At 41.3% G+C, this 70,775-nt stretch overlaps 11 protein-coding genes across 11 annotated transcripts in view; 10 read left to right on the top strand and 1 right to left on the bottom strand.

The window, feature by feature from the left end:
* The first annotated feature begins 9,641 nt into the window (after positions 1-9,641).
* LOC121871143 (cuticle protein AMP5-like) lies at positions 9,642-11,170 on the top strand. Its single transcript, XM_042373289.1, has 3 exons — positions 9,642-9,706; positions 9,938-10,227; positions 10,736-11,170. Exons 1-3 carry the CDS (start codon positions 9,698-9,700, stop codon positions 11,061-11,063), a joined length of 627 nt encoding a protein of 208 aa, XP_042229223.1. The 5' UTR covers positions 9,642-9,697; the 3' UTR covers positions 11,064-11,170.
* A 3,951-nt stretch (positions 11,171-15,121) lies between these two features.
* Positions 15,122-17,975, top strand: LOC121871132 (zinc finger protein 853-like). Its single transcript, XM_042373278.1, has 3 exons — positions 15,122-15,153; positions 15,970-16,220; positions 17,160-17,975. The coding sequence occupies exons 1-3, from the start codon at positions 15,142-15,144 to the stop codon at positions 17,626-17,628; spliced, it is 732 nt and encodes a 243-aa protein (XP_042229212.1). The 5' UTR covers positions 15,122-15,141; the 3' UTR covers positions 17,629-17,975.
* Positions 17,976-30,709: 12,734 nt separating this feature from the next.
* Positions 30,710-32,018, top strand: LOC121867187 (cuticle protein AMP1A). Its single transcript, XM_042366989.1, has 3 exons — positions 30,710-30,817; positions 31,366-31,556; positions 31,686-32,018. Exons 1-3 carry the CDS (start codon positions 30,809-30,811, stop codon positions 31,858-31,860), a joined length of 375 nt encoding a protein of 124 aa, XP_042222923.1. The 5' UTR covers positions 30,710-30,808; the 3' UTR covers positions 31,861-32,018.
* Positions 32,019-33,952: 1,934 nt separating this feature from the next.
* Positions 33,953-35,259, top strand: LOC121867169 (cuticle protein AMP1A). Its single transcript, XM_042366948.1, has 3 exons — positions 33,953-34,061; positions 34,607-34,797; positions 34,927-35,259. The coding sequence occupies exons 1-3, from the start codon at positions 34,053-34,055 to the stop codon at positions 35,099-35,101; spliced, it is 375 nt and encodes a 124-aa protein (XP_042222882.1). The 5' UTR covers positions 33,953-34,052; the 3' UTR covers positions 35,102-35,259.
* Positions 35,260-37,207: 1,948 nt separating this feature from the next.
* Positions 37,208-38,505, top strand: LOC121867174 (cuticle protein AMP1B). The gene is made up of 3 exons (XM_042366962.1): positions 37,208-37,301; positions 37,852-38,042; positions 38,173-38,505. The coding sequence occupies exons 1-3, from the start codon at positions 37,293-37,295 to the stop codon at positions 38,345-38,347; spliced, it is 375 nt and encodes a 124-aa protein (XP_042222896.1). The 5' UTR covers positions 37,208-37,292; the 3' UTR covers positions 38,348-38,505.
* Positions 38,506-40,443: 1,938 nt separating this feature from the next.
* LOC121867180 (cuticle protein AMP1B) lies at positions 40,444-41,746 on the top strand. Its single transcript, XM_042366975.1, has 3 exons — positions 40,444-40,552; positions 41,095-41,285; positions 41,414-41,746. Exons 1-3 carry the CDS (start codon positions 40,544-40,546, stop codon positions 41,586-41,588), a joined length of 375 nt encoding a protein of 124 aa, XP_042222909.1. The 5' UTR covers positions 40,444-40,543; the 3' UTR covers positions 41,589-41,746.
* A 6,714-nt stretch (positions 41,747-48,460) lies between these two features.
* LOC121867158 (cuticle protein AMP3) lies at positions 48,461-49,944 on the top strand. The gene is made up of 3 exons (XM_042366924.1): positions 48,461-48,560; positions 49,295-49,485; positions 49,616-49,944. Exons 1-3 carry the CDS (start codon positions 48,552-48,554, stop codon positions 49,788-49,790), a joined length of 375 nt encoding a protein of 124 aa, XP_042222858.1. The 5' UTR covers positions 48,461-48,551; the 3' UTR covers positions 49,791-49,944.
* A 3,113-nt stretch (positions 49,945-53,057) lies between these two features.
* Positions 53,058-56,840, top strand: LOC121867166 (cuticle protein AMP1B-like). Its single transcript, XM_042366935.1, has 3 exons — positions 53,058-53,109; positions 54,008-54,198; positions 56,512-56,840. Exons 1-3 carry the CDS (start codon positions 53,101-53,103, stop codon positions 56,684-56,686), a joined length of 375 nt encoding a protein of 124 aa, XP_042222869.1. The 5' UTR covers positions 53,058-53,100; the 3' UTR covers positions 56,687-56,840.
* Positions 56,841-58,090: 1,250 nt separating this feature from the next.
* On the bottom strand, positions 58,091-59,483 carry LOC121871121 (cuticle protein AM1159-like). Its single transcript, XM_042373269.1, has 3 exons — positions 59,376-59,483; positions 58,876-59,075; positions 58,091-58,565 (listed from the first exon to the last, which is right to left on the bottom strand). Exons 1-3 carry the CDS (start codon positions 59,382-59,384, stop codon positions 58,394-58,396), a joined length of 381 nt encoding a protein of 126 aa, XP_042229203.1. The 5' UTR covers positions 59,385-59,483; the 3' UTR covers positions 58,091-58,393.
* A 5,283-nt stretch (positions 59,484-64,766) lies between these two features.
* Positions 64,767-66,165, top strand: LOC121871109 (cuticle protein AM1159-like). The gene is made up of 3 exons (XM_042373261.1): positions 64,767-64,874; positions 65,175-65,374; positions 65,692-66,165. Exons 1-3 carry the CDS (start codon positions 64,866-64,868, stop codon positions 65,861-65,863), a joined length of 381 nt encoding a protein of 126 aa, XP_042229195.1. The 5' UTR covers positions 64,767-64,865; the 3' UTR covers positions 65,864-66,165.
* A 4,450-nt stretch (positions 66,166-70,615) lies between these two features.
* The window catches only part of LOC121867153 (cuticle protein AM1159-like), a 1,460-nt gene continuing 1,300 nt past the window's right edge, over positions 70,616-70,775 (top strand). Inside the window, exon 1 of the mRNA XM_042366910.1 lies at positions 70,616-70,698. Within this exon, the coding sequence (XP_042222844.1) occupies positions 70,690-70,698 (9 nt within the window). The 5' untranslated portion in view covers positions 70,616-70,689. The remainder of the gene's footprint in view (positions 70,699-70,775) is intronic.

Raw genomic sequence — 70,775 nt, 5'->3', positions numbered from 1 at the left:
CTGTAACCTTCCCCTCTTTCCCTTCATACATCTCCCTCCTTTTCTACCTCCTTCTCCCTCTTTTTCTTCCTCTTTCCTCCCTTATTTTCCTCCTTCTTCTCCCTCATCACCCCTTTTTTCCTCCTCCGTTCCCCACCACCATTCACCCTCTCCCCCCCTTCATTATCTCTCACCCTCTCCCTCATTCTCCCACCACCCTCTCCCTCTTCTCCCTCACTCTCTCCACCATTATCACCACCGTCACTGGCACGTGCTGCTCTTGACCCAAATAAAACAATTGTCTGTCTGTTTGTCTGTCAGGTTGCATCTTCCTCTCATCTCATCTCAACGTTACAAGTCATTCTCTGTTGCATAATTCATATTTTAAACTTTATCTTTTATTTAAGGTTAGCGTATGTATGTATGTATGTATGTATGTATGTATGTATGTATGTATGTATGTATGTATGTATGTATGTATGTGTGTATGTGTGTGTGTTCGCCTCACCTTAATTGGCTTGCTTCCCCACCTTCTCCAGGTAACAAAAGGAAAAGTAATGGATATGATAATTAAAGGAATTATAAGTAAATACAAAACACAATAATACACAGACAGACAGACAGACAGACAGGTAGACGGACAGACTGACAGACAGACGCACAGACAGACAGACCACTCGTCCGTCCAGACTTTCATTATTTATATTAATTTTTTCTTCAACTGCATCTAGGTATTAGTTGAAAGTTCCTCAAGGTGAACTACTACCCTTTCCTCTGCTTGCCCCTCCTCCTCCTCCTCCTCATCTTCCCCTCCTCCTCCTCATCTTCCCCCCCTCTTCCTCCCCTTCCCCTCCTCTTCCTCCCCTCCTCCTCCCCAGACATCCAAAATATCTTTCTGTATTATTATCCGAGACCTTGAGGATCCCGTAGCACACACACACGGACACACACACGGACACACACACACACACACACACCAAACAGAGACTCGGTTCACTTGTATCTGACCTCAACGTTGACTTGTATCATCATTATTATTACACACCGCCTCCGTTTGAATGTTTGGTCTTTGTTTATATTTTATTTCAACCTAAAATTGGATCCAGTTGATTTTATTTAGTTACCCATTATTCCTTGGCGATAAATAATCGTTTTCTATGATTGTCAGGGGGATACTACGCTAATTTTAAGGATGTGGTGAATTTATGGCTCATTTATGGGATTGTAAAGGAGCAGCGGGGGATACATGAAGGGGATTGTTAATGGCTTTATAGATGGTTGAATAGGGGGATTTATTGACTAGGGGATGGGTGAATAGGGAGAAGATTAATCGGGTAGGTAGGTTGGTAAACAGGGATAGACTACAGAAGAGACCGGGCTGGTTTAGTACGGAGGATGACACTGGCAGTCCTTGAAGACGCGTTTAAGGGAGTGGACTTAACGGTGATGACCAGACGGTGAGGTGAGTCCTCTACTGAGTGAATGATGATACTGGGTAAAATTAGTAACGGCGTAACATATGTAACCCCCCCACCCCCCACCCCCCTCTCTTCACCTCTGGACCTCTCCCACCAAACCGTGAAATAAGTACTACGTGAGATAAGTAACCCCCCATAATATAAATACTCCTTAATATAACTACCTCGTGAAATAAGGACATAGTGAAATAAGTACCTCGTTGAAATATGTCTTGAAAAATTAATACCTCGTTAAATAAGTGCCTCATGAAATAAGTGCCATTTAAAATATGCATCCTGTAAAATCAGTGCCTCGTGAAATAAGTACCCTATAAAATAAGTACCACGTGAAATATGTCTCCACACAAGACCTGTTTCTCCCAGGACACGGGTACAAATAACTGATTACAATAAAACAACAGGAAAATTAGCAATGGTAAACAAGCCTGACAACGGTATGTGGTCCTAGCAACGGTAAAAGATCCTAGCAATGGACTGGGAGCCTAGCAACGGTTATCGAACTGAGTGAGAGAGAGAGAGAGAGAGCTAGCGATCTTCACACACACACACACACACACACACACACACACACACACACACATCCAAATAAATAAAATCACACAACACTTTTTAAATGAAAATCTAAAACCACCATTATTACCAAAGTGAAAGACAGACAGACAGACACACACACACACAAATATGGATGACGAAGGGGGATAAAGAACTGAGGATGACCCCGGTTAACCTCACCTGACCAACTTTTACTCAATCATGTGTCACCTGTTTGACCTTTTCGTGGGTCACAAGACAATGTTGACACTATGCCTAAGTTTACAGTGACGTGGGTTGATCATGTGTGTGTGTGTGTGTGTGTGTGTGTGTGTGTGTGTGTGTGTGTGTGTGTGTGTGTGTGTGTGTGTTTGTGTGTGTGTACAGTTAGTTGTTTTCTAAAGATGACCTAAAATGACTTTGGTGTGACCTAAAACACCTTTAATGACCTAAAACAGGCTCAGATAAAACCACCACCAATACAAAAGCAACAATAGAACATCTTGCCATCAGTGTTGCGAACTTGCCTATAAATTGCAACAAAATCTTTTAATAATCGCTATTTAATCCTATTTAAACGCGTAAGATTAATCAAGAAAATATCCTATCACACTACAACCATTATTTCTGACACACTTTACTGGTTTCTGACGCTGTTCTGTTGTTGGTTTTTTCCTAACATAATTGGTTTCTTACACGTTTATCAACTTGAATTATTTACCCACCTTAAGTTTGTGTCTTGGGTATTATTATTATTATTATTATTATTATTATTATTATTATTATTATTATTATTATTATTATTATTATTATTACTGTAGTATCATATCAAAGACGGTAAGGAGATTCTTAAAGGTTGGAGTGGAGTCTAATATGTGAGAAATAAATAGAGTGGTATATGTAGTTTAGTTTAATTACCTACTTAGTCTATTACTGCTAAGACGGTTCTGGACTCCCAGCACCTTGGTTGGTCTGAAGGACGCCTCCACCACCCAGTAAGAGCATCCTTGATCTGTCTCAGACGTACCTAGAGGCGACGTCCGTCCTTTGACCGTCCCGACCACCCGACGGATCCACGTGACGGTAACAAGCCCTATCGTGTGCCCTGGTAATGCCCCCCCACTCTCTCTCTCCTCTCTCTCTCTCTCTCTCTCCTCTCTCCCACCACCACCATACTAACACCATTTTATACACTAACCTCTCCACCGACCATGTCTCAGTGTTGTCCCACCTCCCCCGTCACACTGGGCCCCAACATCCTCCAGGTTGTGGATTACACCGAACTTCTCGACGTCAGAACAGATGACAAACTCAAGTAGAAAGTACACGTCTCCACATCCTCCGTTATACTCAAACATTGGGATTTTCTACATCTGAGCTCGAGATTATTTACACAACCTTCACACTTCGTAAACCTCACACTTTAGTGGCTCCTCCCCTTGTCTGGTCTTCTTGCTTACCTGGCACACAATGGGGACTACAATGGTTATTATTATTCTCTATCTCTCTTTCAGTCTACTTTTCTCTGTCTCTCATTCTCATTTGTTTTCTCTCTCTCTCTCTAGGCCTGTATTTTCCTATAATCATTTTACCCAGTTCTTGTTCTCGTCATTCCTTTCTCTCTCTCTCTCAAGTATATAATCTTCTATAATTACTTTACCAGTTCTTCGAGATCTCTCTCTCTCTCTCTCTCTCTCTCTCTCTCTCTCTCTCTCTCTCTCTCTCTCACCACCTTCCCTACTCACCTCACCAATTTATTTCACTCTCTCTTTCTCTCCCTTTTACTCTCCATCTTCCCTCACTCTCACTCTCTCCCCATCTCTCTCACACACACACACACATATAACCTTCCCTCTTCACCTCACCAGTTCCACGAGGAGGTGACCCAGACCTTCAGGGCAGCTCACATTCCAGAGCAAGATGACCTTTAAACAGGTAAACTGGATCACGTTCTCATTAGACCTCCAAACAGGTGTGTGCGCGTGTGTGTGTGTGTTTGTTTGGGCGTCTGTATATGCGTTTATGTGAATAATTCTGTGCGTGTGTGTGTGTGTGTGTGTGTGTGTGTGTGTTTGTGTGTACCCCATTGTCTTCCTCGTGGGGCGTCTGGAAGGTGTGGGCGAGGCGAGACGCATTCAGCCACCACACCTGTAATTAGTCTCACCTACCCCCCCCACCACCACCGTCACTTTGAAAGTCGACGCCCAGGTGACTTTCCCAGGTGGTTCGCCCAAGTAACTCTCTCAGGTGACTCGTCTAGGTGACTTGCCCAGGTGATTCTCCCAGGTGACTCTCACAGGTGACTCGCCCAGGTAACCCGCCCAGGTAACCCGCCCAGATGACACGCCCAAGTTAACCAGCAAGGAATCTTTTAACAAGGATATTTAATGTAATTACAGAACAAAATAGAGATGAACTAAAGAGTGAATACATAAGTTATCTATGAATCGTTGCTGATACAATGGTTGAGGTGAGGTTGTTCTTGTAGCGATCAGCAAGAGGCCGTAGATATGACCTGGAAGTGTGAGTCAGTTTACGAAGTGTGAAGGTTGTGTAAATAATCTCGAGCTCAGACGTAGAAAAAATCCCAATGTTTGAGTATAACGGAGGATGTGGAGACGTGTACTTTCTACTTGAGTTTGTCATCTGTTCTGACGTCGAGAAGTTCGGTGTAATCCACAACCTGGAGGATGTTGGGGCTCAGTGTGACGGGGGAGGTGGGACAACACTGAGACATGGTCGGTGGAGAGGTTAGTGTGTATAACAATGGTGTTAGTATGGTTGGTGGTGGTGGTGGAGAGAGAGAGAGAGTGCAGGAGCACACGATAGGGCTTGTTACCGTCACGTGGATCCGTCGGGTGGTCGGGACGGTCAAAGGACGGACGTCGCCTCTAGGTACGTCTGAGACAGATCAAGGATGCTCTTACTGGGTGGTGGAGGCGTCCTTCAGACCAACCAAGGTGCTGGGAGTCCAGAACCGTCTTAGCAGTAATAGACTAAGTAGGTAATTAAACTAAACTACATATACCACTCTATTTATTTCTCACATATTAGACTCCACACCAACCTTTAAGAATCTCAATGAAACTTACTGAGAAAAGCGAATATTTGCGACACTCTCCAGGGAAAACACGAGGAAGTTATGGATCATCTTACTTCGTTCGGCTCATGTTCAAGGTAGTGGGAATTATTCAGATTTTGTTTTCAGTGTTTAGTGTACCGGTTTCATCTTATTTCATCAGTAGAGGAAGGAAGGTGACCGATAGACAGATACATTGAGTGAAACATTTGAGAAAACTGGAGGTAATGACGAAACTTATTGGAGGATCTTTGATATAAAAAAAAATAATAATACTAATAATAATAATAAATAATAAACAATAATAATAATTATAAATAACAATAATAATAATCATAATGAATAATGATAATTATAATGAATAATAATAATAATAATAATAATAATAATAATAATAACAATAATAATAAATCAATGAAATCTCACCTTTGTTTCATAATAAAACCAACAGTGACCTGTAACCCCAGCACACACACACACACACACACACACACACACACAGACACACACACACACACACAGACACACACACACACACACACACAGACACACACACACACACACACACACACACACACACACACATATCTTCCTTTATTTCTCTTGATTATTACCTTGTTTCCCTTGAGCTCTTCCACGGGGCATCTCACGAGTGGATCGACCAGGGGGCCCTCAGCATTTCTTGAGCATGTCGGCTGATGATACTATTAAACTCTGACCAAGAATAACCCGTGTGTGCTGAGGTCTTGCCAACACCCGCAACATAAAGCATTACTTTTATTTCCATCCAGAGCAAAATTTCTTGGATATGTTTTCTTCTTATGTCTCTCTCTCTCTCTCTCTCTCTCTCTCTCTCTCTCTCTCTCTCTCTCTGCCTATACCTTTCTTTCTCTCTCGATCTCTCTGTTTCTATCTCTTTGTTAGTTTGTTTCTGTCTTCTGTGTGTCTTGTCTGCCTCTGACTTTTTCTCTATATCCCCTAAGAAATTCTCTCTCTCTGTCTCTCTCTCTCTCTCTCTCTCTCTCTCTCTCTCTCTCTCTCTCTCTCTCTCTCTCTCTTTCTCTCTCTCTCTCTTTTGTGTTTTCTGTCATGTTGTAAAATATATAACAGTAATTGTCCCTCTCAGTCAGTCAGTCAGTCAGTCAAATAATATTCCATTCAATGAGTCAATCAATTTTTCATTCATTCTGTCTATTTTTCACTCAGTCAGTTTTCAGTCAGTCAATTCCTCGGTCTAACAGTCAACTTTTCATTTTCTTTGTGGTCAGTTTATTTGTCTATTCATTGAGAACAAGATTGTATGATTTTATCGTATAATTTACCAATAAATTTTCACCTATACTTAGTCGAAGTTTTGTAAATAAATTCTCATAAATTGCACCTCAAAGATTTATCATTCTTAATATTTTTCTATAATATTTTGAAAGTTTATGATAAATTACATGTGGTTTACTTTCGTTAAAATGCAAACCGATAAAAAAATTATTCTTTACTTTCGAATAAACTTTCTTTTTTTTATCTTCAATAAAACTTGATAGGAGTAAAATATATTCTATCTGTTTGGGATTTTTTCTTTGTTTTCATCTTTTTTTGACAGTAATAACGTCATTAAAATAAACAGACGATAAGGATTTAGTCTATCTGTATCGTGTGTAAGATTGCGTCACCTTGGACCACCTTGAGGGTATGGAGGAAAAAGTACTCGATTTGTCTTGGGTAATATTACATCACTGGGTCGAAAATTACACAGGAAAAATAATGTATTGTACTTCGACCTGTTTTTGTGTGAGACTAAACTAAAGGAATGTGATCCCCTGAAGATTAGGCACCCCGTCTCTCTCTCTCTCTCTCTCTCTCTCTCTCTCTCTCTCTCTCTCTTGCAGGTGATACACGCTGGCGTAACAGCCGCCCCCAGCGCCATCACGAGCGATCAACAATGCCAACACGAGCGATCAACAACACCAGCACTAAAACATCAACGCCATCACGAACGATCAACAATGCCAACACAGGCGATGAACAGCGTCGGCACGAACGATTAATTGCAGACGATCGCAAAAGAAGGTGTTGCAAAATGTATCGCATTCTCTCTCTCTCTCTCTTTCTCTCTGGGTTATATCTTATGGCAGTTTCTGAGAGAGAGAGAGAGAGAGAGAGAGAGAGAGAGAGAGAGAGAGGTTGTTGTATTGGTGTTGACGAAGTTTCTTATATATTATAATTTGAGAATAAAATATTTAGAGAAAGAAAGAGATTGAGAGACAGATAAATTAATCTCATAGCTTAGTTATAAGGTCTTACATAATGGAAGTTTAGACTGTGTTACAATATGCCACACTGTGTTAAAATATGCCACACTGTGTTACAATATGCCACACTGTGTTAAAATATGCCACACTGTGTTACAATATGCCACACTGTGTTAAAATATGCCACACTGTGTTACAATATGCCACACTGTGTTAAAATATGCCACACTATGTTACATTATGACACACTGTGTTTCATTATGCCACACTATGTTACATTATGCCACACTGTGTTACATTATGCCACACTGTATTACAATATGCCACACTGTTACATTATGCCACACTGTGTTACATTATGCCACACTGTGTTACATTATGCAACACTGTGTTACAATATGCCACACTGTTACATTATGCCACACTATGTTACATTATGCCACACTGTGTTACAATATGCCACACTGTGTTACAATGCATTACACATCATCTTACCTACGGAATATTACATAAAAGCATATATATAAAACAGTACACTGCATTACAAAACCTAACCTTTGTCACACATTACTGAACAGCGTTACATTACATTAAACCACAATAGGATACATGGTGTTACAAAAGGTTACCTCACGTTACATAATAATACAAAAGGTTACATAAGAAGGTTAGAGGGAGATGGAAGGTTAAGTTACATAAAACCTTAGGACCTGATGAACAAACCTAATACATTGTAGTCTAGATCAGGAAATACAATGATTACTTGTTTTTTTTTTAATCTAAGTGAATTTTAGGTAGAGAGTATCGGTGTAATTTTGTCTAATAATTGGTGATAAGTTAATTATTCTATTTATGGTAGAGTCACAGTGTAATTATGTCTCTCTCTCTCTCTCTCTCTCTCTCTCTCTCTCTCTCTCTCTCTCTCTCTCTCTCTCTCTTCTCTCTCTCTCTCTCTCTCTCTCTCTCTCTTTCTCTCTTTCTCTCATTTTATCTTATTCTCTTTCTCTTTCTCGATCTCTCTCTATCTCATTATATCTTATTATCTCCTTCTCTTCCATTAATTTATTGTAATCAAGAAATTTAGTCACCGTACTCAAGAAATTTCGTCATCGTACTCAAGAAATTTAGTCATCGTACTCAAGAAATTTAATACCTAAGGATTTAAAGAAGGATTACCTTACCTACTGGAGTTTTACGACCGTCAGCCCGTACACCAGATTATACAACAGGTCGCCTCCCTCCTGATGAAGACCACGACCTTGTTGGAGTGGTTAACCCTGCTGTGACTCCTCCATTATCACCTTCTACAGCAGGTTGTTCTTCCAGTAGTAGTAGTTAGTGATAATAGCTGTATGTATGTACGTATGTATGTATGTATGTATGTATGTATGTATGTATGTATGTATGTATGTATGTATGTATGTATGTATGTATGTATGTATAGCATAATTATCTGTCTGTCTATGTTTGTGTCTGTCTGTCTGGTCTCTGTCTGTCTGTCTGTGATCTCTCTCTCTCTCTCTCTCTCTCTCTCGCTCTCTCTGTCGGGTAATTTTCGATGCCCTTTATGTTCCTCCTTCGCTGGTCTCCTTCACACCTTAAGTCTTCCTTCGTCTTCCTTCAGGTGAGTCTTGTTAGCCTCTTGGTCAGTAGTCCTGCCAGCTGGAGTACTTCTGCTCGATGAACAAGCCTCTCGTTCTGTATGGTTCTTTATCTCGTTATCTTTTTTTCTCTTTTTCTATCTCGCAATCCATTTCGTTATCTTCTATTTTATGTCTATCTCGCTATCTCAATCTTTTACTTCCCTCTCGTTATCTTCTCTTCTGCTTCCTTCTCGTTATCACTTCTGCCTCCTCCTTATCCTTTCTGTCGCCCTCTCGCTAAGACTCCTACCTCCATCTCGCTATCTTACCTTTTACTTCCCTCTTGCTATTCCTCTCTTACCTCCCTCTCGTTATTAGCCCTACCTCCCTCTCGCTATTACCCCTACCTCCCTCTCGCTATTACCCCTACCTCCCTCTCGCTATTACCCCTACCTCCCTCTCGTTATCTCCTAAACAATACCCAAATCGCACGGACTCGCTTCTGACAACAAGGGGAACACGTGCTATTTGAGTCGCCTGCTAAGTGTGTAAGGAGAGCTAGATTTATTTTCTATGGCGTGAGGGGGATGTAAGGGGGGTGGGGGTGTTAGGGGGTGTTAGGGAATGTAGTGGGGTGTAAGGTGGGTGGAAGGGGGTGGAGGTTGAGGGGTGTTACCTTGCTCCATAGGACAGGTATTAGAGGCGCCAGTAGACCTGTAAGGCTCCTGGGGATGTACTATATAAGAGGATCTATCAGGTGTGTGTCCTCACTCAGAAATCGACGACAGTGTTGGACAGACCATGAAGATTGTGAGTTTGTTAAGGGGGAAGACTTGAAGATAAACAAACAAATAATAACAAGAGTGGTTGATCGTATTGGGTAATGTGTGTGTGTGTGTGTGTGTGTGTGTGTGTGTGTGTGTGTGTGTGTGTGTGTGTGTGTGTGTGTGTGTGTGTGTGTGTGTGTGTGTGTGTGTGTTCAGGATCATAGCGTGGTGACAGGAGCCTAATACAACCTTCTTATGTCTTTTCCCTCGTCAGGTAGCTCTTCTCTTCGTTGCCGCAGCAGCAGGCGTGGTGGTCCTGGCAGCCCCCGCCCCCCAGGACGTGGAACAGCAACAACAAGAGGAAGTAGTGCAGGAGGAGGTACAGGAGGTGGTGGTACTGGTGGAGGAGGAGAAACTGCGTCAACCAGAGATTCTCTTAGATGAACGTGTCCAACCCCACAATGGCATCTACTCCTTCCAAGTGGAGACGGAGAACGGTATCATTCACACTGAAGAAGGTGTCGTAGGTTCCAAGGGCCAGACCAACGTGCAGGGCGCCTACAGGTACAATGGTGGTGATGGTGGTGGTAGGCATTTGTGACTCAAGTTAAATATATGTGAATGCAGGCGTCTAGGAAAGGTGAAACAAAGCTTAGAGTATCCTCTTTCCCTACTTTAGAAAATAAAACTAAAAGTTACTGGAATCTATCTCGTTGTGGGTGACTAATACTGTGATGCACTAGGGTAGCTTATTAAGCCCTCACTGACCTCTTGTGATTGTCTGACTTTAAATTATTTTTTGAATCATTTGGAAAGATTATTAAACTTTTCAGTGATCCAGTTTGAGGCTCAAGCAATGACTTAACAGTATTCAAAATTTCCTGAGGGTCGTGTTATCATTGACCCCGTTTGGAGACAATTGTTCAACAGGATAATATTAAAGCACCTTTACGGTGATGGTTTAACCCTTTGAGGAAGATGGCTAAAGGGGACAAGTCTTTAAGAATGGGTAACGCTGTTTATCCATTTTCTTTCATTTTCTATCTTACAGGGAGTTGTTCCTTATTTTCAGCTTCATCCTGGACGGCGGGGAGGTGGTGGAGGTGCGCTACACGGCGGACGAATTTGGCTTCCAGCCTAAGTCTTCCCTGTTACCCGTGGCCCCAGAGTTCCCTCACCCCATTCCACAGTTCGTCCTCGACCAGATCGCCTTCGGTGAGGAACAGCGACGTCTGAAGGCCCTCAGATTGCAGGAGCTAGAGCAGCAGGAACGACTGGAGCAACAACAGACCGTTCAGTTGCAAGTACAAGAAGAGGTACAAGACGTGGTGCAGCAGCAGGAGGAGACACAGCTGAAGGCGGAACAACAGGTGGAACAGCAGGAGGTGGCGCCAGAATGAAGGATCCTGTAGTGTAGACGGCGATGGCGGTAGGAGGGAAGGGGTGGTTAACATAAGTGAGATACTCGCAGACTACGACACAGGTGACAATAAAACTAATAAATCAATGCATTGTTTTATCTTATGAATTGCCTTATTTATTGCCTTATTTATTATTCTGCCTTATTTATTATTCTCTAAAGATCTTAACGCTGTAACTCTATAACTAATGCTTATAAATGGCTCATGTAAGTTACGACAGAAAAGTGGAACCCTGATTGATAGATGGGGAAGCTGCTCATAAGTTAGATGTATAGGAATGAAAATAAACTACAAGGGAAATATAGATCGGCTGTTGAAGTGTAGCTTATTGAATGCTGTGATAAAGTAATGTAAACCCTCTGAAGACGATGGTTTAACTTTAACCCTTCGAGGACAATGGCTTAAACCTTTGAGGATGATGGTTTGAAACTTGAGGACAATGTTTTAAGTTAAGGAGATGAGGGGGAGGAAGGATATCGGGGGAGGGGGGGGGGCAGGAGGAGGAGGGAAAGGAGTGGGAGGGAGAGTTGGAACTGTGTGTGTGTGTGTGTGTGTGTGTGTGTGACAACGACTGTATATTTGTATATGACGAAGGCTGTATGACAATGACTATATGACAGTGACTATGAAAATGACTGTATATGACAATTGTATATGACAGAGATTTACAAGAACGAGTCAACCTAAAACTAGGATCTACAGGAACGAGTCAATTAAAAACTAGGATTTACAAGAACGAGTCAAACTAAAACTAGGATTTACAGGAACGAGTCAATTAAAAACTAGGATTTACAAGAACGAGTCAAACTAAAACTAGGATCTACAGGAACGAGTCAATTAAAAACTAGGATCTACAGGAACGAGTCAATTAAAAACTAGGATTTACAAGAACGAGTCAAACTAAAACTATGATTAAATTAATAGATCAATAGCTTCTAAAGATTCCAATGTCTATCTTTTCGTCAGGTATTAGGTTAGGGTAGATTAGATTAGGTTAAAGTAGGTTAGGGTAGAGTAGATTAGGTTAAAGTAGGTTAGAATGGCTAAGGTAGGTTAGGTTATGTTAGATTTGCTTAGGGTAGTTTAGATTAGGTTAGGTTAGATTAAGTTAGGTTAGTTTAGATTAGATTAGGTTAGGTTAGGGTAGGTTAGGGTAGTTTAGATTAAGTTAGGTTAGATTAAGTTAGGTTAGTTTAGATTAGATTAGGTTAAAGTAGGTTAGAATGGCTAAGGTAGGTTAGGTTATGTTAGATTTGCTTAGGGTAGTTTAGATTAGGTTAGGTTAGATTAAGTTAGGTTAGTTTAGATTAGATTAGGTTAGGTTAGGGTAGGTTAGGGTAGTTTAGATTAGGTTAGGTTAGATTAAGTTAGGTTAGTTTAGATTAGATTAGGTTAGGGTAGGTTAGATTAAGTTAGGTTAGTTTAGATTAGATTAGGTTAGGGTAGGTTAGGGTAGTTTAGATTAGGTTAGGTTAGATTAAGTTAGGTTAGTTTAGATTAGATTAGGTTAGGGTAGGTTAGGGTAGTTTAGATTAGGTTAGGTTAGATTAAGTTGGGTTAGATTAGATTAGGTTAGGTTAGGGTAGGTTAGGGTAGTTTAGATTAGGTTAGGTTAAGATGGATTATCTCTATATATGCCTGATTCTGATTGACTGACTAACTGACTGAACTGATCTACTGAGAGAAAATTTGTCTCCTTCTTGATCCATAATTTACCTCCAGACTTGAGAGATGTACAGAGAGGATCTCACTTATCTCACTTACTTCACTTATCATCACTTATCATCACTTATCTCACTTATCATCACTTATCATCACTTATCTCACTTACTTCACTTATCATCACTTATCATCACTTATCTCACTTATCATCACTTATCATCACTTATCTCACTTACTTCACTTATCATCACTTACTTCACTTATCATCACTTATCATCACTTATCTCACCTTACTTCACTTATCATCACTTACTTCACTTATCATCACTTATCATCACTTATCTCACCTTACTTCACTTATCATCACTTACTTCACTTATCATCACTTATCATCACTTACCTCACTTATCATCACTTATCATCACTTACTTCACTTATCTTCACTTATCTTCACTTATATATGTGTTTAAAGGCCTTACTTGTTAATGTACAGTAATCCATTATATAAATCATATATAACATCCACATATAACATCCACATATAACATCCACATATAACATCCACATATAACAACCACATATAACATCCACATATAACATCCACATATAACATCCACATATAACATCCACATATAACATCCACATATAACATCCACATATAACATCCACATATAACATCCACATATAACATCCACATATAACATCCACATATATCATCCGCATATAACATCCACATATAACATCTACATATAACACCACATATGACATCCACATATAACATCCACATATAACATCCACATATAACATCCACATATAACATCCACATATAACATCCACATATAACATCCATATATAACATCCACATATATCATCCACATATAACATCCACATATAACATCCACATATAACATCCACATATAACATCCAACTATAACATCTACATATAGCATCCACATATAACATCACATATAACATCCACATATAACACCACATATAACATCCACATATAACATCCACATATAACATCTACATATAACACCACATATGACATCCACATATAACATCCACATATAACATCCACATACATCGTCCACATATAACATCCATATATAACATCCACATACATCATCCACATATAACAGCTACATATAGCATCCACATAAAACACCACATATGACATCCACATATAACATCCACATATAATATCCACATATTTATTTTATTATTATTATATTTTTTTACGGGAATTAGCCCACCCGGGCACAGGTCGAACGACCCACAGCGGGGCTTGGGGGGACGAAAAAATAAGAACAAAGAAATTAAAAATAGTGGAGAAAAAGGTTATACTGTATTAATCTACACCACGAAGATTCCGGAAAACCAGCTTTTTAAAGTGAGACATTGTATAACTGTGGAAGCACAGAAGAAGGCAGAGCATTCCACAGTTTGGCTGTGTGAGGAAAGAAGGATGTACTATAACGGGTTATTCTAGTGTGACCGACATCCACAGAGAAACGGTGGGCACCGCGGGCAAGACGAGTGTTACGAGCCCACGGCCTTGCCGGCGGTACACAGGATGCCAAATCCCCTGAACATTGCCCGTTAAAGTACCTGTAAAAGAGAGAGAGTGAAGCAACATTGCGGCGAAGAGAAAGGGAAGAGAGATTGTCAACTAAAGAAGGAGAGTTAATGAGACGAAATGCCTTTGATTCCACTCTATCTAATAGTTGGACAGAAGAAGAGCCACCCCAGATATGAGAGCAGTACTCCAAGTTAGGACAAATGAATCCCTTATATACTTGGAGCAACTGCTCAGGAGTGAAGTAGCTACGGCATCTGTACAGCATTCCCAGCTTTCGGGAGGCAGCTTAACTATGTTAACACCACATATAACAACCACATATAACACCACATATAACATCCACATATAACATCCACATATAACACCACATATAACACCACATATAACACCACATATAACATCCACATATAACACCACATATAACACCACATATAACATCCACATATAACACCACATATAACACCCACATATAACACCACATTTAACATCCACATATAACATCCACATATAACACCGCATATAACAACCACATATAACACCACATATAACATCCACAAATAACATCCACATATAACACCACATATAACATTAATCAACCGTGAACCTGCCGAGCACTCCTCACTAATTATTATCAAGGCTATTATATAAGTGAACAATAACCTTCAAGATCACCTGGCTGGCGGGTGTCGCAGGTAACAGGAACAACCATGTCACCTGAGCCTCTCTACTGGTTCCCGCTGGCTGCCTCCCCCTATATAAACAACGAGGGACGACCCACTCCCTTATTAGATGGTGGATCACACTCAGGAAGCCATGTGGAGCACCGTGAGTGAGAACAACCATGGAGGAGGAGGAGGAAGAGGAAGGGGAGGAGGAGGAGGAGGAGGAGGAGGAGGAGGAGGAGGAGGAGAAGAATGGCGAGGAGGGGGAGGATGACAAGTTATGTGGGTCTGGTTTCAATAAGGTCAATATGTTTGTTGATGTCATCTCGTTAACGGTGATAATGGAGTGTTCTCTAGATACGTGTGACTGTGTGTGACTCTTGTCTTCAGGCCCGGGTAAGAAATTTTAAACACCTGTGAATATTTTGCTCCGTCTCAGAAAATACTGCTACAAGTCACATCATTATTCAGTACTCGGTTTTATTTTTGTTGGGGAACGTTTGTGACTATTTTACAGATCTGCATTTTTTTATATATTTTTTTTCTATACAACAGCCGAGACCCTTAGTGTACGAGGAAGTGTTACTCATAAGAACATAAGAAAATAAGGAGTCTGCAATAGGCCGGTTGGCCTGTGCATGGTAGCTCCTGTCGAGAGTTACTACCACTCTCTATCATCCATGAATCTATCTAGCCTCCTTTTGAAACTTTCCAGAGTACCCGCACTTACTACAAAGTTGCTAAGCTTGTTCCACTCGTCCACCACCCTATTTGTGAACTCATACTGAGAATAACTTCACCAGCGATACATAAGACAAGAAGTGAATATTATTTTGCTAGGTTGACCCATCATCAGTGCCCGGCCTCTGTTATACGCTGGAGAGAGACTTAACGTGATTGATGAGCGTTTAACAGTTGGAGTCTTTCTATCATAACCTGAACCTCAGCTGATGTATTAATCCTAGACCTCCTCCGTCAGGTGACTGTCGTGCTTGTGGCGGTGGTGGTGCTGGCAGCTGCTGCCCCTCAGGATCTAGAGCAGCTACAACAGCAGGTGGATCAGCAGGAGGAGCAGAAGGAGCGACGTTCTCCGGAGATCCTTTACGACCAGCGCGTCCAGCCAGAGAATGGCGCTTACTTCTTCCACGTGGAGACTGCGGACGGCCTCGTGTACAAGGAGGAGGGCCTGGCGGGCGCCAATGGCCAGAGCAACGTCCAGGGCGCCTACAGGTACGTCAGGGGATCTTCCTTAGGTTGTCTTGGCACATAGTACAGTGTTGTAAAGGCCCAGACCTAACCACTATTAGGGTTAAGTGAGATCCGTCGTAAGAGACTAATCAATCTTTATGGGTCCCAGATGGTAATGGGCGCCAATCCTAATGGATGGATTAAGCTGAGGCTTATTAGAACTGGGCTCTATTAGGACTGAATTATAATCAGGCTCCACCAGATAGTCAATTATTGATTCATTTACTGCACCATTCTTGTCAGTAAGACCTTGACTCTCACACGTTCACATAACTCACCAAAAAGTCTAAAACAAATGCCATTAGTATCTGGCCGGCCAGAAACATCAGTAACAAGGACACAGTTGATAACCTCAGAGGCAGATCCATCTGACTTCGTAAACCCAGAATTTCATTGGAATTGAACAGAGAAAAGGTAGGAGGGTCAGGATGAAGGGCCATGGATAAAGGGGGGGTCAGGAAGGAGGGTCAAGGATAAAGAGGGGCCAGGGATAAAGGGATAAAGGGGGGGTCAGGAAGGAGGGTCAAGGATAAAGAGGGGTCAGGGATAAAGGGGGGTCAGGAAGGAGGGTCAAGGATAAAGAGGGGTCAGGGATAAAGGGGGGGGTCAGGAAGGAGGCTCATGTTTAGGTGTTATTTCTGGAGCTGCTAACAGACTGCCTACTACCTTGTGTCCCTCCAAATTATTATATAAATCTGTGTTTGCTCTCTCGTTATCTTCATGTCTGTGAGAACATTATTCCCACCGCTTAAACTGTTCACCCGAGGATTCAGTACACAGGTAAGACTATCATACAACCTGTTGATACTTCGCTGTACAATATAATTTTTCGACTTAATAATCAACCAGCGTCTGAGATGTTAATATTTACACAAGTGTGTGGCCTCGACTCTCACTATATTTCACTCTTGTTGTCCTCAGTTACGTGCTGAACGACGACGGGGAGGTGGCGGAGGTGCGCTACACGGCTGACGAATTCGGTTTTCGGCCAGAATCATCGCTGTTCCCAGTGGCTCCAGAGTTCCCTCACCCTGTCCCACAGTTCGTCCTCGACCAGATCGCCTTCGGTGAGGAACAGCGACGTCTGAAGGCCCTCAGATTGCAGGAGGTAGAGAAGCAGGAACAGCTGGAGCAGCAGCAGGAACAGTTGGAGCAGAAACAAGTGGTACAACTGCAAGTTCAACAAGAGGTAAAATTGCAACGGGAGGTGCAACTGCCAGTACTTACGCAGCAGGAGCAACTACAAGAGCAGGAGGTCCAACTGCAAGCTCAACAGCAGCAGGCGGTACAGGAGGAGACTAAACTGCAGGTGCAGGAGCAGCAAGAGATTCAGCAACAGGTGCAGGGGAAGGAGGAGCCTCAACAGGTATTACAAGAAGAGAAGTTGTGAGTTTGTGACTGTGGCAGTGACGAACACTGACCTGACGACGACCAGACGGGGACCGTGTTGGGTCACTGGACCTCTACTGGTTGTAAGGTTTTAATGTGTGGAAGTAAACCGGCTGACTCCTTTGTATTTTGTATCATTACTAAATAAAATAACAAGAAAAACAACAAGAAAATTATCATTAATAAATAAATAACTTCAATGTCAGATAATGTACGTGACTCATGTTTCACATCTTTGTTACTAAATCACCAATAGGATCACACAATGTAATGTTATAATTTGTGTTTACTGAGTGTTATCATTAAACTATATAATGGAGAGAAATATCATTCTTTCCTTATCACTCATATAGTTTTTATTCTTCTATAATCCACAATTCAGTTCAACTCAAGGTAAGTTAATAATAGGAGTCTTTACCTGGGTGAGAGCCGAGTGCTGTGTCTGTAGCGTTAGAGTGTGTAGATATTAACTAAGACCCCCCCCTTCCCCTACCTACCATCGACTCTCCTCATCAGGGAAGACTTGTAGAAGAACTCCACCGCCGTGTCTGGCTGGGCCTTCAGTGCAGCGCTTCCGTCCCATTACCGAGCACAGGCCTGAGACGAGAGGGCCAAGGGAGGTGCATCGACACACTGATATGAACTACTACTACTACTACCTACTACCCACGACTACTACTTTTTCTACTACTACTACTATTACTATTCTTTCTCTTTCCTCCATTTCCTCCCTATTACGTTCTCCCTATCACTCTCTCCCCTCCTCTCTCTTCCCTATGACCCACTCTCCACCATCCCTCCTTCCCCCCCCCACCGTTCTCCTCTCCACTATCCCTCCCTCCCCCACCACCACCCTCCAACTCCCCACTTCCTCCCTCCACTCCCTTCACCCCCTCCCTCTCCCCACTCTACCTACCACGGTTTCTAATTACCAACATTCCTCTTCTCTCACGATCAGCTTACGTCACGCCAACACTGTGAGGGATTTTCAGGGTCACGATAACTCACGGTCGACAACAGTAATCTGTGTTATTGTGTGTGTGTGTGTTTGCGAGAGAGAGAGAGAGAGAGAGAGAGAGAGAGAGAGAGAGAGAGAGAGAGAGAGAGAGAGAGAGAGACCTGATTTACCCCCCTTTCCCGTGTTCGTTTGTTTCTCTATCAGACTAAAAAAGGAACATTCCCCAATAAGGCTTCACAGTTTCGAAGCCTCATGGTCGAAATGATTCCTGTGACACCTTCAATAATTAACACTATATATAATACCTGTTATACCTACATTATTATATACATTAATAAATACGTAATGCTTGGAAATGGGTTCTCTGAGCTCCTTGGTATTAAGGGGATAAGTCATAATGCTCAAGGGTAAGTTATAATGCTCAAAGGGTTAAGTGATAATGCTCAAAGAGTTAAGTGATAATGCTCAAGGGGTTAAGTGATAATGCTCAAAGAGTTAAGTGATAATGCTCAGGGGGATAATTCATAATGCTCAAGAGGATAAGTGACATTGTTCAAGGGATTAAGTAATAATGCTCAAGGGGATAAGTTATAATGCTCAAGGGGGTTAAGTCATAATGCTCAAGGGGATAAGTTATAATGCTCAAGGGGATAAGTTATAATGCTCAAGGGGGTAAGTCAATGCTCAAGGGGATAAGTCATAATGCTCAAGGGGATAAGTTATAATGCTCAAGGGGGTTAAGTCATAATGCTCAAGGGGATAAGTTATAATGCTCAAGGGGATAAGTTATAATGCTCAAGGGGGTAAGTCAATGCTCAAGGGGATAAGTCATAATGCTCAAGGGGATAAGTTATAATGCTCAAGGGGATAAGTCAATGCTCAAGGGGATAAGTTATAATGCTCAAGGGGATAAGTCATAATGCTCATAATGTGTTTGTAACCCTTCAGTAGCGCTGGTCTGACTGGATGTGTGGATTAGTTGCTTCCCTCAGTGAACCTGGAAATATGCAAAGCTTCCCTATACTACCTGTTCGTTGTAGACTAATCAGGAGGAGAAATACAGGTAACATGATTCAGTATTCAGGAAGCCATATACAGTGATAAAGGTACCTAAGTCTTTGAATCTGAGAGTGAGGATTGATTTGTTTTATCATAAATCATGCAGGAATCAACAAAGGAGGTACCAAGAGAACACCTTATGGGACAACAGGTGGAAGTTAGTCTATTAACTCTCACCAGGTGGCCTTCAGGACCCAGGTGCTTAAATGCTTGTATAATAAATTTTCTCCTTACCAAGAGACGAAAGAACGTATCTAACAAGTACCACTAAAACCTATTACGAAAATGACTTCAAATTAAAATGAAATTAAAATTACCCTGAGACTCAAACTTATCTCTGGTTACGAGAAATATTTATATACCTGTCATTAAGGAACTAGACGTGGTTCATTCACCCTGAGGAAGAGCCCAACACTCCTGACCTCTCAAGACCTTATCTGGGTGACCTCGCTGACAACTCTCACTCTGTGTTAGGTCATTATCAGTTAAGGTTCTTCTCTGGGTGAGTGAACAGCGGGACAATGGATAACACTGTAGAGCCCTGATGAGGAGTTCGTTGTCCTGGCTGGTTCCTTGAAGACAAATTATAGGTCACCTGAAGATAAGACACCCAAGCTTATTTCACCTGATGATTACAACACCTTAACTCTACCTATGACGGTGTTAGGTTAGTTTAAGTTAGGTCATATATCGTTAAATTGTGTTTGGATAGGTTAAGTTAGGTTAGATTACGTTAAATTATGTTAAGTTAGGTTAAATTAGGTTAGATTACGTTAAATTATGTTAGGTTAGGTTAAATTATGTTATGTTAGGTTAAATTATGTTTGGTTAGGTTGAGTTAGGTTACATTACGTTAAATTGTGTTAGGCTAGATTAAGTTAGGTTATATTACGTTAAATTATGTTTGGTTAGGTTAAATTAGGTTAGATTACATTAGCATTAGTGCATTTAATCACCAGGGAAGATAAACTGGGATGTCTAATCTTCAGGTGATCCAGTCTCTCTTTTGTTTCTCTTGTATATAAACAAAGAACATCACTTTTTTTTAACTTATTGTCACTATATGGAAGTTATACTTATATCTCTACTTATACTTATATTTCTGGATAAAGTATTAAGTCAGGATATATATATAGTATACCAGCCTAAACTAGCTTGGTGAGTCTCTGAATATATATATACATTTCGATATATCTATTTAATATACTCAGTCAGTTAATCAGCGAGTATATCTCAATGAAAAATCTAATTTACTGGTATATTCAGCCAACAATACTCATATATCGTCTATTTTGGGGAATATACCGAGGCAGTAAATAAGTGGGTATACTTTATTGGGGAGGATAGTTGACAGAACAGTAGATTGGTGAGGATATGTCGCATACCTCCCCCAGGAGTCTTAATATTACATCGTCACCTTTGGATATAACAATACATCAGAGTTGCTGAGTCATTGTGGTATGTTGGTTGTTAAATACCTGAATCTCCGGTTTAATTGCGACTGAGAGAGAGAGAGAGAGATTTTTTCAAATTTCTCTTTCTCTTCCTTTATCGTTGTGTTTATTCCTTATCCCTCCTCCCCTCCCCCCTCCTCCATCCCTCGTCCCCATTCTTTCCTTCATTCCACGTCATCCTTTCCATCCTACCTCCACTTTTCCTTCCCTCCTTTTCTCCTCTACACTTCTCTCTCTCTCTCTCTCTCTCGTCTTCTTTCATCAGTTATTCCTTCCTTTGTGTTCACTTTCTGTTCGCCTTTATCTTCTCCTCCTCCACCCTTCACTATTATGTTTCCTGCCTTTCCTATTCTCATGTCCCACTCTTCCTCTCTTTATTCTTCCTCTCACTTTCACTCTCTTTGTCCTCCTTTATCTACGTTCCTCCTCTCACCTTTTACTTCCACTCCCCCCCAACCTTGTCTGTGTGTCTGTCTGTCTGTCTGTGTGTCTGTCTGTGTGTTTGTCTGTGTGTCTGTCTGTGTGTCTGTCTGTGTGTCTGTCTGTCTGTCTGTGTGTCTGTCTGTGTGTCTGTCTGTGTGTCTGTCTGTCTGTCTGTGTGTCTGTCTGGTTTCCTCCTTCTTCTCTGATTTAGTTTCTTGTTTCTATCTACAACCTTTAGTATCTCCTTCCTCTCTCCTCCCTCCCCTCTCAATTCATTTTTCTATCTCTCACACTCCCCTCTCACACTCCCCTCTCACACTCCCCTCTCACCCCCCCACTAATCAGACACACACACACACACACACAGCCGTACTCGCCCACACCTGAACCAACCCCACTCACTAAAACTGAAAGTGGTGTCGAGAGGGCTGTGTACAGTTAAGGGTCAGCCCAGGTGAGAGGGAGGGAGGGGGGAGGGGAGGGGGAAAGGGGAGGAGGGCAAGGTGACAGAAATTGCTGAAGGAGGGGCTTGAAGGATTTAGTTGGAGGAAGGAAGGAGCGAAGGAGGTAAGGAGGGAGTAATTGAGGGGAGAGGGAGTGATTAGGTAATTGGAGGGATTAGTTGAGGGAGTGAAGGAAGGAAGGAAGGGAGGAGGGAGGAGGGAGGAGGGAGAATTGAGCAGATGAGGTATGGGTGATAGGTGGGGCGGGGTTAGGGGAGGTGTGGGTGGGGGAGGGCGTTGTGAGGGAGGGCGGGGTGGGGAGGGTTTGGGGAAGAGGGAAAGGGCAAGAGGGAGGGCGGGGTGAGGAGGGCGTGGGGGAGGGTGGGTGAGGGGAGGGCGGGTGAAGGAGGGCGGGAAGAGAGGGAAGGCGTGGGTGAGGGAGGGCGTGGGTGGGGAGGGAAGCAGGAGGGGAGGCGGGGTGGGGAGGGCGGGGTGGAGGAAGGCGTGGGTGAGGGAGGGGTGGGGAGGGCGTGGTGGGGAGGGGCGTGGGGAGGGCGTGGGTGGGGGGGAGGGGTGGGGTGGGGTGGGCGGGTGGGGAGGGCGGGGTGGGGAGGTGGGCGGGGGTGGGGAGGGCGGGTGAGGGAGGGGCGGGGTGAGGAGGCGTGGGGTAGAGGGAGGGCGTGGGTAGGGAAGGCGGGGTGAGGGAGGGCGGGGTGAAGGAGGGCGGGGTGAGGGAAGGCGGGGTGAGGGAGGGCGTGGGTGGGGAGGGCGTGGGTGGGGAGGGTGGGTGGGGAGGCGGTGTAAACATTGGACATCATCATCAAGGGCAGCAGGTCTCACACACACACGTCATCGACAACACCTCACACTATTTCCTTATCTTGTTTCTCTTGTACCTGCAGGATCTCTCTCGCCCCTATCGTGAGAAACACAGCCGGTACGAGCAATCATCATCGCCCATCTTATCCTCACACCAATTAAACGCTCGTTCGGTCGTTATCTGTGTTGGCGGAGTTTTTAATGACAGTACTAGTACAAGCAATCAACAGCGCCAGACGAACTTTAGCTCAGGTGCTGCTTGTACTGGAGAATGTCTTTTGGCACAGAGCTAAACACAGGCCATCACTAACGCCCGGGTTTTTGTTTCCTTTCGATGGCGGAATGTAACTCTCTTGTAATCTACGCCAGACGAACGTTCGCTCAGTGTCTCACCAACCTCGTCTGTCTTCCATCTCTTATTATATTTATTCAACGTCGACGATTCTTACCCAAAAATAGCGCCACTACAAGCAGAAGGCAAGCGAACGTTCGCCTGGGTAAGCATTCACTTGTACTTCATTACCGGGTTGAGAGGGACACCAGGCAATGTTGAAGATGGCTCGAGCTGGTGTTATTGTTGTTGAGGGATCGAGGAGACTCTTCAGGTTAAAGGTTCTCGAGTAAGTCAACCTGTGGCAACCATCTTCCTCTTCCACCTCTGAATATCAAGTGTGTCTTAATTTTATACCTATCATGATGTAAGGGGAGAGACGGTGAGCCAGAGATCAACTGTGACATCCTAGAATTAAAAAAAGTGAATAACAAGTCGACCTTTATGCCTTAGAGTGCAAAACAGGACTCCAGAAATCAACTTCTTCTCTGTCTGGTTTCTAGTTGACGCAACATCACTATTAGCGGGAGAGAAGAGACTAGCTTGGGTGTCCTCCCTGGGTGTACAGAAGATGAAGTATACTGCATCCTCTTGTTGACCCCCGTGTGGCAAGCGGTCAGACGAGCCGAGCCGTTCCCAGCGAGTACAGCCTAGGGGCCAGACAGGTCAAGGATGGCAGCCCCCACACTCACTCTCTTGACTCCTCGTTACCTCCCCTGCCTCCCTCCAGTTCGTGAATCTGTGTGTCCTTACTGAGGCATCACGTTGACCTCCTCCAGGGTCTTTCTGTGTCCGTCTCCTGCCTGGTGCCTCTTTTACCTGAGTCCTATGGTGATTCTCTCGCTGCCTGGTGAGACGTTGTACTAAATCTGCCTGGGTGAACCGGCACCTACAGAACTATCTATTTTATTTCTCATTAGCCTCCATCCATCCATCCATCCACCCATCCATCCATCCATCCACCCATCCATCCACCCATCCATCCATCCATCCATCCATCCATCCATCCATCCATCCACCCATCCATCCATCCATCCATCCATCCATCCATCCATCCATCCATCCATCCATCCACCCATCCATCCATCCATCCATCCATCCATCCATATATTTATCTATCAAGCCAGCCAGCCATTTGCCCTACCAGAATCACCCTGTCCCTACTCAATCGGTCACCCAGCAGACGGAAGAATCACTAATGAGACCTGGACATGAGTGCTGATCAAGACACTCAGAGGTCGAGGGTGCATGGTCGTATAGCCGCCAGTCTTAAAGGGAACCTAACCTAAACTAACCTAACCTAACCTAACCTTTAGATGATGAGAGGTGGTAAGGGGAGAAGAAGATCTCAAACCTGGAGGAGAAGGTCCAGGAGGAGGAGGAGGAGGAGGAGGTCCCTGACGAAGAGATACATAGAGTAGGAAGGGGAACATGTTTTCTGGTGGAGGGAAATAAAAGGAAGGACAGCTTGAGAGAGAGAGAGAGAGAGAGAGAGAGAGAGTTTATCTCACTGACCACAAGCCAGATCTTCACTATTACCTCACCTAGTCCAATTTTTACTTGTGCTGTTAATGTGTGATGACTGTGTTGTTTATGTGTGATGACTGTGTTGTTTATGTGTGATGACTGTGCTGTTTATGTCGTTTTAGGTGCTTCAACTACCAGGGTTATTAAGCACCGTTCACTAGGTCTTAGTTTAAGGTGCTTCAACTACCAGGGTTATTAAGCACCGTTCACTAGGTCTTAGTTTAAGGTGCTTCAACTACCAGGGTTATTAAGCACCGTTCACTAGGTCTTAGTTTTGGTGCTTCAACTACCAGGGTTATTGCACCGTTCACTAGGTCTTAGTTTAAGGTGCTTCAACTACCAGGGTTATAAGCACCGTTCACTGGAGTCTTAGTTTAAGGTGTTTCAACTACTAGGGTTATTAAGCACCGTTCACTGGGTCTTAGTTTAGGTGCTTCAACTACCAGGGTTATTAAGCACCGTTCACTAGGTCTTAGTTTAAGGTGCTTCAACTACCAGGGTTATTAAGCACCGTTCACTAGGTCTTAGTTTAAGGTGCTTCAACTACCAGGGTTATTAAGCACCGTTCACTAGGTCTTAGTTTAAGGTGCTTCAACTACCAGGGTTATTAAGCACCGTTCACTGGGTCTTAAGGTGCTTCAACTACTAGGGTTATTAAGCACCGTTCATAGGTTCTTAGTTTAAGGTGCTTCCAGGGTTGTTAAGCACCGTTCACTGGTCTTAGTTTAAGGTGCTTCAACTACCAGGGTTAATAGCACCGTTCACTAGGTCTTAGTTTAAGGTGCTTCAACTACCAGGGTTATTAAGCACCGTTCACTAGGTCTTAGTTTAAGGTGCTTCAACTACCAGGGTTATTAAGCACCGTTCACTAGGTCTTAGTTTAAGGTGCTTCAACTACCAGGGTTATTAAGCACCGTTCACTAGGTCTTAGTTTAAGGTGCTTCAACTACCAGGGTTATTAAGCACGTTCACTAGGTCTTAGTTTAAGGTGCTTCAACTACCAGGGTTATTAAGCACCGTTCACTGGATCTTAGTTTAGGTGCTTCAACTACCAGGGTTATAAGCACCGTTCACTAGGTCTTAGTTTAGGTGCTTCAACTACCAGGGTTATTAAGCACAGTTCACTAGGTTTTAGTTTAAGGTGCTTCAACTACCAGGGTTGATGGCACACCGTTCACTAGGTCTTAGTTTAGGTGCTTCAACTACTAGGGTTATTAAGCACCGTTCACTGGGTCTTAGTTTAAGGTGCTTCAACTACCAGGGTTATTAAGCACCGTTCACTAGGAGGAATACTAGTTTTAGGTGCTTCAACTACCAGGGTTATTAAGCACCGTTCACTAGGAGGAGTACTAGTTTTAGGTGCTTCAACTACCAGGGTTATTAAGCACTGTTCACTAGGAGGAGTACTAGTTTTAGGTGCTTCAACTACCAGGGTTATTAAGCACCGTTCACTAGGAGGAATACTAGTTTTAGGTGCTTCAACTACCAGGGTTATTAAGCACCGTTCATTAGGAGGAGTACTAGTTTTAGGTGCTTCAACTACCAGGGTTATTAAGCACCGTTCACTAGATCTTAGTTTAAAGGTGCTTCCTTTACCAGGATTTATTAGCACCGTTCTGGAAATCTTAGTTTAAGGTGCTTCAACTACCAGGGTTATTAAGCACCGTTCACTGGAATCTTAGTTTAAGGTGCTTCAACTACCAGGGTTATTAAGCACCGTTCACTAGGTCTTAGTTTAAGGTGCTTCAACTACCAGGGTTATTAAGCACCGTTCACTAGGTCTTAGTCTAAGGTGCTTCAACTACCAGGGTTATTAAGCACCGTTCACTAGGTCTTAGTTTAAGGTGCTTCAACTACCAGGGTTATTAAGCACCGTTCACTAGGTCTTAGGTTTCAACAACACAGCCAAATGTTAAAATCGATAACAATGTTTAATCTTTTCTATCATATACATCATCAGAAATTACACCTGTTACTACGATACTTTGCTAACCTGAAGACGATTTCCACAAGACTCCGAGATGTTTTAACAGAAGACAAACAAAGATACATATAAACATTAAACCAACTTCAATGTTTTCTATGTAGTTGTGGTGTAGTTGTGGTGTAGTTGTGGTGTAGTTGTGGTGTAGTTGTGGTGTAGTTGTGGTGTAGTTGTGGTGTAGTTGTGCTGTTGTTGTGGTGTAGTTTGGCTGTAAATGTGCTGTAAATGTGCTGTAGATGTGCTATTTAATTCACTTAAGATTTACAATAAAGAAAATACAAGTTCCAGACATCATGGCCAAACGATCCGGTAGGTTTTTTCATCAACATTCAACTAACAGAATAAGGAACGGTAAAATAACTGATCAACTCAAGGCTTGACACCTGTACACGTCCACTAGGTCCATCACAAGTGTTCACCACGGTCGAACAAGTGCATACTCCTCCCGATAACTTGTCTGGCAGGTAAAGCTGTTTGACATCTGTGATATTTACGATATAGGTATAAATTTTCCCTTCAGTAAATTTCAATATTCCTTGTGTATCATTATAACAGGCAACCGTTTTCTATGTACTATGAGGGCAAAGGTTCTTCATTATCATCTTGTTTATATCTTGTTTATCTCTAGTTACCATTACTGTAACCTGAAGTGGCTGACGTACTTAATGTTGGTGGTGAGAGCAACAGTATTATGATCCTCTCTGTGCCGTCCAGCTGCTGGGGCCTGAGGGGTGGAGAAGACCCAGCCAGTATCAAGGCCTCCTGGCGCGTCCTGATGATGAGTAATGTCTGCTTACAACTCCACAAGGTATCAAGTGTTGTTGTGTGAATGTCGTCAAGGGTCACTTTAGGTTAGGTTAGGTTAGGTTCGGTTCGGTTAGGTTAGGTTAGGTGAATTAAGCTGGGGTAATTATTCTTCAGGTTACTCGTTACTTGGTGTGTTATTGAGTTTGAGAACAGATCAGGGCTATATTGACGTGATGTGCAGTTCCGTTTATAATTGATGAAGGTCAGGATCTACTGTAAATGATTTAGAACTGAGATAACTATTCAGGTACTGGCGACCAAAATAAAGTTATGTTCTTTGATTACCTCAGTTACAGGTGTTAATCGTTCTCACCTGGTGTTCTCTCTTCAATATTCCTTCAGTACGATAACTTGAACCCTTTACTTGATTACGATATTTTTAAGTCATCATACTCAAGGGGTTAAGCTATTAGTCTACTATTTTATTATTCGTTGCTTCTGCTATTTATTTACACCTGATTATCTTGGTGGGTGTGGTAAAGGTATGGTTTGATATGGGTAGACAAGTGTCGCACGGTGAGTCAGTAGTTGTATTACCAGGCTAGATGATATGAGGTAGATTAGCTTATGTTGGTGAATTATGAGAGCTCACAAAACTTGGACGAAAACAAAGAGAAAATAAAATGATGATGCCTTCTAGAGTACGTACACACACACACGCACACACACAATAAACAAGGATACTCAGTCAATTACCTGCACAGATGAGGTCGTTAGGAGTGACTTTAGGTACGTGTTCGTGAGTCTCCTTCAACAAAACACTAAGTCACTTTAAGGAGACAGTCATGAAATAAAATTCTTCAAAGTCACTCTCATAGTTCGTCTTGGCACGTCAAGAGTGTGTGTGCGTGTGTGTGTGTGTTTCATGAGGGACACTTATGAGGTAGAGATTACAAACGCCTTTGACACGTTCACGAGTGGTCGAGTCGAAATTATATGGTGTCAGCTCCCTTGATGGACTTCCCTATCTCATACACACAAGCGGTCGAGAGAGAGAGAGAGAGAGAGAGAGAGAGAGAGAGAGAGAGAGAGAGAGAGATTATACAACAACAACAGAGAGACAGCCCAGACACACACACACACACACACACAGTCATCATAACACACCCAAGCCTTACCTCAACAAGGCCCCATAACAGCTTCATCACCCGAATATAATCAACTCAACACAGGATAAGCTTTTCATCTTGGTCACATAGAAAAAATGTGGGGATCATCTTCTCACGACTCAACTGGTCTTGAGGCCAGGGAGAGGGGGCAAAAAATCCAAGGTTTCTCCATACTTGCTGTGGCGTACCCAAGGACGTTATTACGGAGCCTCTTCTGTTTCTTCTTCAAAGCTTACATTTACACATCCAAATTATCTCGAATAAGAATCATTTTGCACAGTGGAACATTTTTTTTTTATTTCCATGAACATTCAAGATTGTTGATAAAAAAAGCACCTACATTTTTATACTTGAACACTTAAAGTAATTTTTTTTTCTCGATGATCCTGTGTTATCGGGATACGTTTAAGCTGAGATAATAAGTTAGTAAGATAGTGAGAGCTGTATGTGAAGGGTTCCTGAGGATAACTTAGATGTGTAAACAGGAGAATTTTTTGTTTACCCTTGTGATTTACCCCGAGTTAGTTGTGTTATAGTTTGCCACCACTGTCACCCTTCACTACCTCCTCTCCTCTTACACCTTGCACCACCCTCGTACCCATCAAGAAGAAGTTTTTATTTTCACCATTAACGCTGGTATAGATACACCATACACTAACAATACTAACACAATAATTCATCCTTTTTAAAACCAGTACCAATAACTTATCACTATGATTTTTACATTACCACCACTCATCACCATCATCAGAACCATCACCACTCACCATCACCACTTTCATCACCACCGCCACTTAACACTCCCATCATCACTCACCACTGTTATCACCACTACTCAAAACCCACCATTCACCACCCACCACCACTCCTCACCACTCACCACTACCATCACACCTCACCACTACCATCACCACTCACCTGGACAAGTTCGTCTCCTCTGGTGAAAGTATACGGTCGGCTGTAAAATATAAATGGCCCAGCATTATCATCATCTAACTGTACAGTGATTACCAGATACAGGTATGGCTAGAGGTACAAGCACAGGTACAGGTAAGATAAGAAGTCCAGGTACAGATACAATTACAGGTGTTACATAAATACAGATAGCGGTACAGACACAGGTACAATTATAAGTACAGGTAAAATACAGGTACAAGTGTAAGTACAAATGGAAATAAGGGGTCAGGTACAATTAGTGAACAAATACAGGTAAATGTGTAGGTGAACGAGTAGAAATACAGGCACAGACACCATTAGGTACAAAAACATAAAATACAGTAAACATCAGCACATATAAGGTTACAGAAAAAGCAGTAGAGGTACAGATACAAGTACAGACACAATGCAATGAATATTACGCCACATCATCTTGTCCACAAACCAAGCCTGCTCTCTCTCTCTCTCTCTCTCTCTCTCTCTCTCTCTCTCTCTCTTTCTCTCTCTCTCTCTTTCGATAAATTGACAAGTAATGTAAAAATCTCTAAAGTAGTTTAAGAAAAGCATTATTATTTTAGAGAACAGTAGAATTGTCATGAATCTAGTTTGATATACGGCTTTTAAGATGAAATATGTTAAAAGTATGATAGAAATAATTATCATGATAACGATTGAGTAAATGGGAATAAGCATTGTGAAATATTTGATAAGTGAATTAACAGAAGTTGATACGTGATAATCCAACCGCATGTATGCGTAATGATAATGACTGAAGTATACTGTAAAGAAGTTAAAAAAAAAGTGTTTCAATAATAATAAATGACATTAGGAAAGTGGACAATGACATTAATATAACCGGTATATATTAAACAAATGTATCAAAATGTATTTACAGTATATGAAAAATCATGTTTGATATAGGAATAGATTTAGAGTTAGACAAATTTAGTAGTCGTTGTGGGTAGAACTACTAGATGGGACCAAAGACACAATATTATGGCGTAGTAGAAAAGTTACTAGAATAATCATTAGAGGTTTTGGGTGATTCAAGGAGATATTGTAGCCATAACGACCAGAAGTAAGTGCTACTGTATAACTAGTAAGCTGGAGACGACCACAGGATTACTTAAATGTGACCTTCGTCAAGTGTGGAGAGGGAGTGGGGGACCTTCCTCCCTTCCCATTACCCCTTCCACCTAGTGTTCCACTCTCTGTGCTTGCTTACCCTCCCCTCCCCCCAACCCACCTAGGTATCCCGGGCCGGTGTGCGGGTATAAATAGCTGGTCCCAGGCAGGTAGCGGCATCCTCAGCTGATCCTCACAACGACAACATGAAGCTCGTGAGTACTGGCCAGTTTCACACACACACACACACACACAAACAGGTTACATGCAGTAGACTGTTTACCACAACTGCGTCTACTTCATGTGTTGATACAACTGGATTTCAGTGAGGTGAAGATTGTCCGAGAGGAGGCTCTGCAGCTCTCCAGAAACGATAATTTTTTTGTATCTAATTATTACCGTAGGAACATAAATATACCTGCTTATTAGAATTGTAGATATTAGACCTCCTGTTTAAGCAGTCAATAAGCTAAATCATTGATATGAGTGTAAATTAAACTGCCACACTTTGAGGATTATAAGCTCACTCACGCGTTACCACACTGGAATATAACAAAGGTTTATTGCGTAAGGCAGCAATAATAGCTACTGTATCAAACAAATACATATTAAGAAGACGGATACAGTACATCAATTTAAAATAAAAACAGCTTTTGGCAAATTCACAGAGGTATAAAGAAAGAGTGTTAGAGGAGGCCACACTTACGTGACTTTTCAGGAAGAGCCACAATACCCATCCGTTTTCCTTCTCCTCCTGATACAGACACTCTTCGTCTGCCTCGTCGCCCTGGCCGCCGCCGCCCCTGACAGAGACGCTCAGACCCTGACGGATGAGCGTAGCGACCAAGGAGACGGAAACTTCCGCTACGAGTTTGAAACCAGCAACGGAATCTACACCCAGAAGACAGGTACCCCAGGTTCCGAGGGCCAGAGCAACTACCAGGGCTCCTTCAGGTAGGTCCTACATTATGGAAGCTGAAACACTTACTGTTAGAATGTACCATATCTTTTATGTGTGTTATTAATTCGTGGTAATAATGGTAAATTAAAATTTCTTCTAAAACAACGTGACTCCTTCCTCAGGTTCACCCTTGAGGACGGCACCATTGCTGAGGTCACCTACATCGCAGACGAAAACGGCTTCCAGCCCTCGTCCGACCTGCTGCCAGTGGGCCCACCTGCCCCTCCCCATGTCCAACGGTTGCTCGAAATCGCTGCGGAACAACGAGCTCAAGGCATCACCTTCGATAAGAAATAGGTTGAATGTAGACCTATTCCTCGACCTCTGTCCTTCATCGACCTTTCTGTATATAGTGAACTCGTGACCGCAGTTTTGGGGTATCCTCCAGCAAGCATGCCAGACCTCTGGACACAATCCAACGATATCACAGGCGTACAATAAATGTAAACTTTGCATTATGTCTCTGTTTACCCTTTGGCAATCTTAAAGATTCTTTTAAATCTGTGAAACACATTACACATCAGTAATAGGGCACGTCTTAGTTATATTTGTCTAATAAGAAAACAACAGACAAAGGAGTTGCTATAATGTCTAATGATATAAAACCGGAAGTGCTGAAACAAAAGATGACACCTCTAAATAATATTACCTTACAGGTAAACAACTTGGTTGAACGGAATGACCTCAGCAAATATTTAATATTTCACCAAGAAATGTCTATAATTGGTTCTTACAGGTAAGACAATTAGGTATTGTTAACACACCAATAATTCATTAAAGGCGTCATCCAGATGTGTTCGGGCGGTCGACTACAGATAACCAGTGTGTCCCAGCAGTCTTGAGCTGTCCTCCCAAACTGTGTAACTCTCCTGGGACGCAGCTCTTAATATTATTCCTCTATCCCAGTCCATACTTTACCCTCTGTTACACCCATTAATACTTCTACCACTACCCATCACCCCTAACCACATGGTCACTGTATCGTTAATTTCATTATTCTAAAAATTTCCATTAAATCTTTCTGTAGTTATGGAATAATAATTTTGTGTCCAGCTTCAGCATCAACACAATTTACTTTTTTGAGAAAGACTTAAGTGACAGAGGCTTAATAAGGCCGATGTGTAAAGTGACTTAATGTAAATTATATTAAGGAGAAATAAAATCCTGCCTGTAAACCTAATTTGTTTTTTCTATTATAAAACCTTGAGTAAAATGAATTTGAAGACACAAGAATATATGCCCGGGCTCTCGCGAGATTCGTAATATTGCCAAAATGTCCATCTCTGTGCATCCTACAGATCGGGTGGATAAGAAGAGAATATAAATCGTGCAGAAAAATAAGCCGCAGGCCATCAGAGGCCCCTGTAGTTTCTGGGCTACTCCTCCCGCCTGTAGTGTGTTTACCCTGGGTGCAGTTTAGTAACCTGACCTAACATAAACTATCCTAATCTAATTTAACCTAAACTAACCGAGGCTAACGTAACGTAATCTAACTTATTCTAAGCTAAGCTAAGTTAAGCTAACAATATGTTGACATAATTATATTGGTTAAAAGACGCACATATTTTACGAATTTTATTAATACATATTTTCAGTAATATTTATAAAATGTTTGACAAATCAAAATTGGTACTAGGAAACAGAATATAATATTGGTAATAATTACAGTAGATGACGATATTGTGAGAGAAATGGTCTAATGGTCTTCAAAACTATACATGTACTGTATAACTGATGCAATTGACTCTCCTCGGGGTAAGCGTATACGAAGGATGGACAACATCACCAATGTACGGATAAACAACATTTATTCGGTAACGTCTCGTCAAATATCTGTTGTCGTCATCAGACCTAAAACGTAAAATGCAATATACAATCATGAAAAATACACTATTTGACCAATACAAAAATAAATACATCACTCAGTACATTAAGTGCCTTGAGAAAATAAATACATTGCACATCAAACCATTGAGTTAACAATTGTTAACCTTTACTTCACTTTATCTATAAAGGTGTAAAAAAAAAACACTAAAATTAACAAAACCTTAGATCCTACATATGAATATACAAATATTAATAAATATGTGATAACTATATTTTGTTCTTCCTTATTGTAAATTTGGTGTTCAAGGGATGCTTTAGGATGTGTTGAAGACATATTAGAAAAGTTACTAGAATAATCATTAGAGGTTTTGGGTGATTCAAGGAAATATTGTAGCCATAACGACCAGAAGTAAGTGCTACTGTATAACTAGTAAGCTGGAGACGACCACAGGATTACTTAAATGTGACCTTCGTCCAGTGTGGAGAGGGAGTGGGGGACCTTCCTTCCTTCCCATTACCCCTTCCACCTAGTGTTCCACTCTCTGTGCTTGCTTACCCTCTCCTACCCCCTCACCACCTAGGTATCCCGGGCCGGTGTGCGGGTATATATAGCTGGTCCCAGGCAGGTAGCGGCATCCTCAGCTGATCCTCACAACGACAACATGAAGCTCGTGAGTACTGGCCAGTTTCACACACACACACACACACACAGGTTACATGCAGTAGACTGTTTACCACAACTGCGTCTACTTCATGTGTTGATACAACTGGATTTCAGTGAGGTGAAGATTGTCCGAGAGGAGGCTCTGCAGCTCTCCAGAAACGATAATTTTTTTGGTATCTAATCATTACCGTAGGAACATAAATATACCTGCTTATTAGAATTGTAGATATTAGACCTCCTGTTTAAGCAGTCAATAAGCTAAATCATTGATATGAGTGTAAATTAAACTGCCACACTTTTAGGATTATAAGCTCACTCACGCGTTACCACACTGGAATATAACAAAGGTTTATTGCGTAAGGCAGCAATAATAGCTACTGTATCAAACAAATACATATTAAGAAGACGGATACAGTACATCAATTTAAAATAAAAACAGCTTTTGGCAAATTCACAGAGGTATAAAGAAAGAGTGTTAGAGGAGGCCACACTTACGTGACTTTTCAGGAAGAGCCACAATACCCATCCGTTTTCCTTCTCCTCCTGATACAGACACTCTTCGTCTGCCTCGTCGCCCTGGCCGCCGCCGCCCCTGACAGAGACGCTCAGACCCTGACGGATGAGCGTAGCGACCAAGGAGACGGAAACTTCCGCTACGAGTTTGAAACCAGCAACGGAATCTACACCCAGAAGACAGGTACCCCAGGTTCCGAGGGCCAGAGCAACTACCAGGGCTCCTTCAGGTAGGTCCTACATTATGGAAGCTGAAACACTTACTGTTAGAATGTACCATATCTTTTATGTGTGTTATTAATTCGTGGTAATAATGGTAAATTAAAATTTCTTCTAAAACAACGTGACTCCTTCCTCAGGTTCACCCTTGAGGACGGCACCATCGCTGAGGTCACCTACATCGCAGACGAAAACGGCTTCCAGCCCTCGTCCGACCTGCTGCCAGTGGGCCCCCCTGCCCCTCCCCATGTCCAACGGTTGCTCGAAATCGCTGCGGAACAACGAGCTCAAGGCATCACCTTCGATAAGAAATAGGTTGAATGTAGACCTATTCCTCGACCTCTGTCCTTCATCGACCTTTCTGTATATAGTGAACTCGTGACCGCAGTTTTGGGGTATCCTCCAGCAAGCATGCCAGACCTCTGGACACAATCCAACGATATCACAAGCGTACAATAAATGTAAACTTTGCATTATGTCTCTGTTTACCCTTTGGCAATCTTAAAGATTCTTTTAAATCTGTGAAACACATTACACATCAGTAATAGAGCACGTCTTAGTTATATCTGTCTAATAAGAAAACAACAGACAAAGGAGTTGCTATAATGTCTAATGATATAAAACCGGAAGTGCTGAAACAAAAGATGACACCTCTAAATAATATCAACTTACAGGTAAACCACTTGGTTGAACGGAATGACCTCAGCAAATATTTAATATTTCACCAAGAAATGTTTATAATTGTTTCTTACAGGTAAGACAATTAGGTATTGTTAACAAACCAATAATTCATTAAAGGCGTCATCCAGATGTGTTCGGGCGGTGGACTACAGATAACCAGTGTGTCCCAGCAGTCTTGAGCTGTCCTCCCAAACTGTGTAACTCTCCTGGGACGCAGCTCTTAATATTATTCCTCTATCCCAGTCCATACTTTACCCTCTGTTACACCCATTAATACTTCTACCACTACCCATCACCCCTAACCACATGGTCACTGTATCTTTAATTTCATTATTCTAAAAATTTCCATTAAATCTTTCTGTAGTTATGGAATAATAATTTTGTGTCCAGCTTCAGCATCAACACAATTTACTTTTTTGAGAAAGACTTAAGTGACAGAGGCTTAATAAGGCCGATGTGTAAAGTGACTTAATATAAATTATATAATGGAGAAATAAACTCCTGCCTGTAAACCTTATTTGTTTTTTCTATTATAAAACCTTGAGTAAAATGAATTTGAAGACACAAGAATATATGCCCGGGTTCTCGCGAGATTCGTAATATTGCCAAAATGTCCATCTCTGTGCATCCTACAGATCGGGTGGATAAGAAGAGAATATAAATCGTGCAGAAAAATAAGCCGCAGGCCATCAGAGGCCCCTGTAGTTTCTGGGCTACTCCTCCCGCCTGTAGTGTGTTTACCCTGGGTGCAGTTTAGTAACCTGACCTAACATAAACTATCCTAATCTAATTTAACCTAAACTAACCGAGGCTAACGTAACGTAATCTAACCTATTCTAAGCTAAGCCAAGCTAAGTTAAGCTAACAATATGTTGACAATTATATTAGTTAAAAGACGCACATATTTTACGAATTTTATTAATACATATTTTCAGTAATATTTATAAAATGTTTGACAAATCAAAATTGGTACTAGGAAACAGAATATAATATTGGTAATAATTACACTAGATGACGTTATTGTGAGAGAAATGGTCTTATGGTCTTCAAAACTATACATGTACTGTATAACTGATGCAATTGACTCTCCTTGGGGTAAGCGTATACGAAGGATGGACAACATCACCAATGTACGGATAAACAACATTTATTCGGTAGCGTCTCGTCAAGTATCTCTTGTCGTCATCAGACCTAAAACGTAAAATGAAATATACAATCATGAAAAATACACTATTTGACCAATACAAAAATACATACGTCACTCAGTACATTAAGTGCCTTGAGAAAATAAATACATTGAACATCAAACCATTGAGTTAACAATTGTTAACCTTTACTTCACTGTATCTATAAAGGTGTAAAAAAAAAAACACTAAATTTAATAAAACCTTAGATCCTACATATGAATATACAAGTATTAATAAATATGTAATAACTATATTTTGTTCTTCCTTATTGTAAATTTGGTGTTCAAGGGATGCTTTAGGATGTGTTGAAGACATATTAGAAAAGTTACTAGCATAATCATTAGAGGTTTTGGGTGATTCAAGGAAATATTGTAGCCATAACGACCAGAAGTAAGTGCTACTGTATAACTAGTAAGCTGGAGACGACCACATTTTTACTTAAATGTGACCTTCGTCCAGTGTGGAGAGGAAGTGGGGGACCTTCCTTCCTTCCCATTACCCCTTCCACCTAGTGTTCCACTCTCTGTGCTTGCTTTCCCTCCCCCCTCACCACCTAGGTATCCCGGGCCGGTGTGCGGGTATATATAGCTGGTCCCAGGCAGGTAGCGGCATCCTCAGCTGATCCTCACAACGACAACATGAAGCTCGTGAGTACTGGCCAGTTTCACACACACACACACACACACACAAACAGGTTACATGCAGTAGACTGTTTACCACAACTGCGTCTACTTCATGTGTTGATACAACTGGATTTCAGTGAGGTGAAGATTGTCCGAGAGGAGGCTCTGCAGCTCTCCAGAAACGATAATTTTTTTGGATCTAATTATTACCGTAGGAACATAAATATACCTGCTTATTAGAATTGTAGATATTAGACCTCCTGTTTAAGCAGTCAATAAGCTAAATCATTGATATGAGTGTAAATTAAACTGCCACACTTTTAGGATTATAAGCTCACTCACGCGTTACCACACTGGAATATAACAAAGGTTTATTGCGTAAGGCAGCAATAATAGCTACTGTATCAAACAAATACATATTAAGAAGACGGATACAGTACATCAATTTAAAATAAAAACAGCTTTTGGCAAATTCACAGAGGTATAAAGAAAGAGTGTTAGAGGAGGCCACACTTACGTGACTTTTCAGGAAGAGCCACAATACCCATCCGTTTTCCTTCTCCTCCTGATACAGACACTCTTCGTCTGCCTCGTCGCCCTGGCCGCCGCCGCCCCTGACAGAGACGCTCAGACCCTGACGGATGAGCGTAGCGACCAAGGAGACGGAAACTTCCGCTACGAGTTTGAAACCAGCAACGGAATCTACACCCAGAAGACAGGTACCCCAGGCTCCGAGGGCCAGAGCAACCACCAGGGCTCCTTCAGGTAGGTCCTACATTATGGAAGCTGAAACACTTACTGTTAAAATTGTACCATATATTTTATGTGTGTTATTAATTCGTGGTAATAATGGTAAATTAAAATTTCTTCTAAAACAACGTGATTCCTTTCTCAGGTTCACCCTTGAGGACGGCACCATCGCTGAGGTCACCTACATCGCAGACGAGTACGGCTACCAGCCCTCGTCCGATCTGCTGCCAGTGCCCCCCCCTGCCCCTCCCCATGTCCAACGGTTGCTCGAAATCGCTGCGGAACAACGAGCTCAAGGCATCACCTTCGATAAGAAATAGGTTGAATGTAGACCTATTCCTCGACCTCTGTCCTTCATCGACCTTTCTGTATATAGTGAACTCGTGACCGCAGTTTTGGGGTATCCTCCAGCAAGCATGCCAGACCTCTGGACACAATCCAACGATATCACAAGCGTACAATAAATGTAAACTTTGCATTATGTCTCTGTTTACCCTTTGGCAATCTTAAAGATTCTTTTAAATCTGTGAAATACATTACACATCAGTAATAGAGCACGTCTTAGTTATATCTGTCTAATAAGAAAACAACAGACAAAGGAGTTGCTATAATGTCTAATGATATAAAACCGGAAGTGCTGAAACAAAAGATGACACATCTAAATAATATTAACTTACAGGTAAACCACTTGGTTGAACGGAATGACCTCAGCAAATATTTAATATTTCACCAAGAAATGTTTATAATTGGTTCTTACAGGTAAGACAATTAGGTATTGTTAACAAACCAATAATTCATTAAAGGCGTCATCCAGATGTGTTCGGGCGGTCGACTACAGATAACCAGTGTGTCCCAGCAGTCTTGAGCTGTCCTCCCAAACTGTGTAACTCTCCTGGGACGCAGCTCTTAATATTATTCCTCTATCCCAGTCCATACTTTACCCTCTGTTACACCCATTAATACTTCTACCACTACCCATCACCCCTAACCACATGGTCACTGTATCTTTAATTTCATTATTCTAAAAATTTCCATTAAATCTTTCTGTAGTTATGGAATAATAATTTTGTGTCCAGCTTCAGCATCAACACAATTTACTTTTTTGAGAAAGACTTAAGTGACAGAGGCTTAATAAGGCCGATGTGTAAAGTGACTTAATATAAATTATATAATGGAGAAATAAACTCCTGCCTGTAAACCTTATTTGTTTTTTCTATTATAAAACCTTGAGTAAAATGAATTTGAAGACACAAGAATATATGCCCGGGTTCTCGCGAGATTCGTAATATTGCCAAAATGTCCATCTCTGTGCATCCTACAGATCGGGTGGATAAGAAGAGAATATAAATCGTGCAGAAAAATAAGCCGCAGGCCATCAGAGGCCCCTGTAGTTTCTGGGCTACTCCTCCCGCCTGTAGTGTGTTTACCCTGGGTGCAGTTTAGTAACCTGACCTAACATAAACTATCCTAATCTAATTTAACCTAAACTAACCGAGGCTAACGTAACGTAATCTAACCTATTCTAAGCTAAGCCAAGCTAAGTTAAGCTAACAATATGTTGACATAATTATATTAGTTAAAAGACGCACATATTTTACGAATTTTATTAATACATATTTTCAGTAATATTTATAAAATGTTTGACAAATCAAAATTGGTACTAGGAAACAGAATATAATATTGGTAATAATTACACTAGATGACGTTATTGTGAGAGAAATGGTCTTATGATCTTCAAAACTATACATGTACTGTATAACTGATGCAATTGACTCTCCTCGGGGTAAGAGTATACGAAGGATGGACAACATCACCAATGTACGGATAAACAACATTTATTCGGTAGCGTCTCGTCAAGTATCTCTTGTCGTCATCAGACCTAAAACGTAAAATGAAATATACAATCATGAAAAATACACTATTTGACCAATACAAAAATAAATACATCACTCAGTACATTAAGTGCCTTGAGAAAATAAATACATTGAACATCAAACCATTGAGTTAACAATTGTTAACCTTTACTTCACTGTATTTATAAAGGTGTAAAAAAAAACACTAAATTTAATAAAACCTTAGATCCTACATATGAATATACAAATATTAATAAATATGTAATAACTATATTTTGTTCTTCCTTATTGTAAATTTGGTGTTCAAGGGATGCTTTAGGATGTGTTGAAGACATATTAGAAAAGTTACTAGAATTATCATTAGAGGTTTTGGGTGATTCAAGGAAATATTGTAGCCATAACGACCAGAAGTAAGTGCTACTGTATAACTAGTAAGCTGGAGACGACCACAGGATTACTTAAATGTGACCTTCGTCCAGTGTGGAGAGGGAGTGGGGGACCTTCCTTCCTTCCCATTACCCCTTCCACCTAGTGTTCCACTCTCTGTGCTTGTTTACCCTCCCCTCCCCCCTACCCACCTAGGTATCCCGGGCCGGTGTGCGGGTATATATAGCTGGTCCCAGGCAGGTAGCGGCATCCTCAGCTGATCCTCACAACGACAACATGAAGCTCGTGAGTACTGGCCAGTTTCACACACACACACACAAACAGGTTACATGCAGTAGACTGTTTACCACAACTGCGTCTACTTCATGTGTTGATACAACTGGATTTCAGTGAGGTGAAGATTGTCCGAGAGGAGGCTCTGCAGCTCTCCAGAAACGATAATTTTTTTGGATCTAATTATTACCGTATGAACATAAATATACCTGCTTATTAGAATTGTAGATATTAGACCTCCTGTTTAAGCAGTCAATAAGCTAAATCATTGATATGAGTGTAAATTAAACTGCCACACTTTGAGGATTATAAGCTCACTCACGCGTCACCACACTGGAATATAACAAAGGTTTATTGCGTTAGGCAGCAATAATAGCTACTGTATCAAACAAATACATATTAAGAAGACGGATACAGTACATCAATTTAAAATAAAAACAGCTTTTGGCAAATTCACAGATGTATAAAGAAAGAGTGTTAGAGGAGGCCACACTTACGTGACTTTTCAGGAAGAGCCACAATACCCATCCGTTTTCCTTCTCCTCCTGATACAGACACTCTTCGTCTGCCTCGTCGCCCTGGCCGCCGCCGCCCCTGACAGAGACGCTCAGACCCTGACGGATGAGCGTAGCGACCAAGGAGACGGAAACTTCCGCTACGAGTTTGAAACCAGCAACGGAATCTACACCCAGAAGACAGGTACCCCAGGCTCCGAGGGCCAGAGCAACCACCAGGGCTCCTTCAGGTAGGTCCTACATTATGGAAGCTGAAACACTTACGGTTAAAATTGTACCATATATTTTATGTGTTATTAATTCGTGGTAATAATGGTAAATTAAAATTTCTTCTAAAACAACGTGACTCCTTCCTCAGGTTCACCCTTGAGGACGGCACCATCGCTGAGGTCACCTACATCGCAGACGAGTACGGCTACCAGCCCTCGTCCGATCTGCTGCCAGTGCCCCCCCCTGCCCCTCCCCATGTCCAACGGTTGCTCGAAATCGCTGCGGAACAACGAGCTCAAGGCATCACCTTCGATAAGAAATAGGTTGAATGTAGACCTATTCCTCGACCTCTGTCCTTCATCGACCTTTCTGTATATAGTGAACTCGTGACCGCAGTTTTGGGGTATCCTCCAGCAAGCATGCCAGACCTCTGGACACAATCCAACGATATCACAGGCGTACAATAAATGTAAACTTTGCATTATGTCTCTGTTTACCCTTTGGCAATCTTGAAGATTCTTTTAAATCTGTGAAACACATTACACATCAGTAATAGAGCACGTCTTAGTTATATCTGTCTAATAAGAAAACAACAGACAAAGGAGTTGCTATAATGTCTAATGATATAAAACCGGAAGTGCTGAAACAAAAGATGACACCTCTAAATAATATCACCTTACAGGTAAACCACTTGGCTGAACGGAATCATCTCAGCAAATATTTAATATTTCACCAGGAAATGTTTATAATTGGTTCTTACAGGTAAGACAATTAGGTATTGTTAACAAACCAATAATTCAATAAAGGCGTCGTCCAGATGTGTTCGGGCGGTCGACTACAGATAACCAGTGTTTCTCAGCAGTCTTGAGCTGTCCTCCCAAACTGTGTAACTCTCCTGGGACGCAGCTCATAATATTTATCCCAGTCCATACTTTACCCTCTGTTACACCCATTAATACTTCTACCACTACCCATCACCCCTATTTTTCTTCTATTAAAAAAAACACATTAAATCTCTTGGTAGTTGCGTAATTATTTGCTTAGAGAACAATCAATAGACAACAAATATAGGTTCAATAGCGTCTACACCCTAACCCAATCCAACCTAAGCTAACCTTAAAAATAATGAATGTTCATATAACATTAAAGAATAATAAACTCTCGAGTCTGAGGGAAGTTGATTGTGAGGAATGTTGATTGTGAGGGAAGTTGATTGTGAGGGAAGTTGATTGTGAGGGAAGTTGATTATAAGGGAAGTTAATTGTGACAGAAGTTGATTGTGAGGAAAGTTGATTGTGAGGGAAGTTAATTGTGAGGGAATTTGATTGTGAGGGAAGTTGATTGTGAGGGAAGTTGATTGTGAGGAGAGTTGATTGTGAGGGAAGTTAATTGTGAGGGAAGTTGTTTGTGAGGGAAGTTGATTGTGAGGGAAGTTGATTGTGAGGAAAGTTGATTGTGAGTTAAGTTTATAATGAAGCAAATCTCACAAGGAGAAGATTACATATAGGTAGAATATTGATAGTAAGAGAAATGTAAAGAGAGGAAGACTTTGGTAGCGTGGCCGTGATAGTTATTTGAACTGCTTACACTTATCTTATACGTCAACACACATCTATTACGTTCTTAAGGACGACTTCTCAAACACCGCTTCGTTACAACTGTTTATTAATCACGAACATGATATGGACACATTAATAACACCTTCTATTGAAGTTACTAGGACATTATATTTACGTTACTAGGACATCATATTACGTTACTAAACACTCTGATTCTCGGACACGAACATGAAATGAATACACTTCCCACGTAAGTAACTCATCCCATGGAAGCTCTGACAAAAACTCACGTGACCTGGGGAAGGCCTAGCAGGTGGTCCTGGGTTGTCTCTATGGGAGACTGCTTAGCTGGGCACCGGAGGGAAGTCTCTCTCCTGACCGGAGGCGACCGCCTCGGGTCCTCTCTGACTCGTCTCGAGCGGGACTGGGGACGTAGTAGCTGGCCCTTCCTGGTTACAGGACACACTCTCTCGCTCTCTCTCGAGGGAGGGTTACGAAGTCCTATATATTGGGAGACGTCAGGTTGAGCTGATCGGGGGGGCGGCGAAGGGTCTCCTTACATTTGCCCTCGCTAATGTAGGGTCAGGTCTGGACTTTTTCAGAGACTATAAGTTGTTGTATATTCTGGAGAAATCTTCAGATGAATGCTTGTCTGTTAACATCGTTGGTGGGGCCGTGTGACATGAGAGGCTCTGGTTGATTTGTGGCCCCTTGACTTGGGTTGCGAGGGTTACATTTGACCTGGCTAATGTGAGGTCAGGTCTGGACTTCTTCTGCGATGTAGGTTATTGTGTATATTGGGAGAGAGTGGGCAGGTGCCTTCTTACATGTTTGTTGGGGCCTTGTGACATGGGAAGGGGAGCTAGTTGATTTATAACCCTTGGGCAGCCGCGAGGTGTTACCCTTACACTTGACCCCCCTAATGTCGGGTCAAGTCTGGACTGTTTCTGAGATGTAAGCTGTGGTCTGACAACCCATCACTACAAGTTGATTGTGAGGGAAGTTGATTGTGAGGGAAGTTAATTGTGAGGGAAGTTGATTGTGAGGGAAGTTGATTGTGAGGGAAGTTGATTGTGAGGGAAGTTAATTGTGAGGAAAGTTGATTGTGAGGGAAGTTAATTGTGAGGGAAGTTGATTGTGAGGGAAGTTGATTGTGAAGGAAGTTGATTGTGAGGGAAGTTGATTGTGAGGAAAGTTGATTGTGAGGGAAGTTGATTGTGAGGGAAGTTGATTGTGAGGGAAGTTGAGTGAGGAAGTTGATTGTGAGGAAGTATTGTGAGGAAAGTTGATTGTGAGGGAAGTTGAGGAAGTTGATTGTGAGGGACGTTGATTGTGAGGACGTTGATTGTGAGGACGTTGATTGTGAGGAAGCGTTGATTGTGAGGGAAGTTGATTGTGAGGGAAGTTGATTGTGAGGAAAGTTGATTGTGAGGGGAAGTCTTGATGAGAGGGACGTTGATTGTGAGGGACGTTGATTGTGAGGACGTTGATTTGATTGTGAGGGAAGTTGATTGTGAGGGTTGATTGTGAGCGAGGAAGTTGATTGTGAGGAGGAAGTTGATTGTGAGGGAAGTTGATTGTGAGGGAAGTTGATTGTGAGGAAGTTGATTGTGTGAGAAGTTGATTGTGAGGAAAGTTGATTGTGAGGGAAGTTAATTGTGAGGGAAGTTGATTGATTGTGAGGACGTTGATTGTGAGGGTTAATTGTGAGGGAAGTTGAGGGAAGTTGATTGTGAGGGAAGTTGATTGTGAGGAAAGTTGATTGTGAGGGAAGTTAATTGTGAGGGAAGTTGATTGTGAGGGAAGTTGATTGTGAGGGAAGTTGATTGTGAGGGAAGTTGATTGTGAGGGAAGTTGATTATGAGGAAATAACAGCGTAGAAAGGGAGACTGAATATCCTTTAAAGAAAGAATATTAAAAAAAAAAATACTGTAATATATCTCTCACTACAAACACAACAATTCTTTAAACATTCACGATTTTCCGATTATTTAACGTCCCAAATGTTCCTTCCTGTACATAGTGTAAATATCGTAAGAAAGGAACGAAGAATCTGACTGAGAATCTAACTATATGAGTAAAAAAAAAAAAAAATCTATGCGTTTTTTTTTAGTATAGATTACATAAAAAAGAAAATTATACATATTTCTGGTGAATACTTTGACGGGCAGAATTTCCCCAAATGTACCCCAGGCCGTCTGAAGTCCCTTTGCATTCTAGGCACATAAGACAACTCCTCAACCTGTAGTGTGTTCACCTCGGATACAGTGTATATTCTTAACCTAACCTAACCTAACCTAAGCTAAACTAACCTAACCGAACCTAATCTAATCTAATCTAACCTAATCTAACCTAACCTAACCTAACCGAACTGAACCTAACCTATGCTAACCTAACCGAACCGAACCTAACCGAACCGAACCGAACCGAACCTAACCTAACCTAACCTAACCTAAAAATATGTAAATAAAAATTATAACCCAAGAAGAACTGTAACATGTACAGAGGAACCTTCACACACATCCACAAAAGCATACAAATTGACACACACTGCGAGTGGTGAAGAATTCTGATGAGAGAGGGGAGGAGGGAGAGAGGAAAGGAAACAGAGAGAGAGAGAGAGTGGGAGATTGAAAGGGAAGGAGAAAGGGACGGAAACAGGTAGAGAGGGGGAGGAAAGGGGGGAAGGAGGAGGGAGGGAAGGAGGGGGAGAGAGAGAGAAAGAGAGAGAGATTCTTCACTCTTTAGATTCAAAACAAAACTCGTTGCACTTTAGCTATATCCCAATTAACGGAGAAACAAAATCAACAACAAGAAAGTGTGTCACAGGACTTACTCCCCCGTGTTCCTCCTACAGGTATTTCTCGCCTGCCTCGCCTCCTTGGCCCTCGGCCTTCCTCAGCGTAAAACTCGCGACGTAGATGCTGTAGTTCTGACGGACGAGCGAAGCGACCAAGGAGACGGAAACTTCCACTACGAATTTGAAACCAGTAACGGAATCTACACCCAGAAGACAGGTACCGCAGGCTCCGAGGGCCAGAGCAACCTGCAGGGCTCCTTCAGGTAGGTCCTACATTATGGAAGCTGAAACACTTACTGTTAAAATGGTACCATATATTTTATGTGTATTATTAATTCACTGTAATAATGTTAAGAGAAAGTATCTTCTAAAAAAACGTGACGCCTTCTTCAGGTTTCACCCTTGAGGACGGCACCATCGCTGAGGTCAGCTACATAGCGGACGAATATGACTACCAGCCCTCGTCCGACCTGCTGCCCGTGGCCCTCCCTGCCCCTCCCGAGTCATACGCCTGCTCCAAATCGCTGCGGAACAGCGAGCTCAGGGCATCACCTTCGAGAGGAAATAAGTTAAAAGTTGAATTACTCCTCAACCTCTCTCTCTCTCCCTCACCGACCTTCCTGTGAACTCGTGACCGCAGACAAGTGTACAATAAACGTAATGTTTGCATTATGTCTCTATTTATCCAGTATACTTGTTAACATCATGATGTGTATATGTATTATTCGGCCTTGGGTACGTAAGTATTATTACGTAGCAACTGAACACAAGAAAAGTACTGTGACATTTCACCATATAACTCCCCAAATTTTTAACTGATTAAGGTACAGTATTCAAATTAGGTTACGATCGGAAACATGTAGAATATGTAAAATATCCCAAACACTGGAAGTAGACGCGTTGGGGATCTTACAAGCAAAGTTGAGTGTTTGAAGCAGCCGCAGCTAATGACTTTATAAAGTGGTGGTGCAAAGTGATGACGTTACATGATAATAAGAAGGATCATGGAAGAACTGAGACAAGTGAAAGCTTTTTCGTTCATGTTCCAGCTTATGTGTGCAGGTGGGGTTGAGGCAGGCTGAGTATCACTATATACCAATTCCTGAACAGCAAAATTTTGGAGATTATCACAAGTTGTCTGGAACCAAAAACTTGAGTCTCTGAACAACTGACACAGTAATCGGTTTCAACTTTACTCAAATACCACTTGTAGGCACATTTCCTAACACACATCATGATCTAATAAACTCGTGGGCACCGTAAACTCAATATGATTATTCACTTCAAAACTGACATAGAAATTGGGGCCTGAAGTTTCTTAATTAGGCCACAAGACTCAGAGGTAACGCGTTACGCTGCACAAGTGATATATTGACACAGTTCTGAAATAATGTGTCGACTCTTCATGTTTGTATGAGAGACACAGCAGTGAGTTATAATAACTATCTAAGGAACATAAAGTTACAATCTTGTTTTTTGCCAATAAATAATAATTCTATCTCTTACAGTATTTAATGCATTAATATAGCCACGATAAGCGGATACATTATTAGTAAAATAAATAAGAACCAACATATATAAAAGAGTTGACATGGGCGGTTAGGTTATCTCTTTTGATTTTTTTTAACAATTATCTTGAGTGACGATCCTACATCATTAAGAATTGTTCTCTCTGAGTGTATGATAATCTTGCACTTTTCTGCTCTTACGGTGTATTTAGAGAAATAAAAGTTTTACCCATGAAAAAAACAAAACTAATAATATAGCGAGTTAAAAGAATGGTAGAGATAAATTAAGAAATAAAATCATCTCTGTTAGGAAGCATCGATTTTCAAATAGAACGTAATATAGGAAAATTAGTTAGAAAAATAAAATATAAGGTCGATTCAGTTATAAAATTAAAACTCTATGTACTAAGGAATTACTTTAAAAAAAATGTATAAAGATGATGTGTGAGAGAGAGAGAGAGAGAGAGAGAGAGAGAGAGAGAGAGAGAGAGAGAGAGAGAGAACATGGAAACCAAATTTCTGTGAAGCGGCTGATGATGTTGACGATGATAACCTTGGAAAACAACATTACGTGAGTGGAGCCCTGTGTTCACCCCCGAGAGTCACGCGGCCTTGGAGAGATGATGATAGATTATATGACTTGAAACCATACCCAGTGTTTTATAATAATATATAAAGCAAAACAAATGTACTAAACATTTTTTGATATATGGTGATGCGTTATCAAGGGTTTGCGATAATAACCTCTATGGGATGTATTAATTGTATATGTTAACCTCGTATACAGCCTCTGCCAGACGATGGCGTGATAGTTTACTAGTATTTCCTGACTCTGGTGTTTATACCAAAAAATATAAGTCCCTGGAAGCTGATGGCTGGCGACCATTCGTCAGACGTAGTTTCCGTCGTTTCACTGGAAGGTGTAATGAAGACGGGTGGACGTTAGACTTACGGGGTCCTGTAAGTATTTCACTGCTCAGTGGGAGTGTAACGCCGGGCGCTAGTAACTGCTATGCCTGCTGTTAGTACTTATTTACCAAGACTCATATTGGGTAGAAATGAAGATCTTCTGGTTTTATACGATAGATTGATTGACATATTTGAAGGTCAGCTGAGGTTAATGGTTGTGACCTCATATTTTGAGTTTTGCTGTTCAGAGATATACAGAGAGACATATGATCGGATAATTAAATCTTATGTAAGGTATGTTAAAAATTACCCCGTTTATACTGACTAGCGCTCTCATACACGTATGCACACTCATACACAAGTACCGGTGCACACACACACACACACACCCACAACAGGTCGTGACCAGGCCTCGGGGTGAAGCCACCTTGTCCGGGGCTGGCGTGCGGGTATATATAAGCAGTGTCAGGCACGGAGACAGCATCTTCACCAGATCCTCATAACGACAACATGAAGCTTGTGAGTATTGAACAAAATGCCACACGAATATTTAACTAAAAACCCACCCACCCACCTATATAAGGACCATACCCCTCCCCGAACACACATACAAACCCAATCCCACACCCTGTGCATTCAGGACACAACAATATTACAAAAAACATTAAAATATTGCGTTGTGGGTTTCTCCAAAACGACCACAAGGTATTAAGGACGGCGTCAAATATCCAGACCACGAAATAATTATGATACCACTTTGTGGGTGCCAAATTTCTATCCACAAAGTGATGTGGCGAAGTTTTAAGTTGATATATGTACAGTATGTGTTCTGAAACGCACAGGGTCTTGTTTTCTGGCACTGTATTAACTTATTGATTTTATAAAACTTATTTTTACAGTGATAAACGTTGTCCTAAATGACATCAGCCTTGATAAAACGAATGATTCCTTCTCACTAATTTACCTTCTGCTTCTTACAGTCGAGTTAGAAGTTGTTAATTATGTTCTGGGTTATGATTCGACGCCTGGAAGGACATAACCTCACTGTCTCAAGTGTTACTCATTATAATGTGGGAAAGATTCATCGTCCCTGACGATTGTGGAACCCAATTCTACATTTAAATACGCATAAAGAACAAACTCTTAGGAAACTCATTAAGATACCAAGAATTATTGTAAGATGGGACCACACTTATATACCTCTAAGAAGAGCCTCAATACCCAGCAGTGTTTTCCTTCTCCTCCTGATACAGACAATCTTCGTCTGCCTCGTCGCCCTGGCCGCCGCCGCCCCTGACAGAGACGCTCAGACCCTGACGGATGAGCGTAACGACCAAGGAGACGGAAACTTCCGCTACGAGTTTGAAACCAGCAACGGAATCTACACCCAGAAGACAGGTACCCCAGGTTCCGAGGGCCAGAGCAACTACCAGGGCTCCTTCAGGTAGGTCCTACATTATAGAGGTTGAAACACTTACTGTTAAAATGGTACCATATCTTTTATGTGTGTTATTAATTCGTGGTAATAATGGTAAATTAAAATTTCTTTTAAAACAACGTGATTCCTTCCTCAGGTTCCCCCTTGAGGACGGCACCATCGCTGAGGTCACCTACATCGCAGACGAGTACGGCTTCCAGCCCTCGTCCGACCTGCTGCCAGTGGGCCCCCCTGCCCCTCCCCATGTCCAACGGTTGCTCGAAATCGCTGAGGACCAACGCCGTCAAGGCATTACCTTCGATAAGAAATAGGTTGAAGGTTGACATACTCCTCGACCTCTGTCTCTCACCGAACCTCCTGTATATAATGAACTCGTGACCGCAGTTTTGGGGTATCCTCCAGCATGCCAGACCTCTGGACATAATCCATCGATATCACAAGTGTACAATAAATGTGATGTTTGCATTTTATGTTTGTCTATTCCGTTTTTTCCTAATATTACTTTTTAAATAACTGGTAATCCAAGAAGGTTTTGTGTTTGTTTCGTTTCATTAAAAATGACCGAGAAATCATGATTCATGCACCAGCGGTGAACAATTAGACAAGTGAAATTAAAATGATCGAAGCCCTGTAGTTATTACTCAGACGTTCAGGTAGTATAATACTGGGTGTCCTGAGTAACCCAATAATAAAGAAAGAGCTTCAATCCTACTGTGTTATGTTTCTAGTGATTCTCCACATAACATTTGTGTGTGTATGTGTTGAAATGTGTGCGTACGTGTGTGTGTGTGTTTGTGCATGTGTTGGTGAGTGAGTGCGTGTGGTTCGGGATTGTATGGAACAATCTAATATACAGTATTCGATTACAAGACTTAAGGAAGGTGACTTCTTTATGTTAACATTTTATTATTCTCCGGAGTTACCTACAGTGACCCTTGTCACAGGTTCATGGGGAAGTCTGTGTCAAGTGTCACCTCCCATGTAGCCCAGTTCAGGCGTCGGCGTTAGGTAATACGATTAAGCATTTACCTACAGTCACAGGAACAGTAGCATTTATTACCCTATAATTGGATGAACAATTGTATTATACATTGACAACTTGAAGCAGCGCATTGAAAGCAACAATTCACACTGATGACCTGAGATCGATAGTCGTTACTAACTTAAGGAACAAGACCCACGTTTAATGGAAGAGGATAACTTTGATAATAAGATATAATATAATCAGAAATATACATAAATGAATAATAAGATAAACAAGCAAACATACACAGTAAGTAGAGAGACAAAGGAGAGAATGATGGAGATAGATGGATATAATTACAAGAAATTAACCTAAGGAATGTCTAATTAATTGGTTATTAAATATTGGTAAATAATACACATACTCAAAAGAAAAGACAAATTAACACATAATCTGTAAAACAGATAATTAGATAATTCATTTAAATAAACCTTCGTTCCTGGACAGTACTTGAAGATGCCTGTAGTTATTATCTAGTGAAAGGTCATGCCTGGAGTAAGGTGGTCACTGTAGTAAGGTGGTCACTGTAGTAAGGTGGTCACTGTAGTAAGGTGGTCACTGTAGTAAGGTGGTCACTGTAGTAAGGTGGACACTGTAGTAAGGTGGTCACTGTAGTAAGGTGGTCACTGTAGTAAGGTGGTCACTGTAGTAAGGTGGTCACTGGAGTAAGGTGATCACTGGAGTAAGGTGATTACTGTAGTAAGGTGATCACTGTAGAAGGTGATTACTGTAATAAGGTGGTCACAGTATTAAGGTGGTCACTGTAGTAAGATGGTCACTAGAAAGGTGGTCACTGTAGTAAGATGGTCACTAGAAAGGTGGTCACTGTACTGTAGGCAGTGGTCACTGTAGTGGCAAGTGTCATCGCAGTAAGGGCTGTAGTAAGTGCATCATCAGGAGGTAAGGTGGTCACTGTAGTAAGGTGGACACTGTAGTAAGGTTGTCACTGTAGTAAGGTGGTCACTGTAGTAAGGTGGACACTGATCAGGTGGTCACCAGAATAATTAAATGCCTGTGTAAGGTGGACAGTAAGGTGGACACTGGATCAGGGTGTCACTAGAGTAAGGTGGTCACTGTAGTAAGGTGGTCACTGTAGTGGCAAGTAATACTGGTAGTAAGGTGGGTTATTGTAGTAAGGTGGTCACTGTAGTGTACTGGAGTAAGGTGGCTTCTCGTAGTAAGGTGGACACTGTAGTAAGGTTGTCACTGTAGTAAGGTGGTCACTGTAGTAAGGTGGACACTGATCAGGTGGTCACCAGAATAACAATATCACTGTAGTAAGGTGGTCACTGTAGTAAGGTGACACTGGACTGGTGGTCACATTGAGGAGGCGGTGTGGTCACTGTGTAAGGTGGACACTGGATCAGGTGGTCACCAGAGTAAGGTTGTCACTGTAGTAAGGTGGTCACTGTAGTAAGGTGGACACTGGATCAGGTGGTCACTAGAGTAAAGTGGTTACTGTAGTAAGGTGGTCACTGTAGTAAGGTGGACACTGGATCAGGTGGTCACTAGAGTAAGTTGGTCATTGTAGTAAGATGGTCACTGTAGTAAGGTGGACACTGGATCAGGTGGTCACTAGAGTAAGGTGGTTACTGTAATAAGGTGGACACTGTAGTAAGGTGGTCACTGTAGTAAGTTGGTCACTGTAGTAAGGTGGACACTGGATCACGTGGTCATTAGAGTAAGTTGGTCATTGTAGTAAGGTGGTCACTGTAGTAAGGTGGACACTGGATCAGGTGGTCATTGTAGTAAGGTGGTCACTAGAGTAAGGTGGTCACTGGATCAGGTGGTCACTAGAGTAAAGTGGTCACTGTAGTAAGGTGGTCACTGGATCAGGTGGTCACTAGAGTAAGGTGGTCATTGTAGTAAGGTGGTCACTGTAGTAAGGTGGACACTGGATCAGGTGGTCACTAGAGTAAAGTGGTCACTGTAGTAAGGTTGACACTGGATCAGGTGGTCATTAGAGTAAGTTGGTCATTGTAGTAAGGTGGTCACTGTAGTAAGGTGGACACTGGATCAGGTGGTCACTCGAGTAAGGTGGTCATTGTAGTAAGGTGGTCACAGTAGTAAGGTGGACACTGGATCAGGTGGTCACTAGAGTAAGGTGGTCATTGTAGTAAGGTGGCCCTTAACGTGAGATAAAGTAAGACAGTTTCTGAAGTGGTGACTGCAGGAGTGTTGACCCTGGAGGTGAATGAAGATGTTCGCTGAAGTACAATGATCTCTGAACGGAAGTAGCCATAATTTCAAGGGTCGAAGAATGCTGATAGACAATTATAGTCAAGCAGACAGAGAGATAAACAGACATAAGAAAAATATTGTTCGGTAAGAAAACAAAGTAGTTGTGTGTTATATTTCAAACGTTCAAGCAACTATACATCAACCATATGCACATACACAAAACAAACGTACACACAGTCACGTATGTCTTCACACAGAAAATTACACAACATGCACACATGAAAACAACGGTAGGGGATGGTGTCCAGGCGGCCTCCAACCTCACCACCACCCAGGTGTCCTGGGCTGGTGTGTGGGTATATATATGTGGTAGCAGGCAGGTGGCGGCATCCTCAGCTGATCCTCACAACGGCAACATGAAGCTCGTGAGTATTGGTCAGCTTCACCGCGGAGTTCACTCTTATATACACACGCAAACCTCTGTATAAATGTGTGTGTGTATATATATATATATATATATATATATATATATATATATATATATATATATATATATATATATATATATATATAGATGGGAAAGCAACGGAGCACCTAGGTGCTCCGTTGTTTCCCATATTTATCAAGATTTATCTTATCCACGTTTTCATTGTGGATCTACATGAAATAAATAAATAAATAAATATATATATATATATATATATATATATATATATATATATATATATATATATATATATATATATATATATATATATATATATATATATATATATATATATATATATATATATATATATATATATATATATATATATATAAATAGATGTTCTTTGTAGGTTACAAATTTCTGTCTACAATGAAATGTGACTGAGTTTTAAGTTGATTTATGTATGTGTTCTGAAACTCACAGGGTCTTGTTTTCTCTCGATGTATAAACTTCATGTTTTTATTCAACTTATTTTTACAGTGATAAAAGTTGTCCTTAATGACATCAGCCTTGATAAAACGAATGATTCCTTCTCACTAATTTACCTTCTGCTTCTTACAGTCGAGTTAGAAGTTGTTAATTATGTTCTGGGTTATGATTCGACGCCTGGAAGGACATAACCTCACTGTCTCAAGTGTTACTCATTATAATGTGGGAAAGATTCATCGTCCCTGACGATTGTGGAACCCAATTCTACATTTAAATACGTAGAAAGAACAAACTCTTAGGAAATTATTAAGGTACCAAGAATTATTGTAAGATGGGACCACACTTATATACCTCTAAGAAGAGCCTCAATACCCAGCAGTGTTTTCCTTCTCCTCCTGATACAGACAATCTTCGTCTGCCTCGTCGCCCTGGCCGCCGCCGTCCCTGACAAAGACGCTACTATCCTGCTAGACGAGCGTAGTGACCAAGGAGATGGAAACTTCCGCTACGAATTTGAAACCAGCAACGGAATCTACACCCAGAAGACAGGTACCCCAGGCTCCGAGGGCCAGAGCAACCACCAGGGTGCCTTCAGGTAGGTCTTACATTATGAGGTCTGAACACTTACTGTTAAAATGGTACCATATCTTTTATGTGTGTTATTAGTTTGTGGGGACTGACGAAAGGAAAATTCCACAAAAGTCCCAGATTTCAGAAGGGCAATCTTTGATAGTTTGAAGAGGCAGCTGATGGAAGAGGTGTCACGCCTGGGGGGGAACCTGCCAGTTGACACCAACCTGATAACGAGATCTGAGATTGCCGAGTTCCACGACAATTTAAATAATGAGTTACTTAATGCACAAAGGCAGAACATACCATACAAAAAACTCAGATCAGACAACAATGACCCTAAATGGATAAATAGTTATTTAAATAACATTATTGGCCAAAGGAAGGCCATAGGTAGAAGGATAAATCGTGTCGAAATTTACCTCCAGGATTATTATAAGGTATTGGCGAGTAGGGTTAAGTCCGAGATAAGGAGAGCTAAGAGGAACAATGAAGTGAAGATAGCAAGGGAGGCAAAGACAAACCCCAAAGGATTCTACTTAATGTATCAAACTAAAACACGAGGAAAGATTGGACCAATACGGTCAGATACCGGGGAGCTAACTGATAACGACAGAGAAATTAGCAATAATTTAATCTGAATAAATATTTTTCAACAGTTTTCACCACTGAAAATTTAAACATGATACCCGAGGAACCGACTCTATTCAGAGATAGTGAAGAAAACAAATTAAGCGAGACAGTAGTGACTAGTAACGATGTTAGTAAGCAAATAGACAAACTATAGCCAAATAAGTCACCTGGTCCCGATGAGATATTTGCCAGAGTATTAAAGGAATGTAAGGAAGAGCTTAGTCTGCCCTTAGCAAAGTTGTTTAACATGTCCTTTAAAACAGGTGTAGTACCAGAATCCTGGAGGATAGCGAATGTAATACCGACTTTCAAGAAGGGGGATAGATCACTATCCTCTAACTGCCGCCCAATCAGTCTAACATCAATAGTAGGAAAATTACTAGAAGCATTCATTTCAAACTCATTCGAAATCACTGGGTGAAGCACAAGTTGACCAATGATTCCCAGCATGGCTTCACAAGCGGGAGTTCATGTCTAACTAATCTATTAACATTCTTTTCATCAGTTTTCGAATCGGTGGACGAGGGGCACAATTATGATGTGGTATATCTCGACTTTAGCAAAGCCTTCGACAGAGTCCCCCACGAAAGACTAATTAGAAAGGTAGAAGCACATGGCATCAAAGGTAATATCCTTAAATGGATTAGGGCGTGGTTACAGGACAGGAAACAGGGAGTGAGCATTAACCGCACTAAATCCCATTGGAGCAACGTCACTAGTGGAGTTCCCCAAGGCTCAGTACTTGGACCATTATTGTTTATTATATACATAAACGACATAGATATCGGCATAGACAGCAACATAAGTAAATTTGCTGATGACACTAAAATAGGACGTGTTATTAAATCTGACGAGGACTCGGCAAAACTACAGGAAGATCTAAACAAATTTTTCGAATGGTCTGAAAAATGGGAGATGAAATTCAACGAGGACAAATGTAAAGTACTCAGTATAGGAGATGTAAACAGGGAAACCAGATACCGGATGAACAACGATGCCATTGAGAAATCCGACTGCGAGAGAGATTTAGGAGTCATGATAAGTAGGAACCTTAAGCCAAGTAAACAATGTGTTTTTGCTCGTAACAAGGCTAATACAGTACTTGGGTTCATACAAAGGAGTGTTAGTTACAAGACTAGAGAGGTCATCCTAAAACTGTATCTTGCTCTTGTGAGACCACACCTGGACTATGCAGTTCATTTCTGGTCACCGTATTACAGAATGGATATAGAATCCTTGGAAAGAATTCAGAGGAGAATGACAAGACTAATCCCGGGCATTAGGAACCTTGAGTATAGAGACAGGTTAAAGCATCTTAATTTGCACTCCCTCGAGAGACGTAGAGCGAGGGGCGACCTGATAGAGGTGTATAAATGGAAGTCAGGGCTAAACAAAGGTGATATAACAAAGGTACTCAAAGTATCCAACCAGGAGAGAACTCGTAACAATGGATTTAAATTAGACAAATTTAGATTTAGGCGCGAAAAAGGTAAACACTAGTTTGGAAACAGAGTAGTGGACGAATGGAACAAGTTACCAAATATCAAACATAGGTTGGATGCTTGTATGAGCAATAGGGGATGGGTGTAAACGGGACTGCCCAGTATGGGCCAACAGGCCCGCTGCAGTTTCCTCCATTCTTATGTTCTTATGTTAATAATGGTAAATTAAAATTTCTTCTAAAACAACGTCACTCCTTCCTCAGGTTTACCCTTGAGGACGGCACCATCGCTGAGGTCAGCTACATCGCAGACGAGTACGGCTACCAGCCCTCGTCCGATCTGCTGCCAGTGGGCCCCCCTGCCCCTCCCCATGTCCAACGTCTGCTCGATATTGCTGCGCAACAACGAGCTCAGGGCATCACCTTTGAGAGGAAATAGGTTGAAGATTGACCTATTCCCGGACCTCTGTCCCTCACCGACTTTCCTGTATATAATGAACTCGTGACCGCAGTTTTGGGGTATCCTCTAGCATGCCAGACCGCTGGACACAAACCAACGATATCACAGGTATACAATAAATGTTATGTCTGCATTTTATGTTTGTCTATCCATGTAGTTTTCAAACTTTTGGTTTTAAGAATAACTGGTAATCCATAAAGTGTGGAAGGTAATAAACTTTATATATATATATATATATATATATATATATATATATATATATATATATATATATATATATATATATATATATATATATATATATATATATATATATAGATTGATTCTCACTGTCCAATCCACAAACTTTTTACCAGAGACACGCACACATACACACTACATTCTTGACCACCTGAGGGTCAAGACCTATTGGGCTCCCGCTCCTGCTGTGGCGCTGCCCTGGCCAATGTTGGCGAATTACATAAGTCCCTCTCCGTGACCCATCCTCACCACCGGGATATCAACATAATCCCGCCAACAGTGACAATTCCGTTTCGGAAGGAAGTGGGATCAGTGTCGAACAGTGATGAACAGTCTAGTGAATTCAGCAGTAGACAGTACTAGCAAGAGCCGTGACCCACCAGTGAGGTCCATACCCAGAGATAAGCCCCCCTGAAAACTGACCAACACCTCTGACCAGGCTGTGTTAATCAGTGTCCATCCTGGGAATAACCGTGGGTCGGCCTTACACCTGACTATAAGATAACACAAACCACTTAGAAGAGAAGAGGTGCTGTGACACCACCCTACACCCTCACGGTGTCTCCATGACCACGTGAGGTCTTTCATGTCAACACCTATAGACTAGTAACTAGTCTATAGGTGCAGTAACTAGTCACTAGTCACTGCACCACTGGCCTACGTGACCTCAAACAGTAGAGCAAGAGACCAGCCCCGACCATCAACTGTAAACTATAATTTGTATGTTCAATTCATGTTCCTTCTCCTTTTAGTAATGAAAGCTTTTGTTGAACGACCCACCTACCCCATGCCTATGTATGTAATAATTCATTTCTATCCAATTTATGTTTTCAGCCTTCGGGCGACTGAATTTTTTTTCAATAAACCGTTAATTATTTATGATTGCCACACACACACACACACACACACATATATGCACACACACACACACACACACAGAGTGATCATACAACTTAAAAATTCACAATTCGATATTAAAAACTTTAAATGACTAAAAAATCATAAAAAAATAAATAATAATAATAATAATAATAATAATAATAATAATAATAATAATCATAATCTTAATCTTAATCATAATCATAATCATAATAATAATAATAATAATAATAATAATAATGATAATGATAATAATTATGATAATAAAATCACTTAACATTTATTTCCTATAAGCAATAACAATATCACTGGGACAGGTTGACTCCATAACAAAGTGTACAGTACATGACTAGGCTCACTAGGTCTATGTTATAATTATTTAGGGGACGACACCTCCGCGACAGCCACCGAGTGAAGATCATTACACCTTTATTTTAGACCTCAACTTGTGGTCGTACTTTAGGTTCTGTGTAAACAAATATGTCCAGACATTTGACAAATTGATCCATAATGATTGTCGCGAGTTAATCATGTACAGGGAGGTCAAGGTGGAGGTCTCATTTTGTGTTATTTCTCGAAGGTAATGCCCTGGGCGCGCTGCTCCTCGGCGACGCGGATCTGCTCTATGGCGTGGGCGGGGAGGGGGTGAGGGGTGGGCAGCAGAGGAGAGTCGGCCTTGAAGCCAAACTCGTCGGCGATGTAGGTGACGATAACAAAGACGCCCTCAGGAGACGTGTAGCTGAGAGAAGATAAAACGTTTCAAAATCAATAACTAAACAACAGATTCAGAATAATATCTTTCACCTTGTACTGGTTATTAGAGAAGGTATCTAGTTACGGTAGATTCACTGTACTTATCCAACACTGTTCTACTTACCGACTCCGCGTTGTATCTTATGAGAGCAAATATAGTCTTTTTTGATGATATCATTTACTGAAACAAATCAATTTGCTTTTTTCATCTATCATTAAAATACTTGCAATCACGATAAAATCATTACAAGTAGTTAATAATAACAAGTAAGTGAGGTTAACGATGGCTTGTCTACCTGAAGGTGCCCTGCATGTTGCTCTGACCCTCTGAGCCCGGAGTACCGAGTCTGTCCTCGGAGATTCCATTTTCAGTTTCATATCGGTAGTTGAAGTTTCCATCTGCAGTAGCCTGGCGCTCGTCCACTAAGATCTTAGCCTCATCTTCGTCAGGGCGAGGAGCGGCGGCGGCTAGGGCGACCAGACAGGCGAGGAGTACCTGCGTCCCCAGGAAAGACAACGTGTTGGAGGTCACCTAACATCTTGTCCAGTATAATATACTGCCTCAACAGGTCCTCATTAACAGCTACGTTTATTATTGAACTCTTGTCAAAGTACTGAGGTCTTAAGTGTTACGAATTAAGACCTTTTAGTAATTATTACTCGAGCTTATAAATGTTAATAATAACTGTCTAATGATTGTTAGGTAATAAGAAAAGGGCAATAGGCCAAGCAGAGACGTAACAACAATACCCCAAGAGAGGTGTTGTGTTGAGTGAGGATCTTGGCCAGTACTTACCAGCTTCATGTTGTTGTCGCTGTGAGGATCAGCTGAGGATATTGGTCACATGTTTGAGACGATCTATATATACCCACACCAAGGCGGGGATAGAATGGTGACGAGGCGTGGTGAAGGGAACCTGTATGTGTGTGTTTGTTTTTGTGGAGGGGAAGGCAGGTGAAGGGTGGGGCGGGAAGGAAGCTGTTTACCTATTTCCTACCAGATAATGCGTCAAGCAAACCCATTTATAAAGAATTGCATTGATGAACCCTCGAATGGATGACTATTGATCGTCTCTTACAGAAACTGAAATGTAAATGTGTTGAATTTCATTAAAACTTTGAGTGCAAAGCGTACATCTATCCTGTCAGATATTAACACGATTATACAAACATTAACAGAAAAGAAAATATGTCTTTTAGGCAATGTTGATAATGTATTCAGTGATTTGTTTGTTTTCTCCTCACAGACACAGCGACAACTACAGATACATATTGATCAAATTTCCTTTTCCAAAACGAATAATATCAATCTGTAACTTGACTCACGGGGCTACTGGCTTCACTGAGGCTATAGTCATCGACAACAAAATTAAATGGCGAGAGTAAACACACCTCTCGTACACCATAGGGAAATACTTGTCTCAATATTCCCTTAAAACTCTTAAATTTTCCCCATCCTTTGTATCAATAGTCTCGTGAAGTCGCTGGTAAGGACTCTATATATTTTTCACCATAAAAGCTTTTAATGGTAAATATATTTTAGGATACTTTGGTTATCATTTAGTTCACTTGTTTCAAAAGGTGATGATATTGTCAATAATAAAGGCGAAGGAGACAACACAACTAGAGAGAGAGAGAGAGAGAGAGAGAGAGAGAGAGAGACTGTATTTCAAGATGTATTTAGTATTAATGGTGGCTGATGCTCGGTTATGTGATTGTGAGGCTCGTAACATCCTTGACCACCGTAGGGTCAAGACCTACCAGGCGCTGCTGAGCAGCTGCCCCCCTTGGCCAATGCTCGGCCCCACTCCTCAGTCCCTCTCCCCGGCCCATCCTCACCACCGGGATATCAACATAATCAAAAGTGACAATTTCGTTTCGGAAAGAAGTGGGATCAGTGTTGAACAGTGTTTAAGCCAGTGAATTCAGCACTAGACAGTACCAGTGAGAGCAGTGACCCACCACTGAGATAAGCACCCCTGGGAGCTGACCACCATCTTCTGACCAGGAGGTGTTAATCAGTCCACCATGGGAACAACAGTGGGTCGGCTTCACACCTGACTACGAGATAACACAACACCACCCAGCAGAGTGAGGTACTGTGACACCACCCCACACCACAAGGTGTTTTCATGACCCCGTGAGGTCCTTCATATCAACACCTACGGACGCGTTACTGCACCACGTGAACACCACACCACCCGGTGTCTCTATGTGAGGTCTTTCATATCAACATCTGAGGACGAGTTACTACACTACACCACCTGGTGTCTCCATGACCAGTCCAGGCCCGGGCCATCAACTGTAAACTATAATAATTTGTATGCTCAGTTCATGTTCCTTCTCCTTTTAGTAATGGAAGCTTTTGTTAAACGACCCACCCACCCCATGTCTTTGTATGTAATAATTCATTTTTGTCCACTGTATATTTTTAGCCATCGGGCTGCAGAACTTTTTCAATAAACCGTTAATTATTATTATTTTATTATTATTAAAATCTGGACATACATTCATCTTTATTAAATGTATATAATTCGTTGAAGCTTGAAGTCTTACCTATATTTCTGAAGGAGGAGGAGGAGGTGATAAACGTGACATGGAATATGAAGTAATTATCGGGCTCCTGAGTCTCTGTTTACTTGTCACTGGAACTGTCAACACTTGTTTTGTCTGTACTGAAGTGAAGTGTACAGAGTTCACTAAAGCTAAGTTTATAGCTGTTCCATTGTACTCTGCCATCCGAGGAATTCTCTCTCTCTCTCTCTCTCTCTCTCTGCTGTCCTGTGTGTGTGTGTGTGTGTGTAGGCATACCATTAACCTCCTGTACACACGCAATCTCTCAGGCTACCTAATACAGTATAAATCAACTGGGAGCTTCATAATTAAGCCATTAAACTAATATTACCTGGCGTTTACAAGTTTATTTTCCTCTCTGTAAGCTTGACCGGTCAACCCACATTTATTTGCTTGTGATGAAAGAGAAGTAATTATTATTTAAACAAACCGTGTCATTAATATTTCCCTACTGACTCTAACCTCAGTAGATTCTGGGTTAAAATTAAATACTATTAACTATTACAGACAACTGATAAACTGATAACACTTGGAAATATATCATATCTCTGACTCTACTATGAGACCCCAACATAACTTTACTTTAAATTCTTACAGATAACGTATCATGTAAAGTTTTTCACCCACAAGAATATTTCACCTTAAGATTAACCTAACCTTACCTAACCTAACCTAACCTAATCAAACGTAACCTAACCTAACCCTTCCACCAGGTAGCGTTAAGGTGTTTAATCATCAGATGCAATAAGATGTGGAGGAAGGCATGGGGGGAGGGAGGATGGTCGGTAACTATCATGTGAACCCAGAAATTATTAACAAAACATAAATATCCACAAATTGAAGTAGTACAGTCAAGTGATTCACCATAAGAACCGGTTCAACACACAAACAATGACCCCATGAGAACCGGTTTAACACACAAACAATGACCCCAAAGAGAACCGGTTTTTAATTGTGTACTGCTGGTGGGTTACTGTCTTCACATTCCCTTTGATATTCAAGCAGATAACGTCAGTCATGGCCCTAGTGATACTGTACTCCAACCGCTGGTTCACTATAATAAACCTGCATAAAATATCTTACCTATGCCAGTGACCTGTATTTATATTGAAACTACTTTTTTGGTTGATTCTGTATAAAATTTTATGATTTATTTTTTGGGGGGTACAAGTATATATTTTTTATTGTATGTCTAAACAGTATTAAATTAGGTATAAGAGTTTGTGTTATGTATAAGTAGTGTTGTAAAATCTATGTCAATAATTAATAATGGAAATATGAGGACAGGTTTAAATTTATTCACGGTGAATCAATTTAAACATGTATGCCCTCTATTCGTCTACATATCTTCATGAGGTAAATTATCTTATTAATTTACACATAGATGACGATATTCAAAACTAATATATCTAACCAGATGGATAAAAAAAATATGAGTCGATTAAGTTGAAAATAATGTGTGTGCGAAACTAATGAAAGTCATGTCTAAAACGGAGTGTGTTTTTGTCATGTTTTTTTTATATATATACAGTATACTCGACACTAAAGGCAACATATCTTAGAACCTGCCGAGCAAGACATAGCATACATTCACTATACCTCACTACTTGTTCACCCAAATACGAATATGGTGTAGATCTTTTAAGGATTAATTTTATGTATGTGTTGGGTCGACCGAGGGTGAAATTTGGTTTATTGCCAAGTTAATCTTTATTCTATGTGAAGTGGCATTACCCGTGCTATACTGTATGCTATCTTAGGTTAGGTTAGGTTAGGTTAGGTTAGGTTAGGTTAGGTTAGGTTTGTTACTTGTGATAAACCGGAAGTACAGTAATTCCTCCATCAACCTTAACCTAACCTAACCTAACCCAACCTCGTGTCCTTGAACGTGTCCCCTTTATCTATAATGAAAGAAGAAAGAACAGAATCATGTGAGGCAGGACACACACAGATAAACAAATACATGGAATAATTAATAAATAAACAGAAACTCATCTAAAGAAAAAACTCCCCGATTTTAAATACTGTATAGTATGTATAGCATCAGTACTTAAGAGTTAGTGCCACGTGACTGACACTAACCGACAGTACTTAAGAGTTAGTGCCACGTGACTGACACTAACCGACAGTACTTAAGAGTTAGTGCCACGTGACTGACACTAACCGACAGTAATTAAGAGTTAGTGCCACGTGACTGACACTAACCGACAGTATAAGAGTTAGTGCCACGTGACTGACACTAACCGACAGTAAAGAGTTAGTGCCAAGTTACTAACCGACAGTGCCACGTGACTGACCACGTGACTGACACTAACCGACAGTACTTAAGAGTTAGTGCCACGTGACTGACACTAACCGACAGTACTAAGAGTTAGTGCCCGTGACGGCACTAACCGACAGTAACCAAGAGAGTTAGTGCGCCATGACTGACACTAACCGACAGTAGAGTTAATGCCACGTGACACTAACCGACAATTAAGTGCCGTGACGGACAGTACCAAGTTAGTGCCACCACAACCGACAGTACTTAAGTTAGTTGATGACACTAACCGACGTACGAGTTCCACTGCCGTAACGACATTAACCGTAAGAGTTAGTTAGTGCCACGTGACTGACACTAACCGACAGTAATTGAAGAGTGGTGCCTGACGAGACTGACACTGACACCGACAGTATTAAGAGTTAGTGCCATGACTGACACTAACCGACGAAACCGAAGTGTTAGTGCGTGACTGACACTAACCGACAGTAATTAAGTTAGTGCCACGTGACTGACGCTAACCGACAGTACCAAGTGTTAGTGCCACGTGACTGACGCAACACGACAGTAATTAAGAGTTGGTGCCACGTGACGACATAACAAACAGTGATAAAGTTAGTTGCCACGTGACTGACACTAACCGACAGTAATTAAGAGTTAATGCCACGTGACTGACACTAACCGACAGTACTTAAGAGTTAGTGCCACGTGACTGACACTAACCGACAGTACTTAAGTGTTAGTGCCACGTGACTGACACTAACCGACAGTACTTAAGAGTTAGTGCCACGTGACTGACACTAACCGACAGTACTTAAGAGTTAGTGCCACGTGACTGACACTAACCGACAGTACTTAAGAGTTAGTGCCACGTGACTGACACTAACCGACAGTACTTAACTAATCAAACACAAAATTACTGGAAACGATCTTTTAAACAAAATTCTTGACCATACAAACACAAATACTGAGCAGATTTAAACAATTTCAAAGGCTGTTTGTTAGCACTCAGTCATGTCTGTCTGTCCCTCTTTCACATTCTGGCTCATAACCTCAATAGTAAGTTCAACAGTAGCGCAACTCTCCACTTAATGAGGAAAGTTATGTGAAATTTTCTCGTGTCAGAAAAAAAGTAACATTTCTAACATTTCTAAGATTTGTTTATTGTTTGGCACTTAAACACACTTTAAACTTATGTGTATGTTGCCTTTCTATTGATAAATGGAAAGGTTGTTTAGCTTAAAGGCAAACATTGTCTAGCAGGAGACAGTTGACCAGCTTCCTTCCCGCCCCACCCTTCACCTGCCTTCCCCTCCACAAAAACAAACACACACATACAGGTTCCCTTCACCACGCCTCGTCACCATTCTATCCCCGCCTTGGTGTGGGTATATATAGATCGTCTCAAACATGTGACCAATATCCTCAGCTGATCCTCACAGCGACAACAACATGAAGCTGGTAAGTACTGGCCAAGATCCTCACTCAACACAACACCTCTCTTGGGGTATTGTTGTTACGTCTCTGCTTGGCCTATTGCCCTTTTCTTATTACCTAACAATCATTAGACAGTTATTATTAACATTTATAAGCTGGAGTAATAATTACTAAAAGGTCTTAATTCGTAAAACTTAAGACCTCAGTACTTTGACAAGAGTTCAATAATAAACGTAGCTGTTAATGAGGACCTGTTGAGGCAGTATATTATACTGGACAAGTTGTTAGGTGACCTCCAACACGTTGTCTTTCCTGGGGACGCAGGTACTCCTCGCCTGTCTGGTCGCCCTAGCCGCCGCCGCTCCTCGCCCTGACGAAGATGAGGCTAAGATCTTAGTGGACGAGCGCCAGGCTACTGCAGATGGAAACTTCAACTACCGATATGAAACTGAAAATGGAATCTCCGAGGACAGACTCGGTACTCCGGGCTCAGAGGGTCAGAGTAACATGGAGGGCACCTTCAGGTAGACAAGCCATCGTTAACCTCACTTACTTGTTATTATTTACTACTTGTAATGATTTTATCGTGATTACAAGCATTTTAATGATACTGTATATGTAAAAAAAGCACATTGAATTCTCATAGTAACTGATATCATCAAAAAAGACTATATTTGCTCTCATAAGATACAACACAGAGTCGGTAAGTAGAACAGTGTTGGATAAGTACAGTGAATCTACCGTAACTAGATACCTTCTCTAATAACCAGTACAAGGTGAAAGATATTATTCAGAATCTGTTGTTTAGTTATTGATTTTGAAACGTTTCATCTTCTCTCAGCTACACGTCTCCTGAGGGCGTCTTTGTTATCGTCACCTACATCGCCGACGAGTTTGGCTTCAAGGCCGACTCTCCTCTGCTGCCCACCCCTCACCCCCTCCCCGCCCACGCCATCGAGCAGATCCGCGTCGCCGAGGAGCAGCGCGCCCAGGGCATTACCTTCGAGAAATAACACAAAATGAGACCTCCACCTTGACCTCCCTGTACATGATTAACTCGCGACAATCATTATGGATCAATTTGTCAAATGTCTGGACATATTTGTTTACACAGAACCTAAAGCACGACCACAAGTTGAGGTCTAAAATAAAGGTGTAATGATCTTCACTCGGTGGCTGTCGCGGAGGTGTCGTCCCCTAAATAATTATAACATAGACCTAGTGAGCCTAGTCATGTACTGTACACTTTGTTATGGAGTCAACCTGTCCCAGTGATATTGTTATTGCTTATAGGAAATAAATAGTGTTAAGTATATTCATATGATAATTATCCTCTATGGCACCTGATGAGTCTCGTGCTGTTGAGACCTTCATCTCACCTTGTGTATCATTAATGTGAAGTAAAGTCGGAATAACAGACCCTCTACAACACGGGGCAAGGGAGGGAGATTGAGTATCTCTGTGACTCAGTCTGTGCTACGAATGGTGCACATGTTGAATGCCTACCCTAATGAACCTCAAGCATACTTAGTGTTTATCAGCTGCGTAACTATTCCACTTTTTGCATTATTCAATCAAAATTTATAAGGCTTCAAAGATGTTTTATCTCAATGGGGACGCCCTGTGTTATAACTATAGTATTAATATATTCTACAAGACTTATAACCTGATCATAAGGCTTACTGTTAAGAGTCTATTAACTACTGGTTGTCTATAAATTTTCGGGTCCATTTCAAAACATTAAACAGCTTCAGTTAACTAATGGTATACATATGGAAGTTTAATAATAAAAAAAAATAGGTAGTAGGTAAACAGGGACGTACTACCGCCATATGGCATCACGAAAATTGTGGCCAAATCCCAGGTTGCTCATCTGACTTTCTGCCTTATTTACACACAATTGCAGGGTCTCAATTGTTTCTCTTACTTTGACAACACAAAATACATGCACCGTTTCTCAATATTGACCGATTATTATTATTATTATTATTATTATTATAATTATTATTACTATTACATTTTCGCCCCCCAGGCCCTGATTTGGGTCAGTGAGCTACTGAGCTATGCCCGGGTGGGCTAATCCCTGTTACAAAAAAAAAAAAAAAAATGCCCTCCCAAAAAACTTTCGGTTTTCAGAATTTCTGATAAAGGGTTGTCAACCTGTAGGTATAAAAATGGATGAGATAATTTTTGGACGCCCGTTGCTTACGACCGGGTTATAGAATCTATTAGTACTATAGATATAATACTTTCACAATCTGCAATAAGACTTACGAACGTCGAAATAGAATTTAAGTCTTAGTTATAATTCCTCCAGAACCTATAATTAAGACTAAGACTTAAGACTTAGCTATAGCTCCTCAAGAACCTATAATAAAGACTAAGACTTAGTTATAGCTCCTCCAGAACCTATAATAACGACTAAGACTTAGTTATAGCTCCTCCAGAACCTATAATAAAGACTAAGACTTAGTTATAGCTCCTCCAGAACCTATAATAAAGAAGACTAAGACTTAGTTATAGCTCCTCCCTATAATAAAGACTAAGACTTAGTTATAGCTCCTCCAGAACCTATAATAAAGACTAAGACTTAGTTATAGCTCCTCCAGAACCTATAATAAAGACTAAGACTTAGTTATAGCTCCTCCAGAACCTATAATAAAGACTAAGACTTAGTTATAGCTCCTCCAGAACCTATAATAAAGACTAAGACTTAGTTATAGCTCCTCCAGAACCTATAATAAAGACTAAGACTTAGTTATAGCTCCTCCAGAACCTATAATAAAGACTAAGACTTAGTTATAGCTCCTCCAGAACCTATAATAAAGACTAAGACTTAGTTATAGCTCCTCCAGAACCTATAATAAAGACTAAGACTTAGTTATAGCTCCTCCAGAACCTATAATAAAGACTAAGACTTAGTTATAGCTCCTCAAGAACCTATAATAAAGACTAAGACTTAGCTATAGCTCCTCCAGAACCTATAATAAAGACTAAGACTTAGTTATAGCTCATTTAGAATCTATAATAAAGACTAAGACTTAAGACTTAGCTATAGCTCCTCCAGAACCTATAATAAAGACTTTGAGACTTTGAGACTTACATATACGTTGGGTCTTAAATCATATCAGATAAATCAACCCAACATAGATGATTCACCTGTTACTTGGAGCCAGCGACCCTTAACCCCCTACCTCCTAGCCTAAGGGTCGCTGGTTCGATTCCGGGGCACTCCCAGTCCTCCCAGCTGCGAATGGGTAGGTCGACTTCACTATACAAGATTGGGGGAAGTGAAGGTTGTGAAGTGCAATACCGACGGTTAGGTTAGGTTAGGTTAGGTTAGGTTAGGTTAGGTTAAGATAAGTTAGTTTATAATCATGTTTGAGGCTAGGTTAGGATAGGTTAGGGTGGGATAGGTTTGGTTAGGTTAGGTTAGGTAAAGTTAGATTACAGCAGGTAAGGTTGAGGCATGTTAGGTAGTAGGTAGTAGGCAGCTACCAAACAGGGAGGTACTACCGCCTGGGAGGATTATTGGAAGCATAATGTGTTGTCTAATGGTAGACCCTGCTGCCATATGGCATCACGAAAATTGTGACCAAGTCCCAGGTTGCTGATCTGACTTTCTGCCTCATTTACACACAATTGCAGGGTCTCAATTGTTTCTCTTACTATTGACAACACAACATACATATATTGTTTATCATTCTTGGTTTATTTTTAATTTATATTATTATTATTATTTATTTTATTATTTATTATAATTTTTATTTAGTGGTATTTATTTGTTGGTATTATTATTATTATTATTATTATTATTATTTTTATTATTATTATTATTATTATTATTATTATTATTATTATTATTATTATTATTATTATTATTATTATTATTATTATTATTATTATTATTATTATTATTATTATTATTACTATTATTATTATTATTATTATTATTATTATTATTATTATTATTATTATTATTATTATTATTATTATTATTATTATTATTACTATTATTATTATAACCCCCAGGCCCTGATGTGGGTCAGTGACCTGTGCCCGGGTGGGGTAATCCCCGTACAAGTGTGATAAATAACAAAACATTGTGTTTGAGGTATGTGAGACACACTTTGGCTTAGTTCGGAATTAGTTAGGCTTGATTAAGTTAGGGTTGGTAAGAGCTAAGTTGCGATGCGTTAAGTTAGGTTTAATAAGGTTATGATAGGTTAGACGAGAGTAAATTAGGTTAAATAAGGGTAAGTTAATTAATTCTTTTTTTAGGTTACATTTGACGGGGTTAGGTTAGGAGTAATTACTTATATTAGTTTAAGCTAAGTTGGATTAAGTTAGGTTAGTTTAGCTTAACTTGTATTAGGCTTTATTAGGTTAGGTTAGGAAAAAATAAGTTAGGTTTAAAGGCTTAAGCTATCTTATTCAATGGGATAAGTGGTTGTACACAGTGAATGACATCGTGTGTGTGTGTGTGTGAGAGAGAGAGAGAGAGAGAGAGAGAGAGAGAGAGAGTGTGTGTGTGTGTAGTTAGTGCAGCACTCAAATGGGATGACCGCTACCCAAACCAAGTCTTAATAGACCTTTTAGTCTTAATAAATCCCTTTACTAAGGTTATACTTGGTTGGCGCCAATAAAAACTGAGACCAATTAGGACTATCTGGAACTAGTTATGGCCGGGGACTGCTTAGCCTGGGGACTGTTACGATTGGGGCCGAGTATGACTGGGGCCGAGTATGACTGGGGCCGAGTATGACTGGGGCCGAGTATGACTGGAGCCGAGACTGGTATGACTGGAGCCGAGCATGACTGGGAGCCGAGTATGACTGGGGCCGAGTACTGCTGCTGGGGCCTAGTATGACTGGGGCCTAGTGACTGATAGTATGACTGGGCCTAGACTATAGATGACTGGGGCCAGACTATGACTGGGGCTGAGTATGACTGGGGCCTAGTATGACTGGGGCTAGTATGACTGGCCTAGTATGACTGGGGCCTAAAGTATGACCTAGGGGCTAGTATATGACTACCTGAGGAGCTGGGGCCAGTATGACCTAGGGGGGCCTAGTATGACTGGGGCCTAGTATGACTGGGGCCCTGGCTTGACTGGGGCCCCTTGACTGGGGCCCTAGTATGACTGGGCCTAGTATGACAGGGGCCTGGTATGACTGGGGCCTAGTATGACTGGGGCCTGGCCTATGACTGGGGCCTAGTATGACTAGTATGACTGGGGCCTAGTGACTGGGGCCTTATGACTGGGCCCTGGTATGACATTGACTGGGGCCTGGTATGACTGGGAGCCTATGACTGGGGCCGAGTATGACCGGGGCCTAGTTGACTGGGGCCTGTGACTGGGGAGCCGAGTATGACTGGGGCCCCTGACTGTATGACTGGGGCCGAGTATGACCGGGGCCCTATGACTGGGGCCTAGTATGACTGGGGCCGAGTATGACCGGGGCCTAGTATGACTGGGGCCTAGTATGACTGGGGCCGAGTATGACTGGGGCCGAGTATGACTGGGGCCGAGTATGACTGGGGACTATTAAGATTTTGGTAGTGGAAGGTATAAGGCCTATTAGGAATTGGGTCTTATATGATTTGAATCTATAAGAACATCTCTCCAAATTTCTAATCTGTAATCGGATTTACAGTTGACCAGCTTCCTTCCCGCCCCACCCTTCACCTGCCTTCCCCTCCACAAAAACAAACACACACATACAGGTTCCCTTCACCACGCCTCGTCACCATTCTATCCCCGCCTTGGTGTGGGTATATATAGATCGTCTCAAACATGTGACCAATATCCTCAGCTGATCCTCACAGCGACAACAACATGAAGCTGGTAAGTACTGGCCAAGATCCTCACTCAACACAACACCTCTCTTGGGGTATTGTTGTTACGTCTCTGCTTGGCCTATT

This window comes from Homarus americanus, unplaced genomic scaffold (assembly GCF_018991925.1).
Source record: "Homarus americanus isolate GMGI-L3 unplaced genomic scaffold, GMGI_Hamer_2.0 scaffold32583, whole genome shotgun sequence".
Lineage (NCBI taxonomy): Eukaryota > Metazoa > Arthropoda > Malacostraca > Decapoda > Nephropidae > Homarus > Homarus americanus.
Note: the sequence above shows the minus strand (reverse complement) of the source record. Positions and strands in the feature narration are given on the sequence as shown.

Coding starts and splice junctions, on each gene's coding strand:
- LOC121867187 (XM_042366989.1), top strand. Junction 31,557..31,685: donor AACTACCAGGGCTCCTTCAG/GTAGGTCCTACA, acceptor CTCCTTCCTCAG/GTTCACCCTTGAGGACGGCA.
- LOC121867174 (XM_042366962.1), top strand. Junction 38,043..38,172: donor AACCACCAGGGCTCCTTCAG/GTAGGTCCTACA, acceptor TTCCTTTCTCAG/GTTCACCCTTGAGGACGGCA.
- LOC121871109 (XM_042373261.1), top strand. Junction 65,375..65,691: donor AACATGGAGGGCACCTTCAG/GTAGACAAGCCA, acceptor ATCTTCTCTCAG/CTACACGTCTCCTGAGGGCG.
- LOC121871121 (XM_042373269.1), bottom strand. Junction 58,566..58,875: donor AACATGCAGGGCACCTTCAG/GTAGACAAGCCA, acceptor ATCTTCTCTCAG/CTACACGTCTCCTGAGGGCG.
- LOC121867180 (XM_042366975.1), top strand. Junction 41,286..41,413: donor AACCACCAGGGCTCCTTCAG/GTAGGTCCTACA, acceptor CTCCTTCCTCAG/GTTCACCCTTGAGGACGGCA.
- LOC121867169 (XM_042366948.1), top strand. Junction 34,798..34,926: donor AACTACCAGGGCTCCTTCAG/GTAGGTCCTACA, acceptor CTCCTTCCTCAG/GTTCACCCTTGAGGACGGCA.
- LOC121867166 (XM_042366935.1), top strand. Junction 54,199..56,511: donor AACCACCAGGGTGCCTTCAG/GTAGGTCTTACA, acceptor CTCCTTCCTCAG/GTTTACCCTTGAGGACGGCA.
- LOC121871143 (XM_042373289.1), top strand. Junction 10,228..10,735: donor AACGTGCAGGGCGCCTACAG/GTACAATGGTGG, acceptor CCTTATTTTCAG/CTTCATCCTGGACGGCGGGG.
- LOC121867158 (XM_042366924.1), top strand. Junction 49,486..49,615: donor AACTACCAGGGCTCCTTCAG/GTAGGTCCTACA, acceptor TTCCTTCCTCAG/GTTCCCCCTTGAGGACGGCA.
- LOC121871132 (XM_042373278.1), top strand. Junction 16,221..17,159: donor AACGTCCAGGGCGCCTACAG/GTACGTCAGGGG, acceptor TGTTGTCCTCAG/TTACGTGCTGAACGACGACG.